Source organism: Triturus cristatus, chromosome 5_2 (genome assembly GCF_964204655.1).
Source record: "Triturus cristatus chromosome 5_2, aTriCri1.1, whole genome shotgun sequence".
In the NCBI taxonomy this organism is placed as follows: Eukaryota; Metazoa; Chordata; class Amphibia; order Caudata; family Salamandridae; genus Triturus; species Triturus cristatus.
The window spans coordinates 892541394-892613482 of record NC_140588.1 but is presented as its reverse complement, the minus strand read 5'-3'; positions in this window follow the sequence as shown (position 1 = coordinate 892613482).

Sequence of the window (72089 nt, the reverse complement as noted above, 5' to 3'; positions counted from 1 at the left end):
AGCTTTCTTATTGATCACCCATCGTGTTTCTTCAGCACTGCTAACGTTTTCACTTTTTGGACACCTGATTCTATACTCAACTGAACCCCTCTCAAATATGCAAATTGTATCACATTACTTGTATCTTTCTGTACCACATATGTTATACCATGCCACCAAATGGGATATCCGCCAATTCATGTGCTTACTTTTGCCTTAGAGCAAGCAGTCAACCTGAATTATGTTTATTTCGGATATAAATACAAATGAAAACGTCAAACGTGCACAATCATCATGAAAGATATGAAAAAACAGGTATTAAAGAGTGTATGTTACAATTCAAATAACGAATAAAATTGTGCTAATTTATTTGTACAGTAAAACGGTGAATCTGCTAATCCAGAGCAGCATGTTAAATGTTCCAATTAAAAAGAACTTTTCACCTACAATACATACTACAATTACTAATGGTTTACAAACAGTCGAATAATATATATATATTTTTGGCAAACTTCAGTCATATCATGCAGTTACAGGTAGACATCTGAATAGCATTAACTCTACACTAGACAGTTAGTCCATTGTAGGCGTAATTCTAATTGCAAATTTCAAGGTGAATTAGTCTCAATTCACAATGTGGTAACTATAATAGTATCCAACGTAGTGGAAATGTCAGTACCATTGAGACGATTAAAATCCCAGGTCTCCCTTTAATTTAAAGGAAGTGATACATAGACGTAGATGCGCCAAACACAAACTACATGTCCAGATTCACCAAACACAAGTAAGGGGAGTAAAAGACCATTATATTTGGAAAAGGTTGATAGAATTATTTTCCATTAGCACTGGTAACAATCATTGGCAAAACCAATAGGTCGCACCTATGTGAGAGCTATTGGCTTTGCCAATGGCTTTTAGCCGTGTTTTACAGCAGCGTGGTTGTTGTTCAGCGTGGCTAAAAGTCAGTGGTGTGGCGTAGTGCAGAGTAGCGTAGAGTGGAGTGGTGTAAAGTTGCCTGGAGTAGAGTGGTGTGGAGTGCAGTGGCAAAGAGTGGAGTGGCACAGAGTCGTGTAGGGTAGAGTGGTATAGAGTAGAGCGTCATAGAGTGTAGTAGCATAGAGTAGAGTGGAGAGGTCTGGAGTGATATAGAGCAGAGTGGCTGTTGGAGAGGGCACTTTTGGTAGGGTTATCCCTAAACCTTTTGCTTCTTTCTCCTATTTTTTCCTGACCTGTTTGTGTTGGTTTTAGGATTCTGGGCACTTTACCATTGCCAATCAGTGCTAAAGTGCATATGTAAACTGTGTTATGGATTGTTGTTTCCATGATTGGCCTATTTGATTTATGTGTCAGTCTCTTGTGAAGTGCACTGCGCGTGCTAGGACCCATAAATAAAATGCTATTGGTGGGCTGCAGCACTGGATTGTGCCACCCACGCAAACAGCCCGTAAAGTGTAACTCTGGTCTGGGACTGCCATGTCAACTTGGCAAGTGCACCCACTTGCCAGTCCCCATACCTTCCCTTTTCTACATGTTAGTCACCCCTAAGGTAGGCCCAAGGTACCCTTGTGGGCAGGGTGCCTTGTATGTGAAAGGTAGGACATGCCCTGGTGTGTGTGGCATGTCCTGATAGTGATTGACAGTCAATTTTGTGTTTCACTATTGCAAGGCTACCTGTTCCCATAGGCCAGAATTGGCAGTTTGATTATACCATCTTATAATCCTAACTGACCCAGCGAACATGGTAGAAAAACTAATTTAGTATGCCTGAACTCAGAATGATACAATACATCTTTCAGTGAGGTTGGTTTTAATATTCTGTGTTTGAAAATACTACTTTTAGAAAGTTGGTATTTTCTTGCCTAACCATCCAGCCTGCCTCTGCTAGGTTGTGTATTGCATGTCTGGTTTGTGAGTGACAGGGGCTGGGGTGGTTACAGGAGACAGGGTGCGTCAGCACAAGGCTGAATAGACCTATCTGCATGAGGAGTGGTGGGAGGAGTAGCACCTGGACCTGAATAGGGCTGTGCCTGCCTTCCACAATGCTGGCTCCACCTCCTGTGGTGCGTCTGATGACCCTGGCCCACACTGACAAAGGAAGAAGTTGTGCACTGGCAGAAAGCACCCAGAGCTGGTTTGGACTAGGTATATACACTCTCTTCCTTCAGAGAACAAAGGATTTGGTGGTAAAAATACTGGGGCCCAAACTCCAGAACTTTTGAACTCTTTTGGATCAAGAAGACTGCCAAGAAGAAGAGCTGGACAAGCTGTGAGGAGGAACTACCACTTTGCTGTGTGCTTTGCTGTGTAGGCCTGCAGTGGCTCCTTCTGTCTTGGGCAGTGAAAGGACTGGATTGAACTTCCTGCAATCTACTTTTATGAGTTTCTCCCAGGGCTTGAGGTAGTTCTTGCCCCCTGTTCAAGAAGTCTCAGGAACAGCCAAGACTCCAAGCTATTTTGCCCTCAGCACCGGGGACTGTGTGTTTTGTGCTGCAACAGAAGACTGTCTTAAGTCTGTCTTAAGTCTGTCTTAAGTCAAACTTAAGTCAAACTTAAGACAAAATCCTAACTTTACTACTACTAAATGCCTTCTGTGAATACCAAAAGTAGTAGGACAGACTTAAGACAGACTTAAGACAGACTTAAGACAGACTTAAGACAAACTTAAGACAAACTTAAGACAGACTTAAGACAGAGTTAAGACAAACTTAAGACAAACTTAGGACAGACTTAAGACAGACTTAAGACAAACTTAAGACAAACTTAAGCCAGACTTAAGATAGACTTAAGACAAACTTAGGACAGACTTAAGATAGACTTAAGGCAGACTTAAGACAAAATCCTAACTTTACTACTACTAAATGCCTTCTGTGAATACCAAAAGTAGTAAGTTTAGGATTTTGTCTTAAGTTAGTTCTGTGAATCGGGCCCAGTGTGCTGAGTTGCGGCCATAGACAAACAGCAAATCCACCTGTGTGCTACATCTTTCTATGGAGTTCTAGAGGTCAGGTGAAATTTAAATTATACAAGTTTTGATAATTTTGTGTTATGCTTTTCAGGCAAAAATTCTGAAAAAGTTGTACCACGAATGCACACGAACAACAAAATACAAATGGCTGTTGTTCAAATTGCTTTTGTGAAAGGTGTCCTTTTGTTAAAAAATTGATATGGCACATTTTACTAAAATGTAACATGAAATGACTGATTTGCATTTCGTGTAAACACACGTTTTTTCATGTAATCTTAATGAAGTTTTACGTAATTACATGAATTCAAATTATGCTTATGTCGCACACTCCTAGTGTTCTGAGACCACATCAATTGTAACTGAAACTCTAATATCTTCTAAGCAGAAGTTAGTGAGACTGGTACGGTTCCCAGAGACAGTAGCTAACATATTGCAGAAATATTAACATGAGGTAGGCATGGCTCGAACACCACAAATTCCACTGGAATCCCTGATAAAGGAATTATTTGGCATCGAGCTTTCCATTGGCTCAGTCACTACATACATAAAGCAAATAGCATTTACAATGCAATTGATTATGTGTAACACTGCAACTTTCAACAACAGAATAGATGCTACAGAATGTAGGCTGTTACAGGGGGAACAACAGCTGAATGGCCTACAAATGAGGGAAAGAGTCATTTGTGTACATGACACGGCCTTTAACGTGGAGGTCTGCAACTAGAAAAACAAAGTCCACTTCTCAGAAATTCTGGAAAAGGACAATATGACTAGCTTTTATATGACATCTACACCAGACCTCATAGGCATCAGATTTGACACAGTATTCAAGTTCCAGGGAGCCTACAGGTTGAGGGCCTGTGATCTGGTTAAGCGGAACTTACCAAGGCAAATCATTGCAGGCTTTCCGAGATACAAGCAAGTGTGCTCATTACAGCAGTCAGAATACACAGGCCATTCCTGCGGTGGCTTTCACAAGGTCTTCATAATGACAGACTTCTTGCCAGAAACTAATGTCAAAACGAAGAAGTTCCTGGACCAAAGGGCACACCTAAAGAAACGAGTTATCTCTTTTGGATTGTCAGAACTGGTGATGATGTTGACCACCAAGGATGGTAAAACCAGGTACTGTGATCATTCAGGTGAGTTAGAGACATTTCTTGATGAGAAGGATGCGTCATTCCTCTGTATAATGTTCTACCCATAATGCGACGAAGATACTCAGATAACTGACTAATCGACTCAGAATGGCTGGAGGACATGACCTGTCTCTGGTCTAATAATAAAAGCTTAGGTTTAGACTTTTCAGTGATTACAAGGATTGGACTAGATCACCACTCTAATAATAATTAAATCAGAAAAGTGCAAACCACAGGTTCATTATAAGTAAACCCAGGGGAACTGAAAGCAGGCATGCTCCTATTTGCTTCTCCATGAGTAAGCACTTGGATTGGTTGGCAATAAATGGCATTTAAAAATAATTGGAAGGAACCTGCTGAAAATATATTGGGTACAGATTTATGTTTATATTGTTGTGCCCCTGAATGCTTTTCCCTCTCGATGATATTCGAAACAGAGACCAAACACATTTATGGGGTTGAGAGGTCACAGAGGTGCTCCATAAGGGCCTACTAGTTGGATACCACTCTGCAATTGGGTGGTCATATTAAGACAAAGACTTCAGGGGTGCCCTTAAGAGGGATGCTGTCAGAAACAATGTTGGATGCATGAATACCTTTGTTTACATACTGCTGCAATTGTAGGGAGGGAATCAAAGAGCCAAGGCCTACCACTTTATTATTGGACAGCTAATGTGGGAAGCAGGTCACACTGCGATCACTGAATTGGGGTCATGTTAGAGCACAGGCTCTACCTTTCACCTCAGACTCTCCAGGATGATTCAATCCTTTGGTAAGTCTGTGGTACTAATGGGGGAGATTTGAAATTAACTGTTGGCCCAGTACTAGGAAAATCTGTCAGACCAGACTTACAAAATAACAGGCACAGACTCCTTCTGAGTGGCATCATCGCAGATCCTGACCTGGTAGAGCCATGGAGACTCACATATCCCATAGAAAGAGACAACACATTTACTTCTTGTATCCACGCACTAACATATTGGATAGACTTCTTACTACTATCGGCTACAATGTTGTGTAGAATCCACCCAGATACTAGTAGGATATGTGCTTGACCATGAGATCATTGAAATGAGTCTGAATCATGACTTCCGGGTAAATGGAAATGAATATAAATCGGTACACATTTCCTTTCTGGAAACAAGGGTCAGCATAATCAAATCAGGTTCTAGTGAAAGTAAAGATGGCCTTAGTTGGGGTGGGGGATTATGAGGGCTGTGGTGCTGGTGAAAAGGAAAGTGTAAGAAATGGGGTTGCTGGTTGAGGGGAGCAAAACCCTTCTCAAGCAGCAACCACAATTATTCCTAGGGTGAAGTCACAAGCAAGCTCTAAATTAATCTGTGTCTCAACACTTGGGTAGCTTGGCGCAGAGCAGTCAGGCTTAACTCAGAGGCAATGTGTAAAGTATTTTAGTAACACTACAAACAGTAACACAGTGAAAACATACCACAAAAGGATCCCAGACCTAGATTAAAAAAACACAGAGTAATTTTTAATACAAGCTTAAAACAACAAAAATACAATTAGTACAACTGGAGTTATCATTTTTTAAAGATTTTAGGGTAAAATAGCGTAAAGGAACACAAAGTGCCAACTGTAGCTATCTGGTTGTGTGAGACAGGGAAAAAGAGGAAGGTAGGGGCCGATCGTGATGACACCTGGGTCGCATACAGGGATCAGGTTAGTCCTGTCAAAAAGTTACCTACTTAGTCCAGCGTCAAGAGTCCTGTTTGCGGTGGAGGAGTGCCATGATAAGCAAGAAGCTTTGTAGACAGTCGCTGATGAAGCATAAAGGTCAGACTAGGCTTCGCGGGAGATCATCACTGTAATGTGAGGATCCAATTGTCATCTCAAACTGTCGAGCCGGTGCTTCACAGTGTCCACATGAGAAGTTGAATATGTAGCGTGAAAGGTTAGTCTGGCGGAAGTTTGTGTTGCCGGGCTGTGTGACTGTCAGGGATTTGGCACCTCCGGGCCCGTTTGCAGTCATGGAGAGCCCAAAAGCTTCAAATCAGCCTATTGAGGCAACACCAAGGGTCCAGAACCTAATGGGCACTTCTTGGGGGTCAGGGGATTGCTCCACCTGGATCTGGGTGCTGGTTTAGGTGGTTGGGAGCCTGTTATGTCCCTGTTGTTCAGAACAGGATGACATCATGCTAGCCCTTCGAGTCACTCTGAAAGGGAGTTCTGTGTTCAAGGAGTGCAAGTCCAGCTATTTTCAAAGAGGCAAAAGGGCAGCAGGTCAGCACATCAGCACATCAGCACAGCAGTCTGGCAGAGTGGCAGTCCTCCTGCAGCTCAGCAGTCCTTCTTTCTGGCAGAGTATCCACAGGTCCAAAAGTGCACTGAATAGTTGGTATGTTGTGGGAATTTAGCAGAGATCGCTGTTAGCATGAGCTGAATCCATCTTGTTTGTGGCAGCCATTTTAGTTGACCATGTGCTCGCCATGTGCTCTTTCCGTCTTCGCTGTTGCCTACCCTTGTTGCTTTGCTGAGAGACTGTTTATATTTAGCTCCTGCAATACTGCACATGCTCAGAAGAGTCTGTAGCTGCTCATGCACCTGCCTTAGACTGTAACTGTCAGGTTGTTCTAACTGATGTTAGCAACTCATTACTACTTCTACTTGTTGACTCTGCATTTTCTGTATGACCATCTATGTGTGTAACTCTTCTCATGTGTACTTGTACCGCCTCCTTTTGAGCCCCTGTGTGGGTATAAAAGACTCACAGTCTCAGTACTCCTTGTGATACCTCATACACTTCCAAAGGGTTTTGTATGGATGTAGTTCTAACTCATGAGGTTTAATAAGCAGTTTTCTTGATATTCCAGCTTCCGTACCAATCTCTACTTATTGGTCTGAGGACTAGTGCGCAAAGAAGGGTGAACCCCTAGCACCGGTAGGCCTCGTTGAGGTCTACTTCTACAAATTGGCACCCAACCCGTGGGGCTCATCGGCGACTCGGAGGCCCGACGGAGTGGTCTTGACGGAGGATTGGAATCTCGCTTCGGATGATCACTGCTTGAGGGGACCCATGTCTTGGCAGCCAAGGTGCCCTTCCGATCTTCCTGACCTGACCCTCCAGGTGGTGCTGGTCCTCGACTGAGATTCCTTCTGGTGTTCGCCGTGCAGAGACCATTTGGTCGATTCAGAACTTGGCAGTGGGAATCTGGAGATTTGTGCTTCGTAAGGTCGTCGACATTTGTTTGTTTGTTTGGCCAACAATGTGATTTGTCTGGGTATATATAAATTGCAATTTATATAGGCAGGTAATGAGAAATCTTTGAAAACTTGAACGGCACACTTTGAGTTAAGTGCTATTTTACGTATAATATTGTATATACTACAATTTGTCCGAGGGGACACCAAATAGAGATATGTACATTAAATATGGTATTTATTCTATAATGAATAGTGCATTATGGAAAAAATACACTAGCAAAAATCCTGAGTGGTGCTGACCTATAAATGGGTCATTTGATCTTAGAAAAATTCAGGATATGGATCAATGTATGTTTAAGACAAGATATGTTTGACTGTGTACGAATGTGAGAGAAAGAAGCGCGTGAATGTGTGAGATGAGAACAAGCTTTAGCAGAAAAAGAACTTCGCAAAAATATCTATGCGAAAGTGCTGGAAATGAAACTTAAAGATTCAAAGGAAACAAAAGAGAGGACAGATAAGGAGCATCGTTTACAGGTTAATGGCCGATACCCTGTCGGAGTCCCCTCTACCCTCTGCTTAATAAACCACAATTCGCTTTTATTAGATCGTTCTCCGCCTCCTTATACCGTTCCCTCTGCCCCCAAGCTTGATTCTGATAATGATTTCTCTTTCACAGATCTGGATGAATCAGAATTGGGTACTAAACGACAAACTCGCTCTTTTATGATGACTGACCATGCGGCCACTCTTAGATCTTTGGAATGGAAAGCGACCCGTGGTGATATTTCTGCTCCAGACCTTATAGCAAAAGTTCAGCAATGGCCCGAGGTAGAGCAGTTATATTTTACAGACATATTTGCTAGAGAAGTAACTGAAAGGTTTAGAAAACATTCCAAAGAATTGGAGCGTGTTGATATAAAAAATTATCATAAACAGTTGAGTGACGGTCTTCTTCTCCCTTCCCAGATGGCTGACTTAATTAGACACTTGGTTAAACTATGAGCTGAGGCATTCCGTTTGCAAGAGGACAAAAAGGCAGCTGATGCAGCTGAACAAACACTTCAGCCCTCCGCGTTGCAGGATGACAATCCAGGGACATATAAGGCTATTGTAGTACATGGGAAACCAATGCGTGAAGCTGAGCCTTTGTATGTTTCTCCTAAGGGTGCTGGAACGGATGACGATAAAGATTCAGCTGATGCAAAGGGATATTTTATTTATAATTGGGTCTATACTCCTTGGAGGAGAGCAGATGTCATGTCTCTTAAAACTGCTTTGCCAGACCCACGGAAAAATCCGGCGGCTTTTTATGAAGAAGTTGAAGGAGCTATTAGTTCTTGTATTTAGACTTTGCCTGATAATGATATGTTTTTTGGGCTTATCCTACCCCCTGATATGTGGAGATCTATTCGTAAAGTAGATGATCATGCAGCTTTTGGAGATGTCTGGAGGGAATTAGAGAGGATAGATAGAGAAAGGGAACCAGCACAGAAACCGCAACAACTGATTTTAGATCTTCCAAAAGCTATAATAGTTAAATTGAAAACTCTCATTCCTCCTAAAAAGATAGATTGGACTATGTTAGCGTCTTGTAAGCAAAGGCAGACGAATCGGTCTCTAATTTCTTTACGCATTTTGAGGAGACATTCCACGACTTTAGTGGGCAGTCATTGACTGATGACATGGGTAGGCATCTGTTTGTCGATAAATCTGTCGCAAACATGTTGCCAGGAATAGTTAGTCGCCTAAAGGCCAGTGAGAGTTCATGGACTACGTCTTCTCCAGTCTCTCTTTTGACTATGGCTCATTACTATGAACGACAGGAATTGGAAGCTAAGGGCAGTGAGGATAAAAAGACAAAAAAATTAAAAACGAAGGTTATGTTAGCGCAAGTTTATAGTCCATCTTATAGAGGTGGTGGCAGAGGCGGCCGTGTGATGTATCGCCCTGGCGCAATCTCTTTCACCCGAACTACTTTGTCTCCTGATCAGTGCGCTTATTGTAAGGAGATTGGACATTGGGCTGCTGACTGTCTGCAATTGCGTGCTTAGCAATACCAGCATGGCCGAGGACAAATTAAAAGCCGTCCAGGGAATTTAGGATACAGGGGAGCTATGGATGATCGCACCAGGTTTGAGGCTGTTGAGCATACTCAGAATTCTTCTAATACTTTTGATAGACGCAACCAATATCAAATGTCTGATTATCCGATCGCTGATTTGGAGGATTCTGCTATGCATAGGAATGCCTAGGATGGGGTAAGGAATCAGTTGAAGTCCCAGTAGATCAGAAGGGTCCCTATGTTACTGCACACGTTTTGGGTTCTACTGATCGTTTTTTGGTTGACACAGGAGCTACTCGTAGCACCCTGTCTAAACAATTGGTTCCAAGGGCTCCCCTGTCTGGCTTAACAATCCCATCCATAGGTTTCAATGGGACTCCTTCCCTTAGCCCACTATCACAACCACTTGCATTTTATGTTGATACATTTTCTGCTCCATGTCCATTTTTGCTTTCTCCTAACACGCCGGACAATATTGTGGGTTTTGACATGCTCAAGCATTTCAGGGCTACGATACGCTATTCTCCAGAAGGTGTGCATGTTATTTTGACAACTATCCCTTGGTTGAAAAATATTGTCTTGTTAGAGAAGATATTGCACTGGCTTCACTCCCTAGTACTTTGTGGACTATGTCAGACACAGATGTAGGACAAATGGTTATCCCACCAGTTCATATTCAAGTGAAGGAAGGTGCTTCATTACCTCGATTGCCTCAATACAAAATTTCTCAGGAAGGTGAAGAGGCACTTATACGTATTGTCCACGATTTGATTGAAGTAGGAGTTGTGGAAGAAGTCCCTTACAATATTTGTAATTGCCCTATCCTTCCTACCTTAAAGAAAGACACTGATACTAAAGTATACAGATTCATCATTGATTTACGAGAGGTCAATAAGATCGTAGTGCCCCAATACCCTGTAGTCTCTGACATCACGATACTCCTTACCATGGTTCCTCTGACTGCTACTACATTTTCAGTGATAGATATGAAGAACGCTTTCTTTTCGATCTCTATTCATCGTGATAGCCGATATTTGTTCGGCTTCACTTTGGATAATAGATCTTTCCGATTTTGTAGAGTTCCACAGGGTTATACAGAGAGTCCTAGTATTTACAGCCAAGCGTTAAAAAGACAGCTTGATTCTTTCCCTGTGCCAACAGGGGTGGCTTTTGTACAATATGTCGATGACATCTTGTTGGCAGCTGATACTCCTGAGCAGTGTAAAGAAGGAACACTGTCATTGCTTTCATTTCTTGCATCGCACTATCACAAAGTTTCTCGGAAGAAATTGCAGTATTGTAGACAGAAGATTACCTATTTAGGTCACCTTCTGTCTAAGGAGGGACATGCACTCACACCAGATCGCATTCAAGCTATTTTAGACACTTCTGTGCCCCGTACTCAGAAAGATGTTCCTGCATTCATTGGTCTTACTTCTTTTTGTAGGCAATGGATTCCTAGTTTCTCACACATTGTTAAACCTTTGTTGGCCCTCTTGACCAAAGACACTCCAATGTCCCTTCCATGGACTACTGAATGTCAGAATGCTTTTCAACAGCTGCGTCAAGCGCTATGTTCTGCACCTGTATTAGGCACTCCAGACCACACTAAGGTTTTTACACTCTATGTACACTAGAGGGATGGCTGTGCACTTTCAGTTTTAGTACAGACACAAGGTGACAAGCAGCGTCCTTGTGCATATTTTTCAGCTGTCCTTGATCAAGTCGCTTGTGCGTTGCCTGGGTGTTTTCGCTCTATTGCAGCAGCAGCTGTGTCCATACGTCAGGGTGAAGGGAGAGTCCTGTCACATAGATTGATTGTGCTAGTGCCCCATGCAGTTGATGCCCTTTTAAACCAAACTAAAATGCAGCATTTAACTAGTGCTCATTTGACAGGATATGAACTGACACTTTTAGCCCCTCATATCACTCTGAAAAGATGTTCAACTCTTAACCCGGCTACTCTGTTGCCATATCCGGCTACTCAATCCCAGTGACAAGAGTTTCATGATTGTATATTCCTTACTGAGGAACAGACAAAGGGTCGTGTTGACGTACAAGATTCACCCCTTTTAAATGTTAATGGAGAATTATGGGTTGATGGGTCCTGTTTACGATTACCAGATGGCACGACATCAGCTGCATATGCAATTACAACGCTTCAGACAGTAGTTGAGACAGCTCGTATTTTACAGAAGTCAGCTCAGGCAGCTGAGCTCATAGCACTAACAAGAGCGTGTGAGCTTAGTACTGACTTGTCTGTTAATATCTATACAGATAGCCGCTATGCTTTTGGAGTGGCTCATGACTTTGGGCTACTCTGGAAGGAAAGAGGCTTTCTTACATCACATGGAACACAAATAGTGCATGGAGAATTAGTGCATAATCTCCTGACTGCCTTGACATATCCGAAGAAGATAGCGATTGTTAAGTGTAGCGCACACAAGAAAGTGACAGATAAAATAGGGCAAGGTAATGCCTTCGCAGACCGCACAGCCCGCAAAACTGCAATGCAGTCAAGCACCACATCAGTGCACGTGGTGAAGTCACAGACTGAACGTTGGCATGATGCCAGGCAGGAAGTGCTTGATATGCAGCGATCTGCCTCCACAGAAGAACTTGAGCAATGGTCTAAGGAGGGAACATTGGATGACGAGGGCTGTTGTGGAAATCAAGACATGACTATGTGGAGACTACCCACAGCCTATTTACATCCTATGATTCATATGGCACATGGGCCAGCACATGTTGGAGCATCCTCAATAACAAAGTTGCTTGTGCAAGTTTGGGATCATTCAGAAATTGCTGGCATGGCTAAAAAGATAGTGCAGTCCTGCTTGATTTGTCTCCAGTACAATCCTGGAAAAGGGACACAAACTCCAAAAGGAGGGTTTGCTACACCAACTGCGCCATTTGAGGTTCTGCAGATGGATTACATCCAGCTTGAACGCTGTGATAATTTAAAGTATGTTCTAGTAGTGTTATGTGCCTTTAGTAAGTGGATAGAAGCATACCCTACGAAAGATAATACAGCTCTTACTACTGCGAAGGTGTTTCTAAAGGAATTCTTCCCTAGATTTGGTGTTTGCAAACTTTTGTGGAGTGAAAATGGACCCCATTTTATTGGGCAAGTTGTTGAGTATGTCTTGAAAGGATTTGGGATTAAGCAGAAGTTTCATGCTACCTTCCACCCGCAATCAGCAGGACTTGTGGAACGATATAATGCTACCCTTAAGCTTAAATTAGCTAAGATTAAGGCTTCCACATCTCTGAAATGGCCAGATGCACAACCCTTGGCATTGCTGTCCATTAGATCACTACCGCATACACAATCTGGCCTTACACCATATGAGGTGGTATTTGGAAGGCCTATAAATATTTGGGGGATTCCTAAGCCATGCCCCATACATGATGTACCTTGTGTTATGATGAACGAATATCTATCGCAGTTGACTGATAGCCTGCTTTCTATTCATCAACAGGTTCGAGAAGCTCTTCCTGACAGGTCGGAAGGTGAAGGCCATGGATTGCGACCTGGAGACCATGTAATAGTCAAAGTCTTCCAGATGTCAAATAGCTTGGAGCCCTGATGGCGCGGTCCTGAGCAGGTGCTCTTGGCAACAAGAAGTGCAGTCCGAGTGACCAATCGGAAGAACTGGGTTCACTCCACGCACTGTAAAAAGGTGCCATCTGCCCTGGTGGAACCTGCTGCACTTGCCGACCATCGAGACATCCTGGACACAGAGAGAGGCCAAGCCATATCACCTGAGGAAGTCTTCCCGGACCACACGATCCCTGGTACATCTCGATATCAGCTACAGCCCCGGAGAAAAACTGCATTGCTGAAAGAGACTGGGTGAGCAACCATCCTGGGTTAGTGAAAAACTGAGCTGCAAAGGGGGGGAATCTATTAGTGACATCCGTCTCAAACTCTGAGAAGAAACCAACGGCTGCCCAGGATTTTAGAGTTCCATCTGCTTTGTTATTTCAACGTCAAGATAAACATGCCTATGAAAGAGACATCGACTGCTGGGAGAATCTGTGATAAGAAGACTATGTGCATTGTTGGGTTTACTGTCAGTGTGATCATTATGGCAGTAATTGCTTGGGTTGTAGAGGAAGTGGCTCCTGCTCGACGAGTTTTGATTGCTGCTACTCCAGCACCTATTGAGCACCACTACTTTACTCTCCCTTATCATGAGCAGAAGCATCGACAGTCCTCTCTGAAAAACACGTTTATCCAGACGTTACACCACACACATAATGCTACGAACATTACCAACTGTTGGGTGTGTGGAATGATGCCAGTTCATCAGAAAAAGGGAGGAACACCTTTTATTCCTTCGCCATTCTCACACAATAGTTCTTGTAGGGCCTGGTTTGCACTACTCTGGGCCAACCATGTTGCTAATTTAACTGATTATGGTGTGGGAAGATTGAACTATCAGCTGAATAAGGTGCGCTATCCTGATGATGAAGGTGATCCGCAGGCTAAAGGAACTATATGGGAGATGGACGAGTATCGTAAAGGAAACTCTTCTACACACTATGTTTTTCCAAACATTCGAACTGCTAAGGGCAATGGACCATTTGTTATAGCTGTGACTAGAGCCCGTGCAGATTTGTGTGTGAACAGTGTTGGCAGAATTCCTGTAGGAAAAAGTGATTGTACTTTGGTTTTAAATATTTCTGGAATAAATAACAGCAGCTTTACATTGTCACATAATACATATTTTATTTGTGGGAACAAGGGATACTATAATTTACCTATTGGCTGGTCAGGAACATGTTTTGTGTTCTTTCTATTACCACCTGTGTTCTTAGCACCTGTATCATATCATAGAGATTTCAAACTGTTCAATGACATTTCCAAAAATAGATTTAAGAGGACAATAAATCATGATGAAGTGGATCAGACTGATACTACGCTGCAGCAATATGTTGATTTCAATTTGGGGCTGTTTTTCTTTGTTGGGGCTGCTTTGAATAGCCGAAAGATTAGACATTTGACACGTGTCGTAGAGTCAGTAACTAATCAGACAGCTATGGCACTTGGGAACATCACTGAAGAACTACAGATTGCAAGGATTGTGGTGCTCCAAAATCGTATGGCCCTGGATGTCGTTCTAGCTGATCGAGGTGGTGCATGTCGCATCATCAGGAGTAGTTGTTGTGTCTTCATCCCTGATTATGCCCCTTCAGTTTTTGATGCGATCTCTAAATTGCATAGAATCACTGCTGAGATTCACCCTGATACCGGAACATGGACTTTAGCCGGTTTGCTATGGACGATGTTTACTACCTGGGGCTGGAAACTGTTAATGATATTATGTATATTGTTTGCAATTTTGATGACATGCTGCCTATGTATACAATGTGGACCAATATGTTGCTCCCTCTGTATCACTGCTTGTACACCTGCTAGACGCAATGTCAAGAAGATAAATGCCCATTAAGTATTAGACAAAGAAGTTAATTAAATGATGCAGATAGATGTATGTGATGCATATTTGAACTCTTCTAAAATATAGATGTCTTCAGCTAATGCTAAAAGGGTCGTCTGTGGGAATTTAGCAGAGATCGCTGTTAGCATGAGCTGAATCCATCTTGTTTGTGGCAGCCATTTTAGTTGACCATGTGCTCGCCATGTGCTCTTTCCGTCTTCGTTGTTGCCTACCCTTGCTGCTTTGCTGAGAGACTGTTTATAATTAGCTCCTGCAATACTGCACATGCTCAGAAGAGTCTGTAGCTGCTCATACATCTGCCTTAGACTGTAACTGTCAGGCTGTTCTAACTGTTGTCAGCAACTCATTACTCCTCCTACTAGTTGATTGTGCATTTTCTGTATGACCATCTATGTGTGTAACTTTTCTCATGTGTACTTGTACCGCCTCCTTTTGAGCCCCTGTGTGGGTATAAAAGACCCACAGTCTCAGTACCTCTTGTGCTACCTCATACACTGCCGAAGGATTTTGTATGGATGTAGTTCCACCTCATGAGGTTTAATAAACAGTTTTCTTGATATTCCAGCTTCCGTACCAATCTCTACTTATTGGTCTGAGGACTAGTGCGCAAAGAAGGGTGAACCCCTAGCACCGGTAGGCCTCGTTGAGGTCTACTTCTACAAATTGGCACCCAACCCGTGGGGCTCATCGGCGACTCGGAGGCCCGACGGAGTGGTCTTGACGGAGGATTGGAATCTCGCTTCGGATGATCACTGCTTGAGGGGACCCATGTCTTGGAAGCCAAGGTGCCCTTCCGATCTTCCTGACCTGACCCTCCAGGTGGTGCTGGTCCTCGACTGAGATTCCTTCTGGTGTTCGCCGTGCAGAGACCATTTGGTCAATTCAGAACTTGGCAGTGGGAATCTGGAGATTTGTGCTTCGTAAGGTCGTCGACATTTGTTTGTTTGTTTGGCCAACAATGTGATTTGTCTGGGTATATATAAATTGCAATTTATATAGGCAGGTAATGAGAAATCTTTGAAAACTTGAACGGCACACTTTGAGTTAAGTGCTATTTTACGTATAATATTGTATATACTACAATTTGTCCGAGGGGACACCAAATAGAGATATGTACATTAAATATGGTATTTATTCTATAATGAATAGTGCATTATGGAAAAAATACACTAGCAAAAATCCTGAGTGGTGCTGACCTATAAATGGGTCATTTGATCTTAGAAAAATTCAGGATATGGATCAATGTATGTTTAAGACAAGATATGTTTGACTGTGTACGAATGTGAGAGAAAGAAGCGCGTGAATGTGTGAGATGAGAACAAGCTTTAGCAGAAAAAGAACTTCGCAAAAATATCTATGCGAAAGTGCTGGAAATGAAACTTAAAGATGCAAAGGAAACAAAAGAGAGGACAGATAAGGAGCATCGTTTACAGGTTAATGGCCGATACCCTGTCGGAGTCCCCTCTACCCTCTGCTTAATAAACCACAATTCGCTTTTATTAGATCGTTCTCCGCCTCCTTATACCGTTCCCTCTGCCCCCAAGCTTGATTCTGATGATGATTTCTCTTTCACAGATCTGGATGAATCAGAATTGGGTACTAAACGACAAACTCGCTCTTTTATGATGACTGACCATGCGGCCACTCTTAGATCTTTGGAATGGAAAGCGACCCGTGGTGATATTTCTGCTCCAGACCTTATAGCAAAAGTTCAGCAATGGCCCGAGGTAGAGCAGTTATATTTTACAGACATATTTGCTAGAGAAGTAACTGAAAGGTTTAGAAAACATTCCAAAGAATTGGAGCCTGTTGATAAAAAAATTATCATAAACAGTTGAGTGACGGTCTTCTTCTCCCTTCCCAGATGGCTGACTTAATTAGACACTTGGTTAAACTATGAGCTGAGGCATTCCGTTTGCAAGAGGACAAAAAGGCAGCTGATGCAGCTGAACAAACACTTCAGCCCTCCGCGTTGCAGGATGACAATCCAGGGACAGATAAGGCTATTGTAGTACATGGGAAACCAATGCGTGAAGCTGAGCCTTTGTATGTTTCTCCTAAGGGTGCTGGAACGGATGACGATAAAGATTCAGCTGATGCAAAGGGATATTTTATTTATAATTGGGTCTATACTCCTTGGAGGAGAGCAGATGTCATGTCTCTTAAAACTGCTTTGCCAGACCCACGGAAAAATCCGGCGGCTTTTTATGAAGAAGTTGAAGGAGCTATTAGTTCTTGTATTTAGACTTTGCCTGATAATGATATGTTTTTTGGGCTTATCCTACCCCCTGATATGTGGAGATCTATTCGTAAAGTAGATGATCATGCAGCTTTTGGAGATGTCTGGAGGGAATTAGAGAGGATAGATAGAGAAAGGGAACCAGCACAGAAACCGCAACAACTGATTTTAGATCTTCCAAAAGCTATAATAGTTAAATTGAAAACTCTCATTCCTCCTAAAAAGATAGATTAGACTATGTTAGCGTCTTGTAAGCAAAGGCAGACGAATCGGTCTCTAATTTCTTTACGCATTTTGAGGAGACATTCCACGACTTTAGTGGGCAGTCATTGACTGATGACATGGGTAGGCATCTGTTTGTCGATAAATCTGTCGCAAACATGTTGCCAGGAATAGTTAGTCGCCTAAAGGCCAGTGAGAGTTCATGGACTACGTCTTCTCCAGTCTCTCTTTTGACTATGGCTCATTACTATGAACGACAGGAATTGGAAGCTAAGGGCAGTGAGGATAAAAAGACAAAAAAATTAAAAACGAAGGTTATGTTAGCGCAAGTTTATAGTCCATCTTATAGAGGTGGTGGCAGAGGCGGCCGTGTGATGTATCGCCCTGGCGCAATCTCTTTCACCCGAACTACTTTGTCTCCTGATCAGTGCGCTTATTGTAAGGAGATTGGACATTGGGCTGCTGACTGTCTGCAATTGCGTGCTTAGCAATACCAGCATGGCCGAGGACAAATTAAAAGCCGTCCAGGGAATTTAGGATACAGGGGAGCTATGGATGATCGCACCAGGTTTGAGGCTGTTGAGCATACTCAGAATTCTTCTAATACTTTTGATAGACGCAACCAATATCAAATGTCTGATTATCCGATCGCTGATTTGGAGGATTCTGCTATGCATAGGAATGCCTAGGATGGGGTAAGGAATCAGTTGAAGTCCCAGTAGATCAGAAGGGTCCCTATGTTACTGTACACGGTTTGGGTTCTACTGATCGTTTTTTGGTTGACACAGGAGCTACTCGTAGCACCCTGTCTAAACAATTGGTTCCAAGGGCTCCCCTGTCTGGCTTAACAATCTCATCGATAGGTTTCAATGGGACTCCTTCCCTTAGCCCACTATCACAACCACTTGCATTTTATGTTGATACATTTTCTGCTCCATGTCCATTTTTGCTTTCTCCTAACACGCCGGACAATATTGTGGGTTTTGACATGCTCAAGCATTTCAGGGCTACGATACGCTATTCTCCAGAAGGTGTGCATGTTATTTTGAATGACAACTATCCCTTGGTTGAAAAATATTGTCTTGTTAGAGAAGATATTGCACTGGCTTCACTCCCTAGTACTTTGTGGACTACGTCAGACACAGATGTAGGACAAATGGTTATCCCACCAGTTCATATTCAAGTGAAGGAAGGTGCTTCATTACCTCGATTGCCTCAATACAAAATTTCTCAGGAAGGTGAAGAGGCACTTATACGTATTGTCCACGATTTGATTGAAGTAGGAGTTGTGGAAGAAGTCCCTTACAATATTTGCAATAGCCCTATCCTTCCTACCTTAAAGAAAGACACTGATACTAAAGTATACAGATTCATCATTGATTTACGAGAGGTCAATAAGATCGTAGTGCCCCAATACCCTGTAGTCTCTGACATCACGATACTCCTTACCATGGTTCCTCTGACTGCTACTACATTTTCAGTGATAGATATGAAGAACGCTTTCTTTTCGATCTCTATTCATCGTGATAGCCGATATTTGTTCGGCTTCACTTTGGATAATAGATCTTTCCGATTTTGTAGAGTTCCACAGGGTTATACAGAGAGTCCTAGTATTTACAGCCAAGCGTTAAAAAGACAGCTTGATTCTTTCCCTGTGCCAACAGGGGTGGCTTTTGTACAATATGTCGATGACATCTTGTTGGCAGCTGATACTCCTGAGCAGTGTAAAGAAGGAACACTGTCATTGCTTTCATTTCTTGCATCGCACTATCACAAAGTTTCTCGGAAGAAATTGCAGTATTGTAGACAGAAGATTACCTATTTAGGTCACCTTCTGTCTAAGGAGGGACATGCACTCACACCAGATCGCATTCAAGCTATTTTAGACACTTCTGTGCCCCGTACTCAGAAAGATGTTCCTGCATTCATTGGTCTTACTTCTTTTTGTAGGCAATGGATTCCTAGTTTCTCACACATTGTTAAACCTTTGTTGGCCCTCTTGACCAAAGACACTCCAATGTCCCTTCCATGGACTACTGAATGTCAGAATGCTTTTCAACAGCTGCGTCAAGCGCTATGTTCTGCACCTGTATTAGGCACTCCAGACCACACTAAGGTTTTTACACTCTATGTACACTAGAGGGATGGCTGTGCACTTTCAGTTTTAGTACAGACACAAGGTGACAAGCAGCGTCCTTGTGCATATTTTTCAGCTGTCCTTGATCAAGTCGCTTGTGCGTTGCCTGGGTGTTTTCGCTCTATTGCAGCAGCAGCTGTGTCCATACGTCAGGGTGAAGGGAGAGTCCTGTCACATAGATTGATTGTGCTAGTACCCCATGCAGTTGATGCCCTTTTAAACCAAACTAAAATGCAGCATTTAACTAGTGCTCATTTGACAGGATATGAACTGACACTTTTAGCCCCTCATATCACTCTGAAAAGATGTTCAACTCTTAACCCGGCTACTCTGTTGCCATATCCGGCTACTCAATCCCAGTGACAAGAGTTTCATGATTGTATATTCCTTACTGAGGAACAGACAAAGGGTCGTGTTGACGTACAAGATTCACCCCTTTTAAATGTTAATGGAGAATTATGGGTTGATGGGTCCTGTTTACGATTACCAGATGGCACGACATCAGCTGCATATGCAATTACAACGCTTCAGACAGTAGTTGAGACAGCTCGTATTTTACAGAAGTCAGCTCAGGCAGCTGAGCTCATAGCACTAACAAGAGCGTGTGAGCTTAGTACTGACTTGTCTGTTAATATCTATACAGATAGCCGCTATGCTTTTGGAGTGGCTCATGACTTTGGGCTACTCTGGAAGGAAAGAGGCTTTCTTACATCACATGGAACACAAATAGTGCATGGAGAATTAGTGCATAATCTCCTGACTGCCTTGACATATCCGAAGAAGATAGCGATTGTTAAGTGTAGCGCACACAAGAAAGTGACAGATAAAATAGGGCAAGGTAATGCCTTCGCAGACCGCACAGCCCGCAAAACTGCAATGCAGTCAAGCACCACATCAGTGCACGTGGTGAAGTCACAGACTGAACGTTGGCATGATGCCAGGCAGGAAGTGCTTGATATGGAGCGATCTGCCTCCACAGAAGAACTTGAGCAATGGTCTAAGGAGGGAACATTGGATGACGAGGGCTGTTGTGGAAATCAAGACATGACTATGTGGAGACTACCCACAGCCTATTTACATCCTATGATTCATATGGCACATGGGCCAGCACATGTTGGAGCATCCTCAATAACAAAGTTGCTTCTGCAAGTTTGGGATCATTCAGAAATTGCTGGCATGGCTAAAAAGATAGTGCAGTCCTGCTTGATTTGTCTCCAGTACAATCCTGGAAAAGGGACACAAACTCCAAAAGGAGGGTTTGCTACACCAACTGCGCCATTTGAGGTTCTGCAGATGGATTACATCCAGCTTGAACGCTGTGATAATTTAAAGTATGTTCTAGTAGTGTTATGTGCCTTTAGTAAGTGGATAGAAGCATACCCTACGAAAGATAATACAGCTCTTACTACTGCGAAGGTGTTTCTAAAGGAATTCTTCCCTAGATTTGGTGTTTGCAAACTTTTGTGGAGTGAAAATGGACCCCATTTTATTGGGCAAGTTGTTGAGTATGTCTTGAAAGGATTTGGGATTAAGCAGAAGTTTCATGCTACCTTCCACCCGCAATCAGCAGGACTAGTGGAACGATATAATGCTACCCTTAAGCTTAAATTAGCTAAGATTAAGGCTTCCACATCTCTGAAATGGCCAGATGCAAAACCCTTGGCATTGCTGTCCATTAGATCACTACCGCATACACAATCTGGCCTTACACCATATGAGGTGGTATTTGGAAGGCCTATAAATATTTGGGGGATTCCTAAGCCATGCCCCATACATGATGTACCTTGTGTTATGATGAACGAATATCTATCGCAGTTGACTGATAGCCTGCTTTCTATTCATCAACAGGTTCGAGAAGCTCTTCCTGACAGGTCGGAAGGTGAAGGCCATGGATTGCGACCTGGAGACCATGTAATAGTCAAAGTCTTCCAGATGTCAAATAGCTTGGAGCCCTGATGGCGCGGTCCTGAGCAGGTGCTCTTGGCAACAAGAAGTGCAGTCCGAGTGACCAATCGGAAGAACTGGGTTCACTCCACGCACTGTAAAAAGGTGCCATCTGCCCTGGTGGAACCTGCTGCACTTGCCGACCATCGAGACATCCTGGACACAGAGAGAGGCCAAGCCATATCACCTGAGGAAGTCTTCCCGGACCACACGATCCCTGGTACATCTCGATATCAGCTACAGCCCCGGAGAAAAACTGCATTGCTGAAAGAGACTGGGTGAGCAACCATCCTGGGTTAGTGAAAAACTGAGCTGCAAAGGGGGGGAATCTATTAGTGACATCCGTCTCAAACTCTGAGAAGAAACCAACAGCTGCCCAGGATTTTAGAGTTCCATCTGCTTTGTTATTTCAACGTCAAGATAAACATGCCTATGAAAGAGACATCGACTGCTGGGAGAATCTGTGATAAGAAGACTATGTGCATTGTTGGGTTTACTGTCAGTGTGATCATTATGGCAGTAATTGCTTGGGTTGTAGAGGAAGTGGCTCCTGCTCGACGAGTTTTGATTGCCGCTACTCCAGCACCTATTGAGCACCACTACTTTACTCTCCCTTATCATGAGCAGAAGCATCGACAGTCCTCTCTGAAAAACACGTTTATCCAGACGTTACACCACACACATAATTCTACGAACATTACCAACTGTTGGGTGTGTGGAATGATGCCAGTTCATCAGAAAAAGGGAGGAACACCTTTTATTCCTTCGCCATTCTCACACAATAGTTCTTGTAGGGCCTGGTTTGCACTACTCTGGGCCAACCATGTTGCTAATTTAACTGATTATGGTGTGGGAAGATTGAACTATCAGCTGAATAAGGTGCGCTATCCTGATGATGAAGGTGATCCGCAGGCTAAAGGAACTATATGGGAGATGGACGAGTATCGTAAAGGAAACTCTTCTACACACTATGTTTTTCCAAACATTCGAACTGCTAAGGGCAATGGACCATTTGTTATAGCTGTGACTAGAGCCCGTGCAGATTTGTGTGTGAACAGTGTTGGCAGAATTCCTGTAGGAAAAAGTGATTGTACTTTGGTTTTAAATATTTCTGGAATAAATAACAGCAGCTTTACATTGTCACATAATACATATTTTATTTGTGGGAACAAGGGATACTATAATTTACCTATTGGCTGGTCAGGAACATGTTTTGTGTTCTTTCTATTACCACCTGTGTTCTTAGCACCTGTATCATATCATAGAGATTTCAAACTGTTCAATGACATTTCCAAAAATAGATTTAAGAGGACAATAAATCATGATGAAGTGGATCAGACTGATACTACGCTGCAGCAATATGTTGATTTCAATTTGGGGCTGTTTTTCTTTGTTGGGGCTGCTTTGAATAGCCGAAAGATTAGACATTTGACACGTGTCGTAGAGTCAGTAACTAATCAGACAGCTATGGCACTTGGGAACATCACTGAAGAACTACAGATTGCAAGGATTGTGGTGCTCCAAAATCGTATGGCCCTGGATGTCGTTCTAGCTGATCGAGGTGGTGCATGTCGCATCATCAGGAGTAGTTGTTGTGTCTTCATCCCTGATTATGCCCCTTCAGTTTTTGATGCGATCTCTAAATTGCATAGAATCACTGCTGAGATTCACCCTGATACCGGAACATGGACTTTAGCCGGTTTGCTATGGACGATGTTTACTACCTGGGGCTGGAAACTGTTAATGATATTATGTATATTGTTTGCAATTTTGATGACATGCTGCCTATGTATACAATGTGGACCAATATGTTGCTCCCTCTGTATCACTGCTTGTACACCTGCTAGACGCAATATCAAGAAGATAAATGCCCATTATGTATTAGACAAAGAAGTTAATTAAATGATGCAGATAGATGTATGTGATGCATATTTGAACTCTTCTAAAATATAGATGTCTTCAGCTAATGCTAAAAGGGTCGTCTGTGGGAATTTAGCAGAGATCGCTGTTAGCATGAGCTGAATCCATCTTGTTTGTGGCAGCCATTTTAGTTGACCATGTGCTCGCCATGTGCTCTTTCCGTCTTCGTTGTTGCCTACCCTTGCTGCTTTGCTGAGAGACTGTTTATAATTAGCTCCTGCAATACTGCACATGCTCAGAAGAGTCTGTAGCTGCTCATACATCTGCCTTAGACTGTAACTGTCAGGCTGTTCTAACTGTTGTCAGCAACTCATTACTCCTCCTACTAGTTGATTGTGCATTTTCTGTATGACCATCTATGTGTGTAACTTTTCTCATGTGTACTTGTACCGCCTCCTTTTGAGCCCCTGTGTGGGTATAAAAGACCCACAGTCTCAGTACCTCTTGTGCTACCTCATACACTGCCGAAGGATTTTGTATGGATGTAGTTCCACCTCATGAGGTTTAATAAACAGTTTTCTTGATATTCCAGCTTCCGTGCCAATCTCTACTTATTGGTCTGAGGACTAGTGTGCAAAGAAGGGCGAACCCCTAGCACCAGTAGGCATCGCTGAGGTCTACTTCTACAGTGTAAGGTACCGTTTTTATAACCAGTTATGCATTTGAATTGGGAGAGAAGCTTGTAGAGGTTTTACTTGGATGTCCACAGGCAATTTGCCTCTCCTGTCCTGGCTCCAGACTAATTACAAGGGGTATGCAGCCCCTTGTTTGAAGGCAAATCACAGCCTATTTAAATGTAATTGGGTCTGTGGACAGCTACTCTCTCCCATCCTGCCAGTGATGGTCCATCCAGGTACACCTAAGCTACCTATTGTGTGTGACTGTCTAGGACAAAAACACAAAGCTCAACTGTCCGCTACTCCCAGTCACGTAACCAAGGCACAGGCTACAGGCACTAAATGGCTAAGGCAGGAAAATTAATTTACACAGGGTAGGGATGCACTCCATTCTCATCACAGTTTTTTCATATTTTGCCAATTTTTAAATTGCATGCATGCAGTTCGGTATAGGTGCCATGCCTACACGGCACCTGGGTACATAACATCTTCAAAGTGGCAATTCCACTCCGCATGTGGAGAAAAAAAAGTTGAAAACAAGTTGAATTAAAGTGTTTTCAATATGGATCAAAAATGGGAATACATGGATAAAATTGGAGTTATTTGATGATTGTCTAGCAGGCTACCTTAGCTGTGCGTTCGATAGGGGTGAGATGACGCCCCAGATTTGAAGATGTAAGGCAGGAAAATTCCAATGTTCTAAAAGTGGCATTTTCAAAACTGTAATGTAAAATCCAACTTCACTATAAGTTAGGATTTTTCGTTACCATTCCAAAGACCCCAAACATGAACTGTTTCCATTTGGAAATTAAAGCTTAATAAATGTAATAAGGAAACTCCAATGCTTTCCTATGGGAGAGGTAGGGGTTAGAGTAGTGAAAAAAGAAAGTATACGCTTTTTACTATCAGGACATATAAAACTGAAAATTACATGTCCTACATTTAAATACATTGCACCCTGCTCTGTGGGCTGTTACCTTAGGGATCACTTATATGTCTTAAAAAGGAAGGCTTGGATCTAACAAAAGGTTTATTGTGCCAGGTTGAAATGACAGTATAAACTGCACACACAGGTTGCAACGTCAGGCCTGAGGCATCTTTAAAGGGCTATGTAGGTGTGTGGCACAATCCGTTCTACCGACCACTAGTAGACTTTAATGTACAGGCTCTGGGCATCTGCAGTGCCACTTTACTGGGGATTTACAGGTAAATTAAATATGTCAATTGGGGATAAGCCAATGTTACCATGTTTTAAGGAGTGAGCACATGCACTTCAGCACTGGTTAGCAGTATTAAAGTACCCAGAGTTCAAAGGCCAGCAAAAACAAGATCAGAAACAATAGAGGAGGAAGGCAAACTATCTGGGGGGAAGACCACCCAGGGCTGTCAGGTCTAACAGACAGGAAATGATCTATGGTTAGGCTTGAAAGCTTGATGCACACACTGATGGGCACATATAATAGAACTGCTTCTCACCATAAACAGTGAGAGAATTAACTAAAATGAAATTTGATGTTAGCACTCTTTATATGTCTAAGGCAGAGTATGCAGTCACACACCTATGGCAAAAGCATTAAGAACCAGGCAAGATGGTGGACAGACTGCTGGCCACGCAACTGAACCAAAGGGCCTCCCAACATGCAATACCTGCAGTTAGAAATAGACAAGGATGGCTTTTTACCCACCCAACAAATACTTCAGAATTAGATTCATTGTAAGTGAGCATCGTAGCCAATGTATCTGTGTTTTTTGTCAGGTTCTCCAAATGCTCTCGGATGATATGATCTGAAACTGTTTTTTGACAGGTGAAATCTTTGTGGATGACATTAGCTGTGCTATTGACAGTATAGCTATGGCATAAACCCCAGGGGAGAACGGTATAACATTAACGATTCCCTGCTAATCTCAAAGGTTATATGCACACAGATAGCAATTGTTTCTCTCCCTAGACGCAGAGAATGCCTTTGAATATGTTGAGTGGGGATGCATGTTTAGAAAACTGGAAAGGTTGTTTGTAGAAGATCCCTTTATACAGAGAGTAAAATGGCTATGTATTTGGCCTTTGGTGATAACTCTAATGGCTTTCAGTCCCTTTTCTGGCATGTCATGAGGGCGCTGGTGGTTGCAATACTACAGAAAGGCAATATAAGGGGAATTCTTAGCCCTGCACTTGGGCAAAAATATTTGACTTGCTGTTGACCCTTTCCAAACCTGCCACATCCATACCAGAACCTATATCTCATACCTCGTTCTATTCCACATTCTCAGAGTACAGAATAACTTGGATGAAATAAGTAGACCTGGATGGAAATATTAATTTTGCCAGTGGAATTTGAGTAATTTTGTAATTCCGCGTTACTCTTATAACACAATATTACTAATAAATTCCGCTATTTCGCCGGCGGAATTAATCTGCAGTGTTTGATTTCTAAACAGGGCTGAAAGAGGGAGCAGTCGCTCTATGCTTAAAACCCACTAAGTTTAATCTGCAGTGATTTGTAAACATACAGCGACAATTAGCTCTTCTGGCCTTGTTTTGTAACCATTGTATGCATTCGAGGGGTATGCAGTACAGTGCACAGGGCACCCTTACATACTTTGCAGTAATCACTGCTGAGTAAGGGCACTGAGGGGTATACATACAGTGCATTTGTAAGGGTTGCAAAGTATGTAAGGGCATGGAATGCATTCCCTTCAGCGCCCTTATACACTGCAGTGAATACTTCAGAGTATGTAAGGGTGCTGAGGGGTATGCACTGCAGTGCATTTGGCAGTGCTATTTCTTAGCACAAAATGCATCCTCACATCCATTTTTGGACCCAAGGGTGAATTTTGCACTTGAGAAAAATGTCCGAAATGCCCACTTTGCCCCGTCGTGGAATACCACTGAAGTTTGTAGAATTTATATTTAATTCAGCAGAATTCCAAGGAATCAAATTCTGCCAATTCCACCCACTCTTAAGGTTTTGCAACTGTCCAATTACCACCAAGACATCATTGGGCAAAAAACTCTTTGAGTGTCTCTTGTCACATATTAAATAACTAGGAATCCTGGTTAAAAAAGGGCCAGGAAAACATGCTGCAGGTTACAACCTCCACAATCCTGGATAGGTTGGTGAGAGACGTTTTAACATGGTTTAAGTTACAGGTCTTGATGTGGGGCAAAGTACATTTTTTTAAAAGAATGGCGCAGCTTAATTCATTTGCTCATTTATTGTATGTAAGAAAGTGGTTTATTAGTCGGGTGGATGTGTGTTCATCATAAGTGAAAAATACATTATCCTGTCAGGTCCAGCCAAAGGTTTTAATAATTTTAACCTGAACCCAAACTCTGGTAGCTATGATTTAGATTCTTCCTAGAAATGTTGTCTTCTGCTTTTTGTATGTTTTTGGAGCCTCTCAGGGGATCAACCATATGATCCTTTGAAATCTTTCCATCCTTGCAGGTCAAGTGAAAGGGGATCCAACGTCCTCAGATCCTTCTAACGGGTCACAGATGCAAAGTACAGAGGGTTCAGTCCTCCTGGTATCCCTTCACAAGTCCAGCACTGTTCTTAGGATGGCTGGCTGAGGGCCCAGCTTTGTAGGCTACACCAACCTGCTGATACCAGTCTGTCTCTGACCAATAGAGTAAATGTTCCCAGGTCCTGGCCTACCTACTTTTTCACTCATTCCTTTACTGCAAAGAAGCCCAATATGCAGTGTGTCATGAAAAATCCAATATGGCAAAGGTCTTCTGTTGCACTAAACTTGGGCTCTGAGGCAGGGGATATGAGTGGGGAGTGTACTATGGTAATACTAGTGACCTCTCACATCTAACACTAAACTCCAGCAAGAAGCAGACACTGTTCCCACAACAAAGACAAAGACAGACGTCTAGTAGTAAAAAAGCAGGGTCCTTCAGCAATCAAACGGGGGATATACAAGAATTGTCCTGGCATCCTGTTTTCTCCCTTTCAAGTGCACAAATGTGTTACATGTGGCTCAACAGACCTGTTAGACAGAATTTGTGTCAACAGAATGCCCACAGCCCCCACCCTACATATTCTGCTTCACACACAGGAATCCCTCATGGGTGTTTGTGCTTCTGCCAGTACTTTTTACAAAGGGCAGGGACACACCTACCACTCGTGTAGCAGGTGCAGTGGCACCAGGGCCCAGAGGGGCCCATTGAACCCTGACAATGCTGTATTTTACCCCTAACAGCAGGCATAGGGGCCATTTTCCTTCCAGGGACCGTGCCCTCCTTGCTACTCTAATGAATAAGGGGCAGGTGCAACCACACCCAAATGTAAATGAGTGAGCACCAATGCTGTGTTGGCTGGCAATAATTTTGGGTTGGTATATTGGGCATTAACGACAGAGCAGTACAATTATTTCTGGCCCTTTCGGTAATTCTACTACTGATTTAATCATGTCAATAAAAATGTTCCTTGAACGCAAATAGGGATTTTTTGCTAATGCATCCCCATAGGGTTAAGCGAAAAAAGAAACAGTATGTACTTGAAATTGCTGTTCCTAAACAAAGTGAGAAAAATTTACTTGAGCTTGTGTTAAACATGATTCATTCTTTTTAACTAACTTGTGAGGAAAGCTATGGTCACAGAGGAGGCCTTGGACTGAGCAGAGTTAATATGATGAAAGCAAGAGATCCCCGTACCATATGCTTGATTTACCAAATAGCAGGCAGAAAGAAAATATGTTCCAAATGCTAAGTTTTCAGATTCCCCATAAATACCAAGAGACATATGAGAACCACTCATGTGCAGAAAAACAAAGACAACCATTATCTGGTTGAGCAGACATACATATTTCAAGCGAAGAACGATCAGTCTCCGTAGAGGGCATCTCAGTCAGAGAAAGATAAAATATGATTCAGCTGAATATTTGTGGAGGCTCATTAATAATAAAGAAAACATTGTAACGCTGGAGTTGGTATGAATACTGATGAGCTGCGGGGCCCACAACAATTGAGTACTACAAGAGCTTGTGGGACAGCTGAGCCCAGGGCCGGACTGTGGACCAGAATGGTCTCCTGGCATTGTTTTTCAGACCATCTCTCAGGGAGGAAGCGCAGCGAGCGAGCCAGACTACTACAAGGAGGGCTGTGAGGGTTGTACAACCATACAACGCAGGTAAATACATTGCATGCCTTTGCCACGCATTTTTTAGCGCATGATTTTACCGCAAATATGCATTTACAATGCATGCCAATACCACGCATTGTTTCTAGATTTAAGAGCAATGGGGTATATTCACAAGAACGTGTGCTAAACATCTCCCAAAAATGTTAACGCAACTTTACACATTGCAGCCTATCGCGGGAAAATAACCCAGTGTCAACGCGGAATTCACAACATGGCGGTACCATGTGATAGTCCGCCGAAAACTCGGCCAATGTCCGCGATACAACAACCTCGACGGAGATAAAAACACAAACCTCAACGAGAAAAAACATGCAATTGGCCCAAACACGATAAGAAAACAGTTACAACCAGCGAGAGGCCAGCAATACGCACGCATAATGCGGGAAAAAGCACAAGAACAGCATACGGAAAATGCCACTAAAAAAACAACAACTGTGGAGTACCACGGATGCACACTGACCGACTGACGAGGATAACATGAACCCCACAATCCCCACGGAGGAACACCCAGGAATACAGGGCCTGTGGAAGGCCAATGAGAAGAGGAAGAGGAAGACGGGGTACAGTCGCCAGAAAAACCCGATGATCGCCACGGATGAGCCAGAACACCACCACCAACTGGACTTCACCTCCAACGTGTCATTGACAACAAAGAAGCAAAGATGGCACACCACCTCGGACCATGTGAATGCTGTTGCATGGCAGAGGAGGACAATGGAAGAGCACAAGAGGCCCTTGACTGATGTGAATGGCAAAGCCAACACGAAAACAGCCACGCACCCCAGAGGAGGGGGGCCAGCAGAACACCAGGAGCTGAATTACATGGAGAATATGGTGGCCACAATCACCAGTCGGGAGACAGTGACCGGAGTTGGGGATTCGGACACTGTCCAACATGACCCAACACCACATCAACACGGTGCGAACCGACCAGGGAGTGGGTGGACGGGGGGAAATGGGCACAATGGCACACATGCACAATTAAGCAGAGCACACTGCACACCCACAATGACTCAGGATCATGTCCCTGATCCCACGGGAACACTTCAGCACACACACAAACACCAAGTAGTCCCACGTACACCATGTGCCCAAAGGGGCACCCACACAACACATCAACAAGCACACAAACAACACGTGCACATGTGCGAAGCACAGCAAGCATGCATATATGTCAGCCACACTGACAATGCAAGAGACACCACATGATGAGTATTATGGCTGCAGTCCAATCACCATGACAATATACATGGCACGACACTGAGGTGGATGAGTGCGGACCACAACCGGAAAGGAGCAGGTCACACTCGGACACAACCACCTGCACAAACAACCCCTGACGTCAACGACGCATCTGTGGACAAACCATGCCCAAGGGTCACAACTCGACAAAGAGCACAATTTAGCCAAGTATGCAACACCTCAGCACCGTGGAAGCACAGAACTGACAGGCACACCGCATGAAAGGGACCAGTGGCAGACAAATCTGAGCCGCAGGAGCGAATCACCCACCGTGCAGAATACACACATAAGTATAAGTGCACCTCGACATTGACAACATCCCGGTACAAACAGCAACACCTCGACAAAGGAACACAGGACAAAACTGGTGCTGCAAATGTGCACAACATGGCAAATCACATCTGGCACAGCAGGAAACTGTGACATGACAATGTACAAGTACAACCTGTAACATGCAAATATGTTTTATTCACACATGACAAATTGTCATGTGCTCATGAGAAGTAATTGTCAATGATGGTGTTCCTACGGGCCATTCCTGCCGCAGCTGTAGTGGGATGTGGGCAACCTGCCCCATCGTCCCCATCATCGTCCGGTACTTCTGGAACTGGGATCCATGAGGCAATGGTGCGTACACAGATATTGTGCAACACACAACATGCAACAATCCTCTTGCACACGATGTCCGGGCTGTACAGGAGCTTTCCACCTGTGCCGTCCAGGCACCTGAAACGTGACTTCAACACGCCAAATGTGCATTCAACGATGCCCCTGGTGCGTATGTGGGCTGCATTGTACTGCCTCTGGGCAGGTGTCTTCGGGTCTAGGAGCGGTGTCATCATCCAAGGGAAGAGTGCATATCCTTGGTTACCTGTGACAGTGTAGGGAGAAAAGTGTCAATACTTGGTTCGGCAGGATGTGATGGCAGGCCCACTAATCCAGTGACTCCTGTGCTGGCTGTGTGTGGGGTGAGTGTAAGCCAGCCCTCATTGAGTAGCTGGTGCTGCCAACAACTCCAACAGTCATCAGGCAAACAGAAATGCAATGTCAGAACAGCAAGGGGGGATGACTTGAGTTGTACAGGATTAGTGGCCCCGATGCACAGCAGCCGATACGGGCCCACCGCCACAGGATACTGACCTGCGGGAGACTGGGGTAGGGCAGAGCAGGGTCTTGTATGTATCATAGGTGCCTTCCGCAGAGTGTCACGGGGGAGAATGGAAGGTCTACCCCCAGGGCATGGTGCATAGGGCACATGCCAGCTGTGTCCGGAAACATGGCGGGTATGAATGCCACAGACTCATGCCAGACACCAAGTCCGTACCTGCCGGTTGCTGATGACAACCTCCAGTCCACAGGCTCAGGCACCAACGATGTTCTGCCGGAGGCTGACAGTCACTCACAGCACACAGGGTTAGTGGCACCACATGTCGCAGGCTTGCGTTGAACAGCGTTAGTGGCACCACGTGTCGCAGGCTTGCATTGAACAGGGTTAGTGGCATCACGTGTCACAGGCCTGCGATATGGAATTATGCCTCACTGATCAAAGGGAGTCTGGTGCCGTGGCCGCTGCCACGGACTCGGGATCACTGCCATTCAGGACTCAGGACACAGTTCCACATGTGGGACCTACTGGTACGAAGAGGACAGCGGTCGAGTATGTCAATGAGAAAGTAGTGATGTGGGCCAGCGTCACAGATGCCAGCGATGGTCTGTGGAGGGTGCAGAGGTCGCGGGACTGGGGCTTAGAGCTTGCCCCGGCATATGGTGGGCCCTCTTTGACAGACGACGCTGTCGGCAGGTGAGCAGTGCGGCCTTGAGGTGCTGGGCGGGCAGGCCTGGTCTGGGTATCAGTGTCCGGGGGTGCAGCAGGCGCACAGGGTCGCAGGCCCCGCTGCTCACAGCATCGGCCTCATGGCGAACTGCGAGGTGCCGCCCTGTCAGTGACATTGGTATTTCCGGGATTGAACCACACTCTGTGCCTACGGGGTTTTTGTCCACACCCCTGCGCAGCTCTGGCGTACTTAGGGCAACCCACTACACTCACGGACATGGGGGAGACGCAGCGAGCGTCATTTCCGCTATCTGACCCACGGCCTGGGGTGACATGGTTGCGTCTACTGTTCACTACTCTCCAGTCACCAGCAGTTGTGGTCTGCATGGACATATCTGTGGTTTGCATACCCATGTCTGTCCTGCAGATCCACGCCTCATTTGTTGTTGTGTACATCCCCATTCATGGGTCACTTGCATCCTTCGCACATGGATGCATTCCGCATCTACACACGTTCAGCTCTTGTGTGGCTGGGGTGCTTTGAGATAGCTGCATTGTGTGCAGGGGTAGCCCAGGATCACCATGGAGTAGTGTTGTTGTGTCTGGTAGGTGGGCATGTTGATTGACAGGTTGTATGTGGTTTGGTCACGTGTGCATTCCCACAGTTGTGCGTTGTCTGATGGTGGCTTTGAGGTGTGTGGTGTGTTGATTTGGCACTTACCAACTAGCAGTCCAGTTCCATATGTGCCATCCTGGAAGCGCTGGTTGATGATGGACTGTCGGAAGATGTAGGAATCGTACAAACTGCCGGGGTAGTTTGCGATGACATTGGTGAACATTCCCCAGTGGTCCACTATTGCCTGTACATTGATTGAATGTGTGTGCTTTCTGTTGCTGTAGTGGTGTGCAGTATCCGCAGGGTGCACAAGTGGGACATGTGGCAGTCTATTGCCCCCAACACGGCCGGGAATCCAGCTATGGCGTAGAAGCCTTGCTTGATCTCCTGCTGTTCCTGCGCAGTGTGGTGGAAGTGAAGGTACTGGGGTATGAAGCTGAGGATGGCATCCAGGACAGGTGTGATGAACTTTGATAAGGCTGGCTGTGAGACCCCTCTGACTCTGGCAGTTGTTGGTTGGAAGGTACCAGAGGTCAACAGGTGCAGCACAGCCAGCAGCTTTGTCTGCAGAGGGATGTTCTTTCTCCGCTGTGTTGGGACCGTAAACCTGTGGCATGTGGGTCATGATGCGGATGATGGTTGTCCTTTTGAGCCTGTAGTGGGCAATGACTTCCTCGGGCATTAGGTCTGTGAGACTGGCGTATTTTCGGTAGGTCCGCTGTCTTACTCTGCGCTGCCTCTGTGGTGGTCCGGAGGGGGGTGGGTCCAGGGGGTGGTGGTGGTCCTGGGGGTGGTGGCGGTAGGTGTTGTGCCACTGTTGGGGCTCCGCGCTGCATGATGAGTAACTCCATAGCGTTGTTTGTTCTTCGGGTGTGGCTGTGTGTGGGGCTTCGTTGCCTACTGCAGGTAGTCATCCGGCTTTACATCTTCAGGAGGCAGGTGTTAAATACCTGCTGCTACCACGGCTTATCGCGTGGTTTTGAATCGCATCGCGGATCTGGCAGTTGTTTGTGAAAGTGGTGTTGTGGTTTTTCCGTGTGTTTTTGCACAGGAACGCCTACTCTGCATCTCATTAGGGTTAGTTGGTGGTGTCCACCGTGGAGATACATTTTGGGGCAGTTATCGCGGGAATACTGGCATTGTCTGCAGTTTGCACCAGCTTGTGAATGGGGTGTTAAATCTATCTCCACTTTTGATGCGTTAAGGTGGTGATAAATCGGAGATAAGTCCTTGTGAATATCCCCCAATGTATTTGTGGGGGGAGACCCCCCACAGCCCTCCAACTTACCTTAAATGCGTGGTATTGGCATTTGTTGTAAATGCATATTCACGGTAAAAATTGTGTGCTAAAAAGTGTGTGGTAAAGGCACAACAAGCAAAAAACCTTGCTGCAAAGGCTGTTTCCCAGTTGGAATTTCTCCCCCCCAAAAATGTTTAGGGGGGAAAATTTGAAATGGTGTATTTTCCAACATATTTTTGAGCATAGAACCTCATAAAGTCATTTGAATAGCTAGATGGATGATTACTGGAGACTCTGTTGCTTAACTTAATGAATTAATAAACTGCTGGATGGGTGAGAATTGGGTGGATGAATGAATTCAAGAATGGATGATGATGAATAAAGAATTTTAGATACATGGAGCAAAGGATATCAACCCAATGGCTATGCCTGCACTATACTGCTTGTAGTTTTCTGTCACTACTTATAGCACAGTATATTTTGTAGTGCTTCTGACGTTTGATAAGGTTGCTTTAAATTGCAAACCAGTGGTTTTAAAAGAAGACTACAGATATATTTGTATTATTTTTCTGTATTTTGCACATTTATAATTGGAATGAAAATAGACAGAGTCACAAAATAATATACACACCCATAAATAGCAAGCTTGCACACGCCTATTCTTCCATATAGCACTTTAACATAAGTTTACTGATTTGTTCATTTAAATCTTTCTGACTCTATTACTGTGGCAGCCTACTAGTTGTATTTTAAACAAGTCTTGAGTGCTGAAAGTGTTCATAGATGTAACAGACAGATTGTGTACCGAAATGAACCAAGAGGGGCACAAAAAGTTAAAAAGTGCTGATTCCAATCGAGAGAGGAAGGAAGGGATAGTGAGAGAAAAAGAGAGACAGAGAGAGAGAAACGTAACATACACAAACTAACGTATTCTTGTATACAAATATGAATGATCCTCCTTTTCCCCAAAGAAAATGGGTGAGTCGTCACAAAACTATTATGTTGTTAAAGGTTATGCAACAATAGAGTCATGGGTATTACACCTCAATATGCACCAGGAGGTTGGCTCTGAGAGCTGAACATTCTCTGCTGCAAAATTGGGTGTCATGAATTTGAATCCCATTGAAGCAGACTCCGGCCTCAATCCTTTTGAGGCCAGTAAAACCAGTACCAAAACTTGGGTAACAGTAATACAGTATTCCCGCAGAAGCCTCATAACCAGGCTTTCCCAGTCCTGCAGAAAAAAGGGAAGGAATTTCCGAGAACCTTTATGCAGGGCCGGCGCTAGGTGGCACAAGTTTTGGGGGTGGTTGGGGGAACTTACCATCTCGGGTGGCAATAGCAAGCACCCCCCGCTCCTCAATGCGTGTGCCGTGGCTGGGGGCAACAAACAGAGAAAACTCGCCAGCCCCCCCCTGCTCTTCACTGCGGCCACGGGGCACCAAATACAGGGACCACCACAGGAGGCCAGAGGGCTAGCTACGCCACTGATTATAACAGCCATTAGATGGGTCTGGAAGTGTCCTTAGGTGTGAAGTGAGCCCTGCCCCTGCTCTTGAATGAAATGCAGGGAGCCCTGAAGAGCTCACATTAAAAGAAAGAATCAGGTCCCATCACTAAAGGCATTACTCACCTAGGGTGGAGCAAGAAGAGTCCTTTCATCAAATTTAAAAAAAACATATTTCTTTTATACACAGAAGCGTTTTACCTTAGTATATTGGAATATATCACTCGACTCAAATTGATTTTTAAAAGTGACAGTTTCTAGACATGAACTGAGAAACATTCCTGCCCCCAACCATATGGTAATAGTATTGGTAAACTAGTAGCAGGGCTACTGGAATTTTGTGGCAGAAAATGACCAAACCAGGCAGCAGGGTTTACTAATTTATGCAGCAAGAAAAGGCAAATTATTCATCATAATGTATAATATTTTGTGTTGGTATCACCTCATTAGTTTGTCATTTTTACACATTATTACTATCTAGGCAAAGGTTTACTCTTATTAGTACCAGTTGGACACCCAACTTCAGCAATAAGCAACAGAAAGATGACCAGTCAACCTTTCCTGAAGGCTTTCCACTGTGCAACAAGTGTTGCTGCATGTTTAGTAACTTTTGATATGTTTAATCTAGAAAAAACTTTTTGTTCAAAGCCAAAGATTAGTCAGAACTGGCTAATGTGGCAAATGCAGCAAATCCCAAATTTTGAAGAAAACTCAGCTACAGCAAAATTGCATAATTCCATTGACATTGACTAAGAGGTATTTCAGGGTTCACAAGTACCCAATATGTGGGCTAGATTCTTAGTTAAATGGAGCAAAATTATTGTCTATTATATCAAACACCAGAGCTGTCTGTAGAGTGCACACCTTGAATGCAGGTATTTGATAGCACTCTGAGGTGTGATAATGAATAAAATATGTTAGTGAAATAAAAGCATTTGCCTAGGATCACATCATTTGGTGAAGCGGGGAAGCCAAGATTGATCCCATATTTTCCAGTTTTGCATTGTGCAGTCAGCCTCAGCCTGGGTATCTCTTTATGACATTAAAGCTTAATGTTGGTCATGGATATAAGAGTACTTCACAACGGACACAGGCTACTTTTATTTTTTTTGCAGTATAGAGATTTGCCTGGATTCACAGGGTGCTAATCTGAGGCCGGGATTCAAGCCTGTCTCCCCATGGTGCATGGCTGTAAACACCAGGCACCATTCTCTACTGTGAAAGCTTGGCTCATTTTGGGCATTAGGTTCCAAGAGAACCTTGAAGTGACCAAAGAGCAGAAAGAGAAAGGGGGAAGTTGATGTAAAGGGGGTAGAACCAGGAAAAACAGCTGAGGCTAGAGAAGGTGAGAGGCTCAGTCGGAAGATGAGAGAAAAGGAGTCGAACATTGATGAGAAAGATGACAAGAGCACCTCACCATGGAACTCCAACAGGTTGCTGGCTGAACTATGACCCACACACAGAACCTACACCAGGACCCTTGAAATAATCATCAACAGCAAACTGGACATGACTCCACAAGTCCATGCCTTAACTACATCCAGCTTCCACACCCTGAAGATGCTGAGGAAGATTTTCTAATGGCTCACAAGCAACACTAGAAAAACTGTCACGCATGCCTTAACCACCAACAAGTTAGTCTATGGGAACACCCTCTATAGTGGGATCAGCAAGCAACTCACTAGAAGACTACAAACCATCCAGAACTCAGCAGCCAAAGTCATTGTGAACCTCCCACACAGAACTCGCATCACACCACACCTCAGGGTATACCATTGGCTGCTGATACACAAACGCATTCAATTCATACTCCAAACACACATTTAAGGCATTACACAGATGAGGCCCCACCTACTTCAACAGTTGGATTTCCTTCTAACAACCACCCAAACACCACCCCTCAGCATGACTCCAACTCAGACACATCCCATGCATACACAGAAAAAAGATCAGGAGGACAGGCGTTCTCTTATATTGCTCTTAATGCATGGAGTGGCCTCACACTCCATTTCAGATCCATCTTTTTTCCTTTTGAATTCTACAAGAATCTGAAGAACTGGTTAACCTGCCATAGGCATGGCCAGGCACATGCACAGGCTCCGTGCCAGAATATTCCAGCGAGTGATAGTGCACTTTACAAATACACATACCATACCAACAGAGTGTAATAGTGGCAGAATCAGAATGTGAAGTAAGATGCTTGTGGAGAGATCAAAGGTGAAGAGATATTCAGGGATAAAGTGAATGTAACAAGGGGCTGAACCAGCAAGCGTAGGTAATAGGCTGGGAAGGAGATGGTGTGAAATATAGAGTATGGAAAGGAGAGGTTGATGTACGTGGTCATAATCAGCAAAAAACATAAGAGGTTGGAGAGGAGGCAAACAAAGTAGAACCAATGTGTGCTGCTAAGTCCTTTGAGCCTTCTGCTGAAGATTGCAATTTTCTTTTTCTTTATTTTCCATGTAAAAAATATAAAAACATTGTACTAATTCTGAGATGCAGGTGTCATTCTGCTAAAAAGGGTTATTATCTTGAACAATCCTCATGGTATCTGCTGTGTACTCAGGTACTCTGCTTGACCTTTCTGTTAAATCTAACTCCCAGTGGAACCCTTTCTTTCATATGTACTGCCCAGATATTTAGATAGCATAGCCCCTGCCCTTAACTGCCTTTGCAGTGTCTTGCTTGCCTCGTCATAAGTTCCTACCAATGTAAAAACTAAAAATGCTGTGGTTGTTTCTCTACTCAAAAAACCATCAACAGCCTAAAAACATTCCCACATCTTCTGACATCTCTGTGTTACCTTTTTCTCAAAAGTCCCACAATATTTTCCTGTGAAGGAAAAATGCAGAAGTGTGTAAGACCTTTTCTTTGACTCGGGCAACAGAAGATTTATTGGCAGCCTCTGTAGAGGATGCCATTGTTTATGATTGCTGTTTCAGAACTGACTGTTTTATTTAATTTGGATAAGAGTTATTCATTCCTTTTAGAAACTTGCCTCTGCAAAAGGCGATAATAGCAACAATTCAAAGCTTACCCCGGGAGTTGATAAAGGTATTGAAATTTAAATATAGTTTACCATATTATTCATACCCAATTAGCGCCTTATCCAGCCAGCCTAGCTATATCTTTTGAAAGGGACTGATTAAGAGTAGGTGATTATGCAATGAAATACCAAAAAAATTGTTCTGCGACTCATTGTCCCCCAATACCCAAAAACATATCTCTTTGAGTGCAAGGTGTCCTGCAAAGTGATAATGGACAGTGGCCCACCCTTCAAGGCTTAAGTGCTGTGAGGCAGAAGAAAAGGGCTAGATAAAGGTAGGAAATTTGGAGAATTAACAGTTAACTGACAGGTCTATGGCCGGGACACTTGGTGAGATGATTTGATTCTTACTGTGGATAAACTGACCTCCTTCCTTGGGCTTACTTGGCTGCTGATGCACAACTGAAAAGGTTGCTGCAGCCTTAAGTCTGGTATGCACAGAATGAGTCTGGCTGTGCTTGTAAAGCCAGATGGTTAATTTTTATGTGCAGGATGACAATGGATTGGCCTGAGAAATTACAGTATGATGTGTGCCTAATTCTACAATAAATAATCCCAAACCTCAGGTAATGACAGCAAGGCTTGGGGAAACGGCTGCTTTTCAGGAGCACAGTTAGAATTGGCCTCCTGTGGGAGGTAAGGAGAAGAAAAGGGGTGTACAGCACATGAGGTCTGCGAGGAGTGATCTGCCAACCACTGAAACTATGTGAGTAGGTAGCCAGTAGGTTGAGAGAGGTAGATATTGCACTGGAGGTTGGAAGACCAAAAGTGTTTATTTGGATACCCGGGGAGGGACTGGAGTGACTTGTGGATGATGGAAATGGTCTTGCATTTAATTATCTCTTTAACCATGATCTAAAGTGGTCCAGCCTTTGGTGCTTTGCTTGCCAATATATTAGCAACCCCACCTGTATATGACGTTTGTGCTGTCTTATCTTATTCTTTGGAATCTGTGCTTTCTGTTGTTTGCTGTAGCTCTTGCAGGTCACTTACCCGATCTAGCCTATATCTTTTTGTGTTGATCCCTTATACCTGCTGGAGACCAAGGTGCATATTTACAAGCCCCTATCGCCACAGGAATGTAACTTTTTACAAGGTTCCTGTGGCGATAGGAGCTTCATCTTATTTACAAGGCAGCGTTAAGCCACTTACCGTGGCTTAATGCCATTTTATAAATAAGGCACCCTTTCACGTTATACTTAGCGTGAAAGTGGTGGCAATGGGTGTTCTAGTGGGGGTTCTGCTGCAACACCCATTGACTTTGATGGTGCCCCATATTTACCAGGGTGGCGTAAATATGGGGCAGCCCTAAAATTAAGACCATGGAAAAGCTGGTCTTAGCATGGCGAAATGAGGAGAAATTCTTAATTTCTCCTTGTTTTTGCTGTTTCTATGTCTGCTGCATTGTGCAGCACACATAGAAACAGCCAAACACCATGAATGATTGTTTATGTGCAGGAAGGTGTCCTTTCCTGCACATAAACAAACATTACAAAAATTACGCTTTGCAACTTCTATGTCTGCTGAACATTACAGCACACATAGGAGTTGCAAATCGCCATTTGTGATTGTTTAAGTGCTGGAAGAGATGCCTTCCTTTACATAAACAATCATTTCCCCCCAATGCAGGCACCCTTTAACTATGGTGAAAGGGTGCCAGCCTTGGACCTAGGCAGATTAATTTAACACCAGCACTAGGGGAAACGCAGGGGTGCACCATATCTTTGTAAATACGGTGCATCCTTATATTTTCAGAATGGCAGAGTGCGGTGTTAGCATGTTTTGCTTAATGCCACTGTCTGTTATACATATGTCCCAAATGCCTTATTTTTACATTTTTCTAGCTTAAAGGGATGGCTGGGCCATCACTTGAACTCTCACATCAGTTTTGGACAGACCTAGGCCTAGCTTTTTCATTCTGTTTCATTAATGTAATGCATTTCCATATAACAGAGCTTTAATATATCTACTTATTTTTTTAGGATTATTATTTATATTTTTAGCCATTTCAGTGATATCTACACTAGGTACGTAGATTCCTGTAAATCTGCTTCAACAATGCCAGAAAATTAATGTTAAATTGATGTCCCTCCTATGAGGTCACTTCCTGTGACATCTTATCTTAGAGGGGCCTCACATGATCCTGTTTTTCCTTGGGCCCAGAAGGCTGGGGAACTGGTTCAGCCTTTATGACATGCATGGGTGCATGGGTGAACTCTGAGGATGAGGACTGCAGTATTTGTATGACATATGAGTGACATGAAGGATCTGCATTCTTCAATCTAGGGTGATTTATAGAATGTAACGTTAAATGGCTTTTAGGGGTTGAAGGATGTTTAACTGGACCAATGAAGTCTAGGGCTCTACATGCATGGCTCACAATCATTTCAAATGCAATACAGCAGAAGATTAAAAACTTAGGGCCTAATTTTCTACAAAATGACCCGGTGCAGTGCTGCCACTTTGCTGCGCGGAGCGGCGTCATTTCAAAAGCACAGGAATGTGTTGTGTTAACAAAACTACAACGCTTCTGTGTACTTTCCGCTGCAATGGTGCACAATTGGCTGCCATGCACCAGCTCAGGCACCCTTGCTTCATGTTGCTAGGGTGCCTGCGTTGTGGGGAGGATTGTTTTTGTGCAAGAAGGGACACCTTCTGGCACAAAAACAATAATTCATGACATTTTCCTCTTTCTATACATGCTGCAGAATGCAGCACGCATATAAAGAGGAAAAAAAGAGAAATAAAAGTATTTCTACTCGTTGCGCCACTCCTACGCCTCCCCTGTGGAGGTGTAGGATTCCGCTGCATTCCCAGCGTCACAATATGAATGTGTCAGCTTTCATGGATGTTGTGTGGTAACACCCACAGCAACAGCCATGGAACGCCCCTTTCGCGTAGAATAATGCATGAAAGGGGCAGATATTTACAAGCCATGAAAAGTCATGCAGGGTGACTTTACATAGCCTTGTAAATATGAGCAAGCCCATTGCGCTTTCGGTGTGTTACTAAAATGTGACGCACCGGCTGGACAATGGGCTTGTAAATGAGGCCCTCAGTTGAGAGTGGCGGGCGTTAAGTGTGTCATGCCTAAAATCAAATGACAACATTATTTTTATCAGCCAATCATTTTTTAATTTCATCTTTTGAGACTCTGTTTATTGTACATTTGATAATCCCCTAGCATGGAGTTGTTACTAGGAACCAAAAATTGGAAGACAATTAGTAGTTTAGTCAGGTGATTCACCAGCTGCAGAGAACTTGATGCAAACCGAGACCCACCCTTTCATCATTTCAGTCAATAAAATATAACCCATTACGTTTCTTTTTTTTTATTAGTGACAGCTGTGACTGTTGGCTAACAGACAAGGCAGGTGTGGTATATGCCATAATATGTGCACTACAGGAATCATTATTAACGATGATGATTGTGATTGTTATTACTATTAATTTTATAATTATTAATGTTGTCATTATCACTTGTAACTGATATCCTTAAATCCAGTAGAGTAATGTCTCCTCAAAAAGATCACAGTGTGCTACAAGCCTCGAGTACATGCCTCATCCAATTAACCTTCCACAAGTCAATAAAATATTTCCAAAAACATAATTCCAAATACAAGAATATTAACCCACTGAGGTTTTCAGTAATGGCAGCCATGACTGTTAGTTATCAGACCACTCAAGTGTTCTCTGCGCCATGACATGTGGCATATAGATAGTGCCAATAATATAATTGTTAATAAATGAAAGATTTTATTTGCATTCTTAAAGCTCATAAAATGTCTCTCATGAATAATGCGTCCTCAAAACAAATCCACAAAACATCCGTGTCTCTCAAACCTCTGCCTTTCCTCTTTGGAAATTGATAACAGTGTAATTGCATTTACGGGGCATATCATCAAGCCCCGGAGATAAAATTATGGCCGCTTTAGCGTCCGTTTTCGGACGGAAAGCAGCGATAATTTTATCGCCTAATCAGCAAGGTCATGCTATCGCGTGAATCCTTGCATTATCGCCCTTTCCCCCAACGTCCATCTTTGCATCATTAATGAGATGCAAAGTGGGCGTTCCTGCCCTGACATAACTGGAGAAATATCGCTAAGCGACATTTCTCCAATTATCAATGGGCACGCTAACCTGCAGAGCGACAAGCAAAGTAGCGATAACCTTTGTTATCGCTACTTTCCTTATGCCTGCTTCAAAACTGACTTAGCCATGATAGCCTATGTAAGGTGCATATCATGGCTAAGTATGCCCTGCCCTATCAGCAAGCTTTCACCATACCTTGTGCGATTATCGCTGTATTTCCAGCGATAATCGCACAATTGGCAGCTTGCACTCTGAATTTTATCGCTTTGGAGATAAGCGTTACTGATGGCACACTAGCTCCGCGATAAAATTCAGAGTTAGCCGGCGATAATTATCCTCGCGCTAAGAGCGCTGAGCGATAATTATCGCATGGCCTTGATGATATGCCCCAAAATTTGTATGTGAATGAGTTTGATGATAACTTATATTTAGAGATAAAAAAAACTAAAGTAAGCAAGTGCTATTTTTTTTGTTTTTGTAGTTTTATAAAGCACAAACTTGACCCGAAGATATCAGAGCGCTTTACACGAGCACCAGTTGTTACACGAGGACACATTCATTTTTTTGGTGGGCACAGGGAGATTACGTGGTTTGCCCAGATTCGCAGGATGTTGAGCTTCATTGCCCGTGCCCCAGATTAGAGAGTGACCACCCTAGCTGTTAGGCTACATCCTCTTTTTAGAGAAAGGTTGTCCCTTTACCTGGTCCTTAATCCATGTAGTCTCTCGCACTTTGCTCAGTTCATGTAGTGAAGCAAGGTGGGGTACACAATCATCAGCTCATCCCCTCTCCCCGCAGCCAAAGGGACTTGTACTGCTTTACAGTCAGTCGTCTGGCAAAAAAAGAGCCGAAACATTAACGGCCACATGGGCCGTCCAGTCCTGAGTATGCCTTCCTTCACCCCGAACCTGAGTATTTTATTCTGAGTGCAGAGGGAGTGCAGTCAGTGGTGTAACACAAACCCCCGCGGCCCCCACGGAGCGGGGGCCACGATCCACGGGGCCCCCTCAGCACAGCACTCCGGCTAGAGAGCTCCTGATTGAGTCCGGACGGGGCCCCTCCATGTACCTTGCAGGGGGGGCCTCAAGTTTCGTTATGCCACTGAGTGCCGTTATTCTGTCTTTTAGTTCTACAACAAACTGAATGTTGTGGAAATGAAAGAGGGACCATGGGTGGCTTTGCGATTATTTTCTCCATGCATCCCTTCAACTTGGATTTGGACTCGGAGGCTGAAAACTAAATGGTCACCTGCTGATTTTGTTACTCTGGGGCGATTTTGCAATACTACTGTAAAATCGCCCCCCAGTAACAGGACCAACTTCCTGGGGTAGCACCCCAAACAAAGTACTGCCAGTCTGGGCCTGGCTATGAGGTTAGTCGGCCAGGCTCTTCCTAGAATGGATTATTAATTAGGAAGGCGATTACAAAATATGCACGTGCATCCCTGCCAAGTACCATGCATCAGGGGTTAAACTAATGCATTTTAGTGCTGGTGTGTGTCATGTTCTTGGCATTGTCTCCACGCACGAGGTAGTGCTACCGATCTTGTGGGGAGAATGCTGGATTATGGGTGGTTGGAATGTCAGACAGTTGGAAGGACTTTTCTGTCTGCTCTCCAGATGCTTTGTAATAAACTTGGGTTGAGTTGAACTTACCTGCTTGGTGTAGGGTGATCATCTGGCATTGGTGCAAATTCAGGACGGTGAGTGTAAAAATTCAGGACAAAGGGTCAAAATTCAGGACACAATTTCAGGACAGGAGGTCAAAATTCAGGACAAAACTTCAGGACAATAGGTAAGCTTTACAGACACATCAGAGGAGGTTGCGCAATAGTATATAAGTATGCCCAGCCATATCCAAACATATTCAACCATTTGCAAACCTATCCATCATGTATCCTTCCATCTATCATTTCACTCATCCATCCCTTCATCCATCCTTTTACTCATCTATCCATTATCCATCCATCCACCCTTTCACCCTATCCATCTGTACACTCATCCATCCACTCTTCTACCCATCCATCCATTCACTCGTCCATCCAGCCATTTACCCTTTTACCCATCCAGCCATCCTTTAACTTACTCATCCATCCATCCACCCAGTCACTCATCCTTCCACCCATCCACCTTTTTCAGTCATCCATCCATCCTCCCTTTCTCTCTCCATCGACCCTTTCACTTAGCCATCCTTCCTTCCATCCACCCACCCAGCCATCTACTCATCCACTCATGAATCCATCCATTGACCCTATCACTCATCCATCCTTTCTCTCATCCATTTATCCTTTCACTCCTCCACTCATCTATTCATCCTTTTGTCCATCTACCCTCCCTTTCACTCACTCATCCATCCTTACATCCACCCTTTCACTCATCCGTCCTTCCATTCACCCTTGCACTTATCAATTCATCCATAATTTCACTCATCCATCCACCCACTCACTCATCATCCACCTTTTCACTCATCCATCCTTTCACTCATCCATCCACCCTTTTACCCATCCAGCTACCAATCCACCAATACATCCAGCTATTTACCTTTTCTCTCAACCATCCTTCCACTCACTCATCAATCCATCCATCCTCTCTCATAATCCATCTATTCAAACTTTCATTCATCCATTCACCCGTACACTAATTCATCGAACCATCCACCCATCCCTTCACTTACTCACTCGCCCACCTTTTCATATTAAATTTGAGTTGAGCCTTTTTGAGAAGAGGCCCATCAAGAACTTCACCCTCGCTGCAGGAGCCATTCTAGGGCTGAAACAGAAGCCACCCAGGGCGGAGACAGGATCCACCACAGGGGGCACAGGATCCACCACAGGCGGGGGGACAGGAGCCCCCACATGGGGGGGCAGGAGCCATCACAGGGGGGGCAGGAGCCATCACTCCCAAGGGCGGGAACAGGATCCACCAGGGTTGGCACAGGGGTGGGCATGCAGTATTCTAGTATCGTCTTGGTCTCTTCCAGGGTGGGGTAGGGCTCCTCACCCCTCCTGGACAAGACAACGAGAAGACAGCCTCTCTTTTCAAAATGTTAGTTTTGCCATCCCCCACTGTGATGTACAGTACTTAAAGGAGATACTCCAAGAGAACTGACTTAACTGATTGTCCTCCATACTTTGTTAATCAGTGTGGGTACGATTGTGCCATTTCTTTATTTTATTACATTATAGACTGCATGTTTGAAGAACCGAGGTTTGCTTACAATTTAGTGACAGTAATTAAGCTCTGTGAAGAGAACCACATGCTGCCTCGGGGTAATCAGGGCCGGTTCTAGGATGTTTGGGGCCCTGGGCAGAAAGGGAATGTGTGAGGCCCCTCTAAGTTGCAGAGACATGCCGCATTCAGGGCTGTTTGCATCTGAATAGATGCTCCTGAAGCTGCAGCCCCTCCCTCTCAGTCACCTTCAAGCACCTCTTAACAGCTCATCAAGGGCGGAAGGTGTGAGGGTTGCCATCCCGCTATGCCTCTCCAATGCTGCTGGGTATCTGAGCTTTGGTGCTGCATCGGAGTCTGTCACACCCGACCCCAACAGCATCGGAGTCAAGAAGGAATGTGGGTGGAAGCTGTGTCGGCTTTAAGGTGGTGCGACCAGTGCCCGGTTAAAATTACGGACAAATGGCGTCAGTTAAAGAATCCTTCACGGACAACGGACAGACGGCCGAAATTACGGACTGTCTGTGAAATTTACGGACGGTTGGTCACCCTAGCTTGGTGATGACCTGTGAACCACAGACAGCGCGGACAAGCGGCTAGGACTGGCTCCATTGTTAAGATATTGTTCATCTGGAGCCAATCAGCAGGACCCAGTTGCAGGGAATCTATCAACAGGAATGGAGTGCTAGTGCCTGCTCGGCAGGCCAGTGTTACGAGAGAGCGGACAGCACTAAGAAGGTACCACAGTGGCATTTGGAAGTAATCTGGGCCCCAGGTGCATTGGCTGCCATCTTTTTTCTGGTGTGTGACCCCTTCACATGTGCTCGTAGCAGTTTTTTCATGCTCACGCATTGTTAAGTTTTCATCAGAGCCTGGGGCGCAGTTCAGCCTCCATTCCAGTACTACAGCATGCACCCTGAAGTATGTTCTCCACCGTTTGGCAGAGGCCATATTGGGTGTAGAGTATTTCAATGCCTACATTGGTGAACACTGGCAGAGTTTATGCGAGTACGTCAGCTGTTCTCATACTCATTCCTGCAGAGCCACAGTAAAGGAGCATTTGAATGGTGATGCACACACCTGACGTATATTAGTGCGTTTTAGTGGATCTATTCATTTATACTTGGTTATTGGTGACGGGCACAACTATTGTGCTTGTCTTGAAGATAGCAGTGATACACACACCATTTACAGTGTGTCTAGTTTGGCAACTTACGGTGACACACACCCGCTTTGGGCGTATGTTATTTAGTGTGTTATACTGTTTGTGACATAAGTGGAGAAACCGTGTTAAATAGTGCATTCTATTTTGTTAGAGTTATTTTACTGAGAACTTTCTACAGTTCTTCTAGTTAAGGAACATCTAGCGCAATGTGTGCACAAACCTTTTCACTCACGCTTACATTACCATTCTTACTGGGGCCTGGTGAGCCACAAATTAAATGGCCTGAGTGGAAAGATAATTTTAATAATGACATTTCAGCCATTGACGAGGAAGGCTCTGAAGAATTTTCTCCTTCCAGGAAAAATACAATTCTTCCACATAATTTGGGACCAGAAGGTTGAAGGGTATGTCTACAGATGGAGAACAAAATCTAGAGTAGATGGAGAACAGGATGTTATCCTCAATGCCCTAGAGTATCTTGATCATCATTACCAGCCTACTTTGTGTGTCACAATTGATAGATTTAATTTCTTCCAAAGAAAACAGGATATAACTGAACCCATTGAAGAGAATATTTCGGCCCTAAAAGAATTAGCTATCACTTGCAAGTTTGGCATATTGCATGATGATTTGATTTGTGATCAAATCATCATGCACACCAATGCCTCACATTTACAAGAAAGAATGTGTGTGAATGGTAATTCTTCACTTAAAGATATAATAGCCTTGGTGAAAAAGAGTGAGTTATCCAAAAGGTGCGCTAAGGCAGCTTACACTTCTGCACCTGGACAATGATGTGCAAGTTTCCAATGTACATGGCCATAAAAATAAGGAGAGTACTGATACAAAACAGAAAACTAAAAGTGTGTACAGGAACAAGAATCTTGCTTATTTTAGGTGTGGAAGTAAGGATCATCTGACAAGGGGTAAGAAGTGTTCAGCATTAAATGCAAATGTTTATTCTGTGGTGGGCTAGGCCACTATGCAAATGTGTATAGGAAAACAAACAAGGGTTCACAAAGTGTAAAATTAGTTCTGTGGAGAACTGATTCAGAACAGTCAGATGATGATTGCTAAAATGAAGTAGAAGGAGTATTAGGTATTGAGTGTCCAGTACTTCATTTTTGTTTGGGTTGGCCAGGAACAAACCAGTGTCTGATGTAACTATAGGTGGGGTCTGCTTGGGTATCACAGCAGATTCCAGATCACCTTCTACTATTACTAATAAGAATGTGTGGAAGGAAACGTTTGAGAAAGTGATAAATATGCAATTAATTGATTCGGACATACATCCTGTTGATAGGCCATCGGTGGCGGAACATGCAACATCATAACCGGGCCCCAAGTGTTATTTTGGTCACTTTCCTTTTCAGAGGACTGCCCCCTGGGTTTAAGTTGTGTGTCCAGGTCTCAGCCTGACTTCATGCACTTCACTTGATGCTGTTCACCAAGATGGCCTCTCCACACGAGGCACTGGGGGTACCAATACTGGCAAAGAATAATTTGATCCCCAAGGTCAACCATTGCTTTGTATTTTAGTGGGATTTGGAGCAGTTTCATCTGTGTCTACTGCCCACAACTGTTGTCTTTCTATCATTATGCATATCCTGGCTGATTCAAATGTTGACTTTGTTTTTTTCAGCAATTTATGTTACATCTACCTATCTGGGTATTAATACACTCTTTTGGAATCGCATTGATACAAATCAGCTTAATTGAAGTAAACATGACATTTTGTTGCTGACTGCAAACGTATTATTTATCCTGCTGTATGCGGGAATTAGTTTCTGGGCTTCTGGCTTTTCTCTAATTTCATTATTCACTGGCCTGGACGAAAATATGGCTATGCCAGTCTGTGTCTTTAAGATGATTTACAGCGGGCTCTGTAACTTCATGAAATATGGATTTGTTACTTTGGATTATTGAGTGCTCAAGACTCTTGATGAAGGGTGGTTGTTTATAAATAACCAAGAGTTGAAGAAAGAAGACCACTCAGGTAAGAACCCAGACATTCCTTTAATATAAAAAAATAATTTCAGTAATGCTAAACTAATTTAAAAAAAGCAAAACAGGCAAGTGAGATAGAATAGCTGTTAGTCTGTGTTATAAATCTAGTATGCGTACAATATTGTCTAGTTAATCTGAAGCCACCATCATTGAAAACTGTTGAATTTGACCCAATAGTCGCTCTGACATTTCTTTTGTTCTTTTTGAAACACGTGGGTTCAGACTACCTGTCAGTGATTGCAATTTTCTCATATCCTGGAAACTTCGCTCCATCCCCAAAATCTCCAATAAATGATAACAGTTTGGGTGAGGTTTCCGATTGATTTGTTTAAGGATTTGTGCCATTCGTCTATGGCATTATTAGTCATTGCACCTCCCTCTAAGCATGCTGTGTAACAGTTCCTCCATTCAACAGGGAACCTTGGTTTCCTCCTGTGACCCGACCTGCTTAAATGGCTAGTCCATGTGTCCTCAAAGTAATTTAGTAAGGGTGCCAATTTGTCATTGTTAGTTGTAAAATACTCAGATACAGTAATTGGGGTGTAGAAATCATCCACACTATCGAGAGGTACAAAGCATAAAGCAGTTAGGGGTTGATTAAGAGTTTGGCAGAGTTGTGCCGGCTCTCAGCCATCAGAGCTGCGCCACACTCAAACAAGGACCGCCCGCCGTATTACGAGTTCAACTCATGCATGGCAGACGGTCAGATAAACAGGCATTGGAATGGGAGTGGCAAAAAAGCTCCACCACGGCATGGACTTTAGAGTATTTAGTGTATGTTGAGGTCTGCTTATCAGGTAGTAAACTGTGCACTAAAAGACCTGTGGTGTTATTGATACTGGCGTGAATAGTGTGGGGCAGATTTACAAGCCCCCTGCGCCACTAGTATGTCACTTTTTGTGACATACTGGTGGCATATTTTACTGCTCCATATTTACAAGGACAGGAAAAGACACATTTCTTGGCTTTTCCTGTCCTTGTAAATATGCCCCCTTTACACGCAGCACTTTGCGTGATAGGGGTGTTCCATGGGTGTTGCTGTGGGTGTTCCCATGCAACACCCATGGAACAAGACACATTTCCAGATTTCCGAGTAATCATAAATCTGGAAATGCGTCTAAATGCTACACCTCTGCAGGGGAGGCGTGGTAAGGGGCAACGAGGAGAAATGTTTTCATTTCTCCTTATTTTTTCCTTTTCAAATGCGTGCTCCATTCTACAGCATGCATTGAAAGAGGAAAATGCCTGTGGTTATTGTTTTTATGTAGGAAGGTGCTCCTTTTTTATACACCCACTCCCACATAACCATTCACAAACCCATTTCCAGACCCATACTAGTACTTACACACCCACTCACTGATTTGTAGATCTAAACACACATCTATTCACTCACTGATACAGCCACTCATACACCCACTCAGTCACTAACACAGCACTGACATCGCCACTCATATACCCATATATCCACTCACACACCGAGTCATTCACCCATAGATAGAGCTACTCATATACCCAGTCACACCAATACAGTCAGTCACACGGCCACTTACTCATGCATACAGATACACATGCACCCACTCTCTTACTCATACATATACTAACACATACCTATGCAATCACTGACACAAGCACACATTCACCCATACAGTCACTCTAACATTCACTCAGTCAACTATAGTCACTCATATACCCCATCACTCACCGATGCTGCCTTTTACATAACCAGTTACTCACCCATACACCACTATCACATCCATTTACCCACACAGCCATACACACACTCACTAACCCATACAGCCCCTCACACACACACACTTACTAACCCATACAGCCACTGACTCACCCACCCACAGACTCATTCATACAGGAAGTCACACACACCCTCACCCACCCGATCAGACAGTCAGAAACCATACAGGTACTCAGACAAACTATCACTCACCAATACAGCCACTCACATACCCACTCACACACTCATACAGCCACTTAGACACAAACTCAAAGACTGATACAGACAATCACACATCCAGTCACTCTCCCATACATTCACTGAGACACCTAATCACTCACATATGCAGTCAGTCACAAACCCACTGAATCATCCATACATGCACTCATACACCCATTGATTCATCAATACACCTTGGCATATATATTTAATACTCATAAACCTTTTTAAACCACTCAGAGTCACCAGATGATGTCATCAGTCATGTCATTTGAGATGTCATCAGTGATGTAGCTGACCATGTCAAGAGGGATGTAATATATGAGAGCATAAGCGGTGCATTGTGGGGGCGGGAATTATATAATCTCTATAACTGCTGAATTTCAATGATTTTGTATAAGTGACACCTGAGCCTAACTATAACGTCCATGTAACATTTGTTTTTTCAATGAATTTCTACTTTTTTAAAACTCCATTTCTGAACTATATCGTCCCTGTAACCTTTGTTATTATCAGTATATATATATATATATATGTATATATATATATATATTCACTGAAAAAACCATAGGTTTCAGGCACGTTATAGTTAGAAATTAGCATTTAAAAAACCTTGGAAATTCACTGAAATTGACTGAAAAAACCATATGTTTTACGGAAAGTTATAGTTAGTTGGACATTTCACTCGAACAAAACCAGAGAAATTCCCCCATTATAGTTAGTTCAGCTAACTATAACTCGTGCCCCCGCAATGCACTGCTGATGATGTCACATATTACATTACTCATGACATGGTCAGTGACATCACTGATGACATCACGGATGACATCTCAAATGACAGCACTGATGACATCATCCAGTGACTGTGTGTTTCTGTAAAGTTTACATATGTTTAATATATATAGGGAAAGGCATATTGAAGAATGAGTGGGTGTATAAGTGTCTGAATGGATGATTTAGTAGGTGCTTGACTGACACTATAAGTGAGTGATTAAACGTATCTTACTGAATGCATGGGTTAGTGACTAAACTGTGTGAATGTCTGTATCCGTCTGTCTGTTGGTGTGTAAGCGGCTGCATGGGTTTGCAAATAGCTACATGAGTGTCTATATGGGTTATAGATTGGTTGTCTGTGTATCTGTATGGGTGCCTGAGTGTTTGTGTGGGTGAGGTGTGTGTGACTCTGTGCATAGATGTGTGAGTGGGTGATTCACTGGGTGCATTGTTTCAAGAGTGCATTTGTGATGGCTGCCGCTGTATGTTTGGGAGCTAAAGAAACACAGTGGTCTTAATGGATTTCTTGTGGTCCATGCTGTTTCTTCACGCACACAAGGCGCTAATCCGAAGGAGTGCTCTACGATATACAGAAGCAGGTTTTGACTCCTCCTGTTTCCAACACGGACCTCTCTGAGTATTGGGCTTACCTGCCTCAAAGGAGCCATCGCCCGGTGACGAGCGTTGAATTGAATCCGCAAGGATTTCTGGCTAACCAGCCCCCCAACGGAGCACAAACGACAGGAGCGGAAACCGTAAAACTCACATTCACGCAGGTAAGCGAATACGTGTAGGACGAAGCGGGAAGCGCTGAACCGGTGTTGTGGGTTTAAACGTACTAGCTCAGATATTAAGCTCCGAGTTGGGCTCAGAGTGAATATAGTGATAAAGGCCCAGAAAAAGCAGTTTGCAAGATTTATCTCAAGAGCCTTTATCTCCTAATTACCAAAGCAAGCTAATATCAGACTCCCAAACATAAAATGGCAGCTGACGCGCTAAGAGAGAGGGTAGAAGCGGTGGCTGTGATGTTTAGTGATGAAAAAACGTTAACTATGGACTCGATCACCCACAACCCGCCAATGAATGCGAGGAATACCGGAATCAAAGAGAAATGTAAACAACTTGAAAAGGTTATGTGCACCGAGCAAAAACGATGGTGGGAAGCAAAATCATTACAACGTGATATATATGTGGGGCAAGTACCTCGTGGGCTGGGGATATTCATTGCCCCGAGTTATGAAACGCCCGACCGTATACTAGTAAAATATGCTGAAAAGGACTGTATCAAATTAGCTGAGGGCATAGACAAACGTAACAAGGAACTGGAGGTAATGGGCCAACAGGAATAACTGGAAAAAATCAAAAATGAAATTAAAAAACATTTAAAAAAAGAAGAGGATGTAATAAGGGAATGCAAAGCTTTTAAATTCCACTGGAACCAGTGTGATTACAAATACGGAAGAGTATTCACATTTGCACGGAAATTTGATGCATTGAAAGCGGGCAAATCGGGGGAGGCACAAAATGTTGCCCAAGGAACAAGTAGCGAAAATCTACAATCAGAACTAACATCTGCTTCTGAAGCCAGCTCAGAAATCGATACTCGCAGAAAAACGAAACAGCTTCCTACCCGAAGGCATTCCCTTACGGAAGAAGTTGATTTTTTATGCTGAGATCAGTGATGTCATTTGAGATGTCATCAGTGATGTCATCGGTGATGTCACTGACCATGTCATGAGTGATATAATATGTGACATCATCAGCAGCGCATTGCGGGGGCGCGAGTTATAGTTAGCTGAACTAACTATAACGGTGGAATTTCTTTGGTTTTGTATGAGTGAAATGTCCAACTAACTATAACTTTCCGTAAAACCTATGGTTTTTTCAGTGAATTTCCAAGGTTTTTTAAATGCTAATTTCTAACTATAACGTGCCTGAACCCTGTGGTTTTTTAAGTGCATTTCAAAGGTTTTTTAAATGCAGACGTAGGACATGTCAAGAAAGAAGAAAAAATGCACATAAAGAAGCAAAAGAAATGTAGAAATAAGCAACAGAAGTCCACAAAGACGAAGAAAAGTGCAGGAAGAAGCAAGACATTTGCAGAAAGAACCAACAGAGGAGCAGAAACATACCTTGTTGCAAAAATCATCCTGTGCCCACAACTTTTTCAGACGGGAACTGGTGGTAACTGACTCTGACTAACCAGGCCTAGAGCCAGTGCTATGCTAAATGACACCTAGAATACAGTGAAAACACCTAAATACACTAGGGAACACTATGCGTTGGGGTACCTCTGTGATTAGCATGACCTCCTCTGTAAGGCCCTAGTACATAATAGGGCAGGGGGATTAAAACTACCTCTAAGTCAGAGGTGCAGAAATATGCTACTTTAACTAGTAGTCGCATTTGCAGGGTGGTGGAGAAAGGGTGCTGGGCGTCCAACCAACGCTCAGGAATTCTGCTGCGTAGGACTTACAGGAGGTACTAGGAGGGATTTGTGGCCCCCAAACTCCCTCAGGACTAAATTGGACTTCACCCTCCATCCCGTAGTCTGCCACAAGGCACGTTTGCAGAGTGGTAGAGAAAGGGGGCCATGGCCTCCGAAGACGTCTTAGCAATCCCACTGTGTGGGACTTACTGGAGGTAACAAGAGGGGTAATTGGCCCCCAAGGACATCCTTGGGGGCCAACTTCCCAAACTATTACCTCCAGTCACTCCCACACAGCAGCACTGGTAAATACTCGTCCTAGGCCATGTCCACTTTGCCCCCACTCTACAAACGCGCTCCCTGGCACAATCTTGGCTGGGGATTGAAGTCCCCTTCACTGCTGGGGGTCCTTTAGGGGCGAACTAGCCTACCTTTTACCTCCAGCAAGCCCCACGCAGTAGGACTGGTGAGATGTAGACAAAGGCCATGCCCCCTTTCTCCACCACTCTGCAAACACGCCCCCTGGCGCATTGTAAGTTGGGGGATTAAGTCCCGTTGAATCCTGAGGGTCTCTGGGGTCCAACTAGCCCACCAGGTACCTCCAGTAAGCGCCACAGAGCTGCGTTTCAGAGAGGTGTAAAAAGGGGCATGGCCTGGCCCACCTCTCTGTAACACAGCGCAGTGGCGCTTACTGGAGGTACCTGGTGGGGTTGTTGGCCCCCAGGGACACTCAGGATTGAAGAGGAATTAATTCCCCAACTTAAATTGCGCCACAGGGCGTGTTTGCACACATGTCACCTTAGGCCCCACCCCTCCCTTCACCACTGTGCAAACGCGCCTTTGGCGCATTTTAAGTTGGGGGATTAAGTCCCGTTGAATCCTGAGGGTCTCTGGGGTCCAACTAGCCCACCAGGTACCTCCAGTAAGCGCCACAGAGCTGCGTTTCAGAGAGGTGTAAAAAGGGGCATGGCCTGGCCCACCTCTCTGTAACACAGCGCAGTGGCGCTTACTGGAGGTACCTGGTGGGGTTGTTGGCCCCCAGGGACACTCAGGATTGAAGAGGAATTAATTCCCCAACTTTAAACGCACCACAGGGCGTGTTTGCACACATGTCACCTCCGGCCCCGCCCCCTCCCTTCACCACTTGTGCAGACACACCCTGTGGCACATTTTAGGTTGGGGAATAAAGTCCCCTTGAATCCTCAGGGTCACTGGGGTCCAACTAGCCCATGAGGTACCTCCAGTAAGCGCCACAGAGCTGCGTTGCAGAGAGGTGTAAAAATAGGCGTGGCCTCAGACCACCTCTCTGCAACGTAGCCCTGTGGCGCTAACTGGAGGCACCTGGTGGGCTAGTTGGCCACCAGGATTGTAGGGGAATTAATTCTCCAACTTAAAATGTGCCACAGGGCTGCGTGGCCCCCCTCCTGAGGCTTCTCTTAGCCCCGGGGCACCCCACCCCCCGGAGCTCTACCTCGTATTTTTTTCATTTTACTGGGGAGGGGAGCCACGTGCCCCCCTCCCGAGGCCATTTTCGGCCCGGGGACCCCATCCCCTGGGGCATGGCCACTATATAATATAAAAAATAAAAAAAATTACAAAGGAGGGGGACGCCTGTGACTGCACCATGGTTTGGGGATACTGCCCCGTCCCACACTGCAGCCTGGGCAGACCGTCACCAGCTCCCATCAACCAGACCTGTCACTTACACCGTGACCTGTCAGCACCGCAACGAGCACCGCCTCACTCTGTACCGCAGCCCTGTTCTCATTGACGCTGCTGGTTGACTGTCACCGAGCTGCTGCCTGCACTGTGACCTGAGGGCACAGCACACTGCACTACTACGCTTCACATCGCAACAGCAATGATTGCCATGATCTGCCCGCAGCAATGTGGTCAGACTGTTTACGACTCTGCTGACACTAACGCCTGCCCGCACCGATGTATTTGGCCAGAACTGTTGGATTCTGTTTTTTTCATCATCACAGGAGCCTTAGACGAGGTTACCGGCTTCTTGGAACTGCATTTTAAAGTCCTCCTTACATAGTGCATAATTTTGATTACTGTATGTTGCTCTTTTCTTGTCTTGGTCTTGTTTTCAAAAGATAAATATTGGTTATTTTACTAAAGTGGTGTGGTGTCTTTTTGTAGTGTTTTCACTGTATTACTGTATATTATGTGCAAATGCTTCACACACTGCTTCTGAGATAAGCCTGACTGCTCATGCGAAGCTACCAAGGAGTTATCCCCCTTATCCTGACTAGATGGAAGGGTCCCAATTTGGAGAAAGGTGGAAACCATTGCCAACTAGAGACCCCCATTTCTAACACTAAGGGGCCTATTAGGATGGCAGGCGGAAAACCACCCCATGGAATCGGAAATCAACCGCCCGCAGGCACCGTGGAAAAACCGGCGTCCAAATTAGGAACAACCACCCAAAAACACCGACCGCGGTGGAACGGGGCCAAGAAAAAAACACCGTAGCGGGTGGAGATGGCATTTGCGGTGGAAAACAATCAAACTGCCGCCAGGACAGCAGAGACACCGCACGTTGAATTAGGATAACCCCGATGCCCCCGCAGTACGTTCCGCAGTTTCTGACCGCCACGGTCACAAACAGTGATGAATGGGAGAGCCGGCAGAAAAGCTGCAGCATAGCCACCGCCGCGGACCCACCATGACAAATATGGCAGCCGAAAGAAAAAAACCACAACAAGGCCACAAAGTGCACACAGCAAACTAGCCATGCACCCAAAAATACAGAACACACCCCAATGACGCAACAACATGGCAACTACAAAAATCCAAATCCCAGGACAATCCACATAACACACCTGACAGCAAACCCCCACTTGGACACACCCACACAGCTGAGTATAAAACCAGACCCTTCCCTGACCACAATCCTTTGCAGCATTCCAAGACTGAAGGCCACAAACCATGACAACAAAGGATAGGCAAAGCAACACACCATCACTACTCACAACACACACAGCACCACCACCACTTCCACATCTGCACCTCTAACCCCCTACACATCACACACCATACACATCACCCCCACCCCCACCACTCACACCCCTGCACCCATAACCCCTTTGCACATCACACACCATGGCAACGCATAAAATGCCAAAATTCACAGAGAGTGAGTTGAAGGTTATGGTAGATGAGATAGTCAGAGTGGAACCACAACTGTTTGGTAGCCTGGTCCAACAGACACCATTAGCCACAAGAGCACAATTTTGGGCAAGGATAGTCGATAAGGTCAATGCAGTAGGGACCACCCTGTGCTCAAAAACTGAAAGCATAAAGGGGTGGCATTAACTGAAGAGGGTTGTCAAACAGAAGAAGAGCAAGAACCGTGAGCTGGCTCAGAGAACTTGCGGTGGCCCTCCCATCCCACCAAAACCATTCAATGCATGGGAGGAGAAGGTGCTTCAGCGCGAAGGGGTAAGTGAGCTGCGCGGCTTCGAACTGAAGCTGACATCCTAAAATAGATGTCTTAAGTTGTGCTGAAGCAGAAGGGGAGCATTCTTTACCAATTAGAGGTTTGCCCCAGCACCTGCGGGTAGTACCCTGCATTTCCTTGTGTTGGCAGGTAAACCTTGACCAGCCCACCGTATCGTATCAATTTTATTTAGTGACACATATTGCATCTCACTTATTGTAGATAGTGATTTTTCACGGTCCTGAAGAAACGCCGCCTGATCCCTTGGACTATTTGGGGTGAAACATGTCGACCATCCAGGAGTGGAGCACCTCTTGACTCTTGATAGCCTGACAGTCGTCTCTCCTTATTATTTTTAATCAGGAAGGGATCCTCCTAGATTAAAATTGCTCTAAGGATTTCCTACCTGTTTTAACTTCACTATTTAGCACATCTACACATACACTAGGCCCCTCACACCCATAGCATCCATACGGCAGGAACAAAAGATCTCCGGCAAAGGGCCCCTTTATGGGTGCCTGTCGGGTATTGCAGCGCTGACCCGACGAGGAGCAGGCCCATATGACACCTAGCTTGCTGGGTGTGTGAGGGCCCTAGTTCCAAAAGGATAATTTCCTCCCCCCCTTTTTTTGGGTGCCTGGGACTAGGGGTGGGCGGAATTTGCGAAATTCACTTTCTCAAATTATCGCGAAAATGTTAAAAATCTCCGCAAACATGCGGAAATATCGCGAAGATGCGGAAGTTTTTTTCCCGCCCGTTCGCGGTATTTTATGCGTGGTCGCGGCTCGCCAACTTACCCATGCGGTTGCTCGTGGGCGCGGCCATCTTGTTTTCACTTGTCTCGTGGTGCATGATCGCAAGAAGAAAGACATGATCGCGCGACGAATGACGTTACTGCGGGTGCGAACTGTCGCGAGACAGCTCAAATGGCTACCAACAATCCAACATCTCGTGGAGAACGCGACCGGATCGGGAAAACTTGTTGGCGAACGCGGGGATTCAGGTAAGGCGATCGCGCGCACGCAAGAATGTATTATTTTACAGCGCGAGCAAGCAAAAAATTTCCGGTAAAATGCGGATTGCGATAATTTTTACATTTTCGCGCTCTCCACGGAACGCGAAAATGTCAAATTATCGCAATTTCCGCGAGCGGAACGGATTTTTAGCCCAGGCCTACCTGGGACACTACCTGCACACCGACCTACACCTAATAGGTCTTACATATACAGTTTGAGGAACAGCATACTTCTTTTTGTTTAATAGGAGAAGGTGCTTTCCATACTGCATCCAGAGAGTCTCACAGGAGTAGCCGGGGGAGTGGAGGATAAGTACAAACAAATGACAACCACCACACTGCTATGTACTGTCTTGCACAACTACAAAGCTACACCTCCTAGGCCCAAGTACATTCATCTGCACCACACACTCCCCAACACATGTCTCACCGATCCAACATTCACTCCCTCACATCCACCCCAAACGTAGCTAGCAACATTACCATGGGGGCATGTGCACAGGTAGCCAGCAAAACAACTCCCACCAGGCCCATTTGTCCCACAGCTCAGCAAGATGGAGCACTCCACACCCAGAAGCAGTTGGAAGCCATTGTCCCACTACAAACAAACTAACAGGTAGGTATCCATCTTAACAAGCAAGGGTGTTTGTGTGTGAGAAGACTGCACTACAGGCCGTCCTAAGAAAACCCTGGGACTAACTGGAGGCAAAGCACCTGCCAAACGCCAGTCACGGAGCTAGACATGATGGCAACCCTCTTCACCGCTGCATTGACTTTTTGGACTGTCCTTCCCCACACTGCCTTGTGAATGGCATCTGTCTGTTGGACTGGGTCACCACATCAATGTGGTGAAGACTCGATTATCTCATTCACCACAACTGTCAACTCACTGCTCCACTAATCACCTCAATGTAAATGTTCAACCCCCCTCACATGTCACCATTGTAAATAAAAAATCCTTACACACATGTTGTGTCTGCTCCGTCTTTATTCCAGGACGTACAGTCTTCAATATGATTTCAATGTAACCAGGAGTATGTAATGTATGTAGGCAAGGAGAGGTTGAAGGCACCTAGGAAAATACAACAGAACAACATTCACTAGTCTGGGTGTGGCATCACAGACATCACACAACACCTACCATCAAGATAATCCAACATGCACACATCACAATTGGCAACAAGTGCCAACATACACATCCTGTCCATGTACAAAACTACCCTGTCCCAGAAACATTGTCAGCCACCACTGAGTCAACAACCGGCTGCAGTCACAAAACCCACATACACCTTCACAACAACAGCAGCGTCATCAGACAATGGATCTGTTGTGCATTGTCACTCACCTTCAAGTGAAGTAGTGGGTAATCAGCTGTTGACACAGGTCAACACCTTCCTCCTCTCCTCTGTCCTCATCACTGGACACGGGTTGGTTTGCAGGCGGGGGCCTCTGCTGCTCATCATCATCCTGGATCAGGGGGATCTCCTTGTGAATGGCTAGATTGTGGAGCTTGCAGAATGCCACTACAATCTGACACACCTTCCTGGGCAAGTAAATCAGTGCACCTCCGGTCTTGTCTAGGCAGCGTAAATGTGACTTCAGCAGACCAAAGGTACGCTCCACCACACGACGTGTCCTCTCATGGGCATCATTGTAGCGGACATCAGCTGGTGTCCTGGGATTCCGCAGTGGGCTCAGCAACCAAGGATGGTTGGTATATGCAGAGTCACCTATGTGTTGTTGCAGGGATTCTGCTCATGCACAGAACTATGCGCAGGAAACCAGGACCTCAGTGAATTGTGCTGTACCAAAAACTCACCTCAGTACCCAGAACCCCTATCCGACCAGCATCAGTGTCTCATTCGCTCTTCATACCATATAGAAGCTACCAATGATTAGACAACCCAGAACATGCGACTTAGTGTACTCTCAGGAATGGTGGGAATCAGAAATACCTGTTCGTTATTATTCTCATATCAGTCCACAACAAGAGTATTCAGAGACACAGTAAAGTTTAAAATGTTTATTTTATACACTACGTGTCCGAAGATGCAGTACTTTGGCTAACATAAGCAGACAAATGATTAAAATTAAAACCATCAGCATTGTTACAATACCATAGACAATGAAGGGAGAAATCATATTACAAATGATAGTGGAATACAACCACCCTCCCTTCGTTAGTAAGCTAGTATTATTGGACTAATAGAAGGTCTCTAGGTTTGAATGGGGAACCCCATACCGTAAAGATCAGCTTAGGTGAATCACATCACAGGATCAGCTTTGCTCTGCGCCTGGAAAAGTTATTCTCCAGAATGTGTGTCTAGTGCATGCAAACTGCAATATTAAATGCTCTCGACTTTCAGGTATTTGCAGCTGTGTGCGTGTTATGGCTAGAGCTTGGGCCGATCAACCTGAACTTAAAAACATACATTGTCTGGTGGCTCAGACTGTTTCCGTACACAATGTTCAGACCAAGGTCGCAGTGCATGTCTAGGGATGTGAACAACAGACAGTTCTCATGTGAAGAAAAGGCAAGCAAGCAGTTTTCAAATAATAACATCTATCTGCAGTGTCGTGTGCAAAAGCAGCAAAAGTGGCAAGATGGCGTTTCTAACATCTAAGACGCTTATGCTAACATAGCAATGTGTGTCATCTAAAACTCCACCTCCACTACAGTGTGACAAGCACAGATACACATTGCAATGTTGCTCGGTCAGAGGACAGCATGTCACACACACAGCACGCTATTTGACTAGGCATACTCCCCCACAATCCTTGCACGCTTGGGAAGCAGATTACGCAGCAGCTGTGGTACAATGCTTTTCCGCAGGATGTGTGAGTCATGGGCCGAGCCTGGAAATTTGGCACACACGTGCGAGATGGTCATATCTGCCTGGCACACCACCTGCACATTTATTGAGTGGAAATGTTTCCGATTCCTGTAGATGTGCTCATGTGCCTGTGGCAGTACAAGCCCAGCGTGGGTTCAATCAATGGCACCAACAACATGGGGAATGTGTCCAAGGGGATAAAAATCTCCCTTCACAGCAGCCAATACATGCCCCCTGGGGAAGTGGATATATGTGTCCTTGTAGATCATTATAGCGGACAGAACATCACGCAGCACCATGCTGAACATAGGTTGTGACATCCCACCTGTGCTGGACACTGTGTGCTGGAATGATCCAGTGGCAAAATAATGCAGGGCCACCATCACCTTAGACGTGGGGGTGAAAGCTGTTGGATATGTTCGGCGAGGTTGCAGGTGGGGCTCCAACTGAGCAAAAAGGGTCTGTAGGGTGGCTCTATCCAGATGGAATTTCCGGATGATCTCCTCATTCTTAATGTCTGCCAGTGTTGTGAAGGGACAATGCAGATTTGGTCTCCTCCTAGTTGAGATGAAAGTGGACACATGTAAATGCAATACATCATGAGATGGGCACAGCATCTCACGTTTTGGCAGACACAACACCAACAATGACTGTCATCAAAATTGTGTTACAGACCAGCTGACATGTAGGGACTCCTTCAGCTACACTAATCGTACACCTGTCAAATGACACACAGCAAGTACCTCCAAATCATCCTCGCCATATGAGAATGCACATAAGGATATGGCCACATTCACCATGGGCACACCTGGGAGTAAATCATCCAGCCTTTGTATAAAAATGCAACACCACTGTCTCACACCTAGTTGCTGCACGTGACACACCTTCAGGCGTTAGTCGAACCTGGCACACATGGGCAACACAATGAAGTGTGTGCATGGTCAAACATAAGCGAACAGGCACATATGGACAATCTTCATCTTGAAAAAAGTCGCTTTGATTTTCACTGCACTTTTACATATTGGGGAGTCCATAACAACACTGTCCTGTGTACAGGCCCATCAATATCACAAATGACATGTGAGGGAGTACATGCCAATCTAAGAAATCACATACACAAACATGGCATGTGTAGTCAGCAGTGGGGTACATGGCACATTGGCATTGTGTGCACAATGACGTGCCATCAACCATGTGGCCACTGTGCACTGTTGATGGTTGCCAGATGCCATTGACACAGCATGATGTGTCCATTGGTGCTGTCACAGTCATCTGCCACCCAAATCCTGGTCACCTGTGTCACTGTATGGCACCCAAATCGCGGTAGCTACTGCCTGGCACCAGCGGTGTGTCACCGCCAATGCCCAAGACACAATTGAAGTAGTGATAGGCATATACACATGGAGAAATGGCGGCTGGCATGCTCCACCACCCAAATCCCGGTCCTCCATGTCACATTATGGCACAAAAATTGCGGTAGCTACCACCTGGCCCCTGTGGTGTGTTACCACCATGGACCATGCCCCCACAGCGAATGAGATCCGCAATCGCAGTAGCATGATGCAATTTTGAAAATTGTGGTAGGCGTGCTCCGCCACCGCGGAGCCGGTCATTGGATGCAATTGAAAGATGCACCACCGCGGTAGCGCCCGCCTGGCCCCTGCAGTGTGTCACGGCCATGGACCATGCCCTTACAGCCAATGGGATCCGCAATCGCGGTAGCATGATGCAATTTTGAAAATCGCGGTAGGCGTGATCCGCCACCGCGGAGCCAGTCATTGGATGCATTTGAAAAAGGCTGACCTGCAACACCAATTGCAGCAGCTTAGAACCACTGAAATGACACCAGGGGGCTATATATGTGTGGGAGAGAGCCCCACATTTCCACTGCTCACAGAGCCTGCTGCCTGAGACCCCTCACCTGCTGCTGCCTCCAGGGACTGCTGCCTGAGACCCCTCACCTGCTGCTGCCTCCAGGGACTGCTGCCTGAGACCCCCCATCTGCTGCTGCCTCCAGGGATTGCTGCCTGAGACCCCTCACCACCCACTGCCGCTGCTGCTGTCTCATGTCCACAGTGATGGCAAGGACTGAAAAGATCCGTGCCAGTCCCTTTACAAGCGAGGAGCTGGAGGTCCTGCTGGACGAGGTGCTCACACAGTACCCAAGGATATGGTGCCCCAAATGTCATGGTAAGTCTTCAACAGTGGGGGTGAGAGTGCAGGGGGGGCACACATGTAGTCGGTCTGATGGCAGTATGTGCCTGAGAGTGTGGGGTTGTGTCATGCACTGCCTAACATGCTGTTTCCTAGGGTGAAGGGGGGTGTACCCTACTCCACACGTTTCCCTGCCTGCACATCAAGATTGGAGGGACATGTGTTGTCTTGTCAGCCATACAGTGACACAGCAAGTTTGTAATGCTGGAGTCAGTCAGTGATTGCTTGTGTGAATGGCTGTGAGGGTCCCTGTTGTCCATCTCAGTGTGAGCCCACCTGCCCTGCACAGTCACCACCCAATCTGACAAGGACACATCACTGAATGTACAGAGTGTTACATGTGTGTTTTTTGCAAGTCTCTTCATCAATGAGCCATCTCAGTACTGTAGATTGCACAGGACAGGCCCTGTGAGAAGGGTTTGGGTTTGTGAGATCATGTCCCTCAATGTGACATCCATGACACAGTGAGCTATTTACAGGGCAAGGTCGTTGAGGCCTGCTCAGTGTTGGACACAGTGAGTCTCCCCCCAAACACATGTTGATATGTGATGTATGTCTTGCTCAACCTAGAAATGGACAGTAGATGTGGGCAGACTACACATGGCTTTCTGTGCTGGCATCCTGCTTGTATATGAGATGTGCAGGTACTGTGTCCCCCCTCACACCTGCATGCATTTACGTGTGCTTCTCACATGCAGATGTACCATGTGAGATGCATTCCTGTCTCTGCAAGACATATCTGTGGATTTGAGATAAATCAGTTTCATGCTACTGTCCTAAGTGATTTTTTTACATGACACTATGTCACTGATGTTTTCCCCCTCTTGTCTCCCATGCCTGCAGATCAAAGTACACCAGCGTAAGGCCGTGTGGAGCGCCATTGCGAGCAAGGTGCGGGCTCTGGGTGTCTCAAACCGACGGTGCACCCACTGCCACAAGAGGTGGGACGACATCTCATGGCTAGCAAAGAACGTTGCCGAGATGACACTGGGGCTGCTACCTCACAGTGGCAGGTTGGCACGGCGCAGCATGACACCACTAATATGCCGCATCTTGGCCGTGACACAGCCTGAGCTGGATGCACGATTGAAGGAGCATCAGCAGCAAAGTAGTGGTGAGTATTCTGGGAAGGGTGACTTTGGCTGTGTGTGGCTGCATGTGTACACAGCCTGTGCCAGTGCTGGGCTATGTGATGTTGTTCGTGTGATGCAGTGGCTTGTAAGTGGCCTCTGTGCTGGGTACAGCTGTCATGCATTTGTCCTACCTGTACTTCCTAAGGGAATTTGAGTAGTGGGCATTTCAATAGCATTCTGGGGCGGTGGGCTTCATGTCTGAGCTATTTGTGTTACTGTTTGAACGGAGCCACATGCAGGATGTTGTGCTGTGTGGTTATCACATGGCTCACTTATGCCTGGTTTTCTAGTTTACACACACTGTTTGAGTAACAAAAGTATGTTTGCACAGTGTTATTGCTTAGGGTGGCGTGCAACAAGTAGATTTAGTCATCTTCAGTGTTACTTTGCTTGCATATGTTTGTTCTGTTGCTGCCACTGAACTGACCCTACATCTTTCTCTGTCATGCAGCATCTCCCGTGGTCACGGAGGGACAGGCGACAGACACCAGTGGTGGGAAAACAAGGACAACAGCTGCACAGGAGCCCAGTGACACAGATGTGACCAGCACCTCGGAGGGGGACAGCGGTCTTCTGGAGGAATCACAGCCCGAGACGCAAAGTTCAACATCATCTGATGTTAGTGGCGACGCATCTATGTTGGCTGGAACAGGGAACGGGGACTCTGCATCATCTTCCAACACACAGCGAACAGTGCCCACCCTCCCAGTCACTTCCTCTGGTGCTGCCCGTGTTCGCACCAGTAAGAGGGGAAGGGTGTCATTCACCCCAGGCATCGCTGCCCCTGCCACTGTCCCCCCTGCTGCCATCAGTGCTGAGTCTGTGGACCTATTGTGCCAGCTGTGTGTAGGCCAGACAGCTCTCCTCAATGCATTCATAGACCACGACAAACAATTGGGTGTGGTGGTTGCTTTCATGGAGGGCATACATTCAGACGTGGGTGGGCTGCACTGGACTGTCCAGTCTTTGTCCTTCGCAGTGACAGCAGCCCTTCAACTGGCACAATCACGTAGTCCAACTCCAGTCCCTTTGTCGACCCCCATGCCAGTGGCCACATCTGACGATAGTGACCACGCTCCACAGACCTCAAGGTCACAATACAGCACATGTAGCACACAGCAGCATCAGGAGCCCAAGCGGTCCAGGGCACAGACACCAGCTCCACAGAAAACCAAAGCCACCCCAGAGTGCAAAGACAAAAGCCCGTCAGGCGACACCAGGGGCCAAAAAGCAAAGAAGCAGATCTCAGGGTCACATGCCTAGAGCCAAGCCCAGCCAAGGACTCTCTTGTCCCAAAAGCATCTCGCAAAGACAAACAGACAATTTCCGTGCCCACTGAGAAGGTGGTGCCTGCCAAGGGTACACATAAGAAGGGCTCCAAGGCAGATTCACCCACTATCTCGACTCCCATTCCAAGTCAAGTGAAGCAGGGAAAGGAGGGCACTGTGGGAGCAAAGGCAAGGCCATGCGAAGCATACCGCTGGATCCAGCACATCCCCAGAGGGAGGCCGAGAGTCTGCACCTGATGCAACCTTGGTGTTGAGTGTGCCTGTTGATCCAAAGTCAGGCAAGCCCTTTAGAATCCCCAAGAATTGGAAGGGCACCCCTCCACAATCTCCCACCCACACTGTGTCTCATGTCTGCATGACTCCACCTCCACGTGCCACCACACCACCTGGTCCAAGCAGCCCTCCGGCTTGCCAAGCCACTGATAGCTCTACCTCAGCTGGGCCTCTCTCTCCCCAGTCAAGTGCTCCAACTGTGCCCGACACACAGTCAGCTCCCAGTCCGACTGACAGCCAAGTCTGGATGTTAGTCACCCTCACACACCTGTCTCTCCCACAGCTGTATTTGCTATGTGATTTATTAGCATGTGTATTTTTGTGTGTTTGATGTGGCTGTGTTGTTCTGTGATGGTGCACTTCTTGTCTGTGTTGTGGTATGTTGTCTGTGCATTGTTCCTGGCTGATGAGGTTGTGCACTCCTGTTCTGTCTGTGCTCCCATTGCCTTTCCACAGTTTTGCTGCACATGTCTGGTTGTGGTTCTGTGTGTGTTTCTGTTGAGTTATGTGTTTGGCTGTTGTTTTTGTGCAGACCTTGGTTCTGGCATTCCTGTGTGTGAGGGACGTTTGTGGATACCCCCAGGGAGAGTGATTATTTGTCTGTGTATTGACTGGACATTATTGACTCCCTTCTGTGTGTCTGACACTGGGGTTGTGTGCTGCAGGTATGAGGGGGGTATGTGTGAAAATTCCTACTTGTGTTTGTCAGTCATGGAGTGTGCCTGTACTGCCCATCGTGACACCCCTGATTGTTTTGCTGACCATGGCAGGGTACTGTCGCACACATTCCCTGTGCAGCTTCTCATGGACTCACTCTGCACTTTGTCCTGCCCACTGGCCTTGTCGTTCACTGCTGTGTGCCCCCTGCCTGTGCAGCTTGTCATGGACTCACTCACTCTGCACTTTGTCCTGCCCACTGGCCTTGTCGTTCACTGTTGTGTGCCCCCTGCCTGTGCAGCTTCTCATGGACTCAATCTGCACTTTTTCCTGCCCACGGGCCTTGTCGTTCACTGCTGTGTGACCCCTACCTGTGCAGCTCCTCATGGACTCACTCTGTTCTTTGTCCTGCTCACTGGCCTTTTCGTTCACTGCTGTGTGCCCCCTGCCTGTGCAGCTTCTCATGGACTCACTCTACACTTTGTTTTGACCACTGGCCTTGTTGCTCCTTGCTGTGATTAAACTATTCCCCATGCAGCTTCCCATGTACCTCATCTGCACCTTGGACTGGCCACTGGCCTTGCTGTTTGCCCCTTGCCTGTGCAGCTTCTCATGGACACGCTCTACATTTTGTGCCTTGCTCTTCTCTAATGTTGGTGCCTAACTGTGCAATTTGTGAATAAAGACAGTTGCTCCTGTTGTCTGTTTTGTCAGTGTCCTTACTGAATAAAGTTTTTCCTGTGTGAATATGGTTTACTGTGCCACATGCCCTATGTGCCACTTCAACATTGCCAATGGCTTGTCTGACTTGTTAAATTGTGTACTGGGGTGACAGGGACTTCAGTTCTTCCTGACTCTGATACTTGTGGGTGCAATGATGTTGTTTTTAAGATGGCACGCTGTTATCATTTTCATTCTTTGTTCATGTTGGCTATATTATACACATGTCAGGTTTGGAGGCACTGCCAGCACAGTGTGGGATTATTTCCACAGGATTGGAGGCAGGCTGGCCAGGGTCATCATGTATGTGTGTTCTTACTTTATGTGTGCCCAGCAGCGTAGGTGTATGGTCATGTTGTGATGGTCATTCATCCTATTCACATGGGTTAATTTCAATGTGTGCACTTGGGTGGTCAAGAAGTGAGCAGTGTGAAGGGGTGAATTTGTTGTGAATGTTGAAGTGTGTGTGCCCATGCAATGTCAACTACACACATGTGTCACCCAGGAGTAGAGTGCCTGTTTGTGTGATTGTTCAGGCCTGTGATTGTGATTGTCTGCACATGTGTGAGTTGTATGTTGTGCACTGTGCAGTGTGTTGGTGTGTCCTTGCAGTTCTGGCTACTTGTTGCTTTTGTCAATTGTGAGTATGCAGAGTGTGTGACTGGCAAGTTGTGGTAAATTTTAATTACCTAGACTTAATTTATGCGGTAAAATTCAATAAGAATAACTCAGTAAAAATAAGAGGCAGAATCCGTGGCATTTGAGGTTTTAAAAGGGGATTTATTCCTTACAAAGGAATTGGTTCGAACCAGGCAATCGGATTCCGTCACCACGAAGGTTCGGGAAGGGATAGAGCAATACTTTATTGACAGGTTGTCATATATATAGTCAATGCATTACTGTAAAGACAGATGCAGAAGGCGTGACAGTTGAGAAGAGAGATAAGAATACACATACGTAATGAAAAAAAGGCGTTACAATAGGCGTGCATAAGGGCGTGTACTAGAAACGTCATTCTGAGGATGACACAGGTGGGTGGATCCATAAGAGAATCCTGCAAAGTCAGCAGAAATATATGGCAGAGATGCGCGCACAGTAGCATGACGTGTGATTGACGTGTAACTGGAGGGTGAAGGGGACTTGACATTTAGCCCTACATGAGGAGACAGAAGTCTGGGATGTCAGAACAACCTAATCCCAAATCGTATCTAATATCTTGTGTTTAAGGAACTGTATTATCTGGAAGGAAAGGTCTCTCAGGCAGAGGCTATCCTATACTGACTTCTAATGCGTGTATAAGCGTCTACGTGTCTACATGAGATGCGAGGGGGCATGGGCCTACCATGGTAACAGGAGCTATGAATTACTTGCACGGAGACAGTAAGGCCGGGCCTTTTGCTCTGTAGCTGGAAGGATGTTTACCTAAACTACTAGACAGGAATGTATTTCTCGAGGAGCGGAGCAGATAACTTGAAGGCTGAATACAGTCTTGGCAGGCAACAGGCCGGGCCAGGCACCGTTAGCCGCGCAGGAAGTAAGACAAAGGTCATGGATACAGATGCAGGTCCAGGCTGGAGCATTCAGAGGCAGAAGGCAGGAAAAGCTTGATGGCAGAATTCAGGGCCTAACTTGCCAGAGCTGAAAAACGTGAAAGGTACACCATATAAAGACGGTGGCAAGGCATACTTAGGAACGGAATATTCGACCCATTCATGGTGGATCTGAAAGAGGACATGTTAACGTTGGACACAATTGTATTTGCGTCTTCATAGCTTGAAGTGGAGGGAACATACATGTACTTGTAGCATGTACATGGAGCCGTTGGGGTCTAAGATAGGGGACACAATTGATCATAAAAATTCATATTTCCTCATTCCCTCCTTGTCCCCTACGGACCCTTCATGAGATATCGATCCTCAGGAATCCATCAATCTGTTCATGTAACATCATTTGCTCTTCTTTCTTCTTATGGGATTTTGAATGAGAACTTGAATGTGGAATACATGATGTGGCACACAGGCCGCAAATCGCTGGCCCACATTGTAGACACAGGCAGCAACTGAATACTATGAGAAGGCCAATACCTAGGAAGGATAGGACTTTCCATCCCCAGGCTGACAACACGCTCCAGAACCAACCGGACCACGTCCAGGTGCCTGGATTCTGGTGTATCTGACTTGCAATCTTATGAAGACGAGTTATGGCTTTATATACTGATGGCGCGTTTTCTGGGATGAAAACACAGCAACTCGATCCGATGACTCTACAGGCTCCGCCCCTATCGGCCAGGATGACGTCAAGGACAAGACGATTTTGGAGAACGACAATCCGCATCGCAGACTGCTCCTCTGTTAAGTTGCCTAGGGCAGAGGTAGTTTCATTCACTACTGCTTCAAGGGTTCTGGTTAATCTGCGTACCAGTTTACTATTAGAGACAACACCTATATAGGGAAAGAGACCTTTATTGAAGTCTGTATATTGTTCCCATGCTGTTTCAGTGTAGTCGACAATCGGGAGATCTCTCTGGGGTCTATTGTGTACTAGATGGGTATTTCTATGATAATCAGGAGGGGCTAGGAAAACAGGTGGCAGAAGGAATGCAATGTAACAGGTACCATCCCAATCTAGAGGTAAACGTATATATGCGGTATGACCACAAATGAAGTAGGAATGACGGGAAGCTCTAAATGTAGACTTGCCTTGATCACTGAATTCGATCACAGTAGTACATTTACTATGACCCAGGTGTACTGAACCATTCTTTCTTACACATAATTCACCTTTGACTGGTAATACGGACATAGCAGGCAAGACTGGTGCAGCTTCGGATTCAACATTCAGAATCATGAGGTTAAGTGTAAAGTTACCTAATCCATATACTTCATTTTCTAGATCAGTTCCTGTCCTTTTGGGAAGTCCCTCCTTGTTAGAGTAGCAGGCTTTAAGCAAAACTAAGTTCAGGTTTCCCCATACCCAGTTGCTCTGGTAAACTACGGTATTTGAATCTAAAGAATTAATCAAACTAAACCATGCACCACAGGAACCATTGTGTGTGAATGGATACGGAAAGAGGGGCAGAACTCCCTTGTATTTCTGGTAGGGAGGGAGTCGGCCACATATCCAACAATTTGTAGCGTTGTTGGCCTGATGGGAGTGATGTAACATACTAATGAATGTGTTGTTGCGCAGCGCGAGTCTGTAGGGCAATTCATGTGGAGGTAATTCGCTAAAAGAGTGTTCGGCAGTAACATTGAAAGCAGAATGTGCACGCTTGAAAATAGGATAGTATATGTGCAACAGTATACTTGCAGCAATAATTAGAAGATTTAGAAAAAACATAATCAATAATGTCACTATGCAGTGACTACGAAGTGATTTACAATATGCACGTTTCTTGAGCTGTTTCTGTCTATCTCTCTCTCGATTTCGGTCTAGAGGATACATGTCAGAGACTAATTTAACCGATTCACCTAGGAGAGGACTTAAACAATTAAATTGTCTGACTTGCTAGACCTTAGTTTCAGTTTGTATTCCTGGGAAGCAGTTTTCTCGACCAGGGGGAGTTTTGAGTCAGTCTGTGGAGGAGGGAAGGGCTGAGAGTTCAAATCAGAAGTCAGTCCATGAAATTTCTTGATGTGGCTCGAGTGTAGCCAACCCTTGCGACCCTCAATCTTCACTGCTGTCCTCGTGGTCAGAAGTACTAATTTCGGCGTTTGCCAGCGAGGCTCCAGCGGGCTCCTCCTGTCGAAATTTCTTATAAATACGTAGTCTCCGGGGACCACTTCATGGGGCTTCACCTCGGTGTTGTCGGGAAAGGCTGCAGCTACCTGTGAACGGCAAGATTGTAGTGCAGACATCAAGGAAGCAAGGTAATCTGTCAGCATATTACAATCAACATCAGTGATTTTACGAGGTATAGGCGTCCCCCACATATTTGGTGGCCTACCGAAGACCACCTCGTACGGGGATAGCCCTGTTCAAGAATGTGCTATCATTCTCATGTAAAAGAGTGCAACTGGTAAAGCTACTATCCAGTCGACGCCTTTCTCTCTACAGATTTTAGAAAGTCGAATTTTCAGAGTCTGATTATGACGTTCCACGAGACCTGCTGCCTCGGGATGCCGGACACAGTGGAATTTCCATTGATAGCCTAACAGGAGTGAAATGTGTTTCATTAGCTCGGATGAGAACGGTTGGCCGTTATCTGAGTACACGATACGGGGCAAACCATACCGTGGGAAGAATTCACGAACCAGCTGCTTGGCAGTGGTCGGGGCAGTGTAATCTGAGACTGGATATGCTTCTGTCCAACGAGAAAGTGCGCATACAACTACGAGGACATATTTGAATCCTCGACAACGTTCCATCTGGATATAATCCATCTGGAGGACTTCAAAAGGGTGATCGGGAGGTTGAAATCCACCTTGCTCTACAGGAACGCCTTTACCTGGGTTGAACTGACAACAAATCATGCAAGTACGCACTTTCTGTTTGGCTGC